Source organism: Paroedura picta, chromosome 3 (genome assembly GCF_049243985.1).
Source record: "Paroedura picta isolate Pp20150507F chromosome 3, Ppicta_v3.0, whole genome shotgun sequence".
Taxonomy (NCBI): Eukaryota; Metazoa; Chordata; class Lepidosauria; order Squamata; family Gekkonidae; genus Paroedura; species Paroedura picta.
This window is the reverse complement of record NC_135371.1, coordinates 156705393-156777481: the sequence shown is the minus strand read 5'-3', so window position 1 is coordinate 156777481 and position 72089 is coordinate 156705393. Positions and strand designations below refer to the sequence as shown.

At 44.8% G+C, this 72089-nt stretch overlaps 1 protein-coding gene across 1 annotated transcript; it reads right to left on the bottom strand.

Moving 5' to 3' along the window:
* Nucleotides 1-14024: 14024 nt before the first annotated feature.
* LOC143831209 (uncharacterized) lies at nt 14025-65755 on the bottom strand. The gene is made up of 19 exons (XM_077324273.1): nt 65276-65755; nt 62365-62576; nt 60401-60461; nt 59589-59684; nt 58023-58187; nt 57213-57338; nt 56651-56871; nt 53124-53152; nt 49859-50242; nt 49639-49705; nt 26296-26545; nt 21404-21615; nt 20867-20927; nt 19398-19493; nt 18243-18407; nt 17493-17618; nt 16212-16432; nt 14706-14734; nt 14025-14572 (listed from the first exon to the last, which is right to left on the bottom strand). The coding sequence occupies exons 1-19, from the start codon at nt 65753-65755 to the stop codon at nt 14025-14027; spliced, it is 3549 nt and encodes a 1182-aa protein (XP_077180388.1).
* Between the last annotated feature and the right edge of the window lie 6334 nt (nt 65756-72089).

Sequence of the window (72089 nt, the reverse complement as noted above, 5' to 3'; positions counted from 1 at the left end):
TGAGGATGGAGCCTGGAGAGGACAGGGGCGTCAGTGGGGGATAATACCACCCTCCAAAGCATCCATTTTCTCCAGGAGAGTTGATCCAGAGATGAGCTGTAATTCCAGGGGATTCATAGGTCCGACCTGGAGGCTGGCTTCCCTACATGGCATTAGGGATGGGCACATTTTTTCAGTTGGGTTCATTGTTCGTGGCTGAACCACAAACTCATACAAACTGGGAGGTTGGTTCACAAACTGAGCCAGTTCGTATCTGTTTGTGAGCCATTCAAAGTTTAAACCCCTGCTTTCTGCTCTCTGCAGCTTTTCCCAGGGAGCAAAAAGCAGGGCTTCCAAACAGCCAAAGCTCAGCTGTTAGGCTTCAATGACTTTTAAAGCAAGCAGCCATTTAAACCAAACAGCTCCCCACCACTCTGCTGTTTTTGTGAAGAGCAGAAAGCAGGGGTTAATCCCTGCTTTCTATTCTTCATAAACCACCCTGAGCGGCATGAAAATTGGTGGATGTTCATGGCAGTTCTTCAGATTGCAAACATCCCTTTGCGAACCACAAACTGGCCAAACTGGCCAATATTCATGATGAACTTTTGTTCATCAGTTGGTTTGTGTCCATTCCTAGATGCCTTCTTTTCCCCTCAAGGTTATGAGGCTGGCAATTAGAAGTGTAGAACACATGAAACAAGGGAGAGAAGGTTGGACCCATTACTCCCTCTTTCAACCATCAATACTAATAATATTATTGTTGCTGTGAGGTGGCAGGTGAATTTCCTCCAGGCCAGGCTGGATTCTGGAGATTTTTGGTAGAGGGATCATTTGGGCATGAAACTTGGGTCACTGTGGGTGAGCAGGTAGTGAATTTCCTGCATTGTGCAGGGGGTTGGACTAGATGACCCTGGAGATCCCTTCCAACTCTAGGATTCTATGATTCCATTGTGTTTTATAAAAAAATAACAACAGGGCTACCTAGATTGAGAAATACCCCTGTAGATTACCCTTGTAAATGAACGCAGACTTTTTATTTCTTGGAGTTTCCTGTGTTTCTGAACACAGAATTTCCAAAGTAAGGCCACAAACAGAAACATCTTTACTTTTCTGAACAAATGTTTTGAATGCTACTTAAAAAAAAAATTCTCCCTAAAGAGCAGTTGTACAAACAAATAAGCACTGAAGGGCCAGTGGATGAGTGCAGGCATTTTACCCGTGCAACTGCCTGCAAAATCTTGCAGGCTGCTCATGCTGAGATGTACTTTCTCAGCACGAATTGCCAATCTTTTTGTTTCCTTGTGGAGGCTGTACTTTCCACCTTTCCAGGGAGCCTTACTTCCCGAGTGGGAAATCAAGGCAGAAAGTTTCAAATCCTTGGCCAGGTTCACCACTGCAATGAAGGGCTAATTTAGACTCATAGAATCATAGAATCATAGAATCATAGCATTGGAAGGGGCCATACAGGCCATCTAGTCCAACCCCCTGCTCAACGCAGGATTAGCCCTAGGCATCCTAAAGCATCCAAGGAAAGTGTGTATCCAACCTTTGCCTGAAGACTGCCAGTGAGGGGGAGCTCACCACCTCCCTAGGCAGCCTATTCCACTGCTGAACTACTCTGACTGTGAAAAACTTTTTCCTGATATCTAGCCTATATTGTTGTACTTGAAGTTTAAACCCATTACTGCGTGTCCTCTCCTCTGCAGCCAGCAGAAACAGCATCCTGCCCTCCTCCAAGTGACAACCTTTCAAATACTTAAAGAGGGCTATCATGTCCCCTCTCAACCTCCTTTTCTCCAGGCTGAACATTCCCAAGTCCCTCAACCTATCTTCATAGGGCTTGGTCCCTTGGCCCCAGATCATCTTCGTCGCTCTCCTCTGTACCCTTTCAATTTTATCTACGTCCTTCTTGAAGTGAGGCCTCCAGAACTGCACACAGTACTCCAGGTGTGGTCTGACCAGTGCCGTATACAATGGGACTATGACATCTTGTGATTTTGATGTGATGCCTCTGTTGATACAGCCCAAAATGGCATTTGCCACAAAGGTGTTATATATGGGTGGCCAGAACAGTCACTGGTATCCCTGCTTGTTCTGCAACATTTCTGCATGAAACTTTGCAGAATTCTGCGCATCCAACCGCATCTCCCCCCACACACACACACACACACACACACACTTTTAGTTCTATGTAGCAACTGCCAATGTCCATAGCTGGAAACAGACCCTGTCCTAAGATCGCCACAAATGTTTCTGACCTCTATTTATCTGATTTACTGCTGGCTTATATACTCCCAAAGGAGAAGATGTTTTTTGTGCTTCTCTGTCCCAATAGCCTTCGGCGCTCAAACTTGTTTTGCACCGGCCCTATTAAATTCAATTAAGTACATAACACATCCTGTTCTCCATATTAAGGCTCTGCAAACAACATTTCTGGGGTTTTTCCGTCATGACCTGCAATATTTCTAACCCATTGCAGTTTTCTGTTGGTTCTCAGCATCCTGTTTGGTGCAGAATTCCATTGAACTAGAAAGCTTGCTGTTATTGCTATTGCTATTACTATTGCTATTGCTATTGTTAGTTTAGATCTAGTGAAATGGAATTGCGTTTGTTGATCTCGGGAAATGCTCCCTGGATGATAATTGGCCACGTTGGCAATCTTTATTTATTTCTGCTTGATTGTCTTTTATCTGTTTCATTGTCTAACAATACTATAAAGAACCAGTAAATTATCAAGAGTCAAACTCATTGCTCTGTGACTGCAAGAAATTGCTGATAGTTTACATCAGGCTTTCTCAGCCAGGGTTCCTTGATGGCCCTGGAAGGGCTTCCCAAATGGGTGGGAGTTAATTAATTTTTAATATATTTTTAAAATTCATTAAATGTTTATCGGGTGATATGACCATGTATGGTCATGTCGACCTCCCCCCCTCCCATAATGGCCAACAATGGGCTTGGAGGGGATGGGAAGCGGAGGGGCCCTAGGAGGACATGTCCACAGCTGTGCTTCCCAACCATAATCTGCACGATTGCACCATTTCTAGGGTTTCTCAGAGCCTGAAGAATGTTTCAGGGGTTCTTCAATGGTAAAAAAGTTGAGAAAGGCTGGTTGACATTATTTTAGTTTATCCCCCTATGAAACTCATTATTACTATCATTGATTACCCAGGGAGGCCGACGGCCTGGCAGGGCCTGGAAACTTCCCAATTTTACCACTGATCTCCAGATTACAGAGCTCAGTTTTCTCAGCTTTGGAGGGTGGACTCTCCGGCACTATACCATGCTGACATCCTTCCCCTTGCCACAGCCTGCCCTATCCTGGCTCCTCTCCCAAAAACTTTTTGCAACCCAGAGCTGGCAACCATATTGATTCTTGGTGACTGTCTCCACTGGAGAGATCTGATAGTGATTGGTGATAAGCTAGCATTTCTGTCGCTTCTACCAGCACATACCACTGGGATATTAGAAGGTAAATATTGCGCCATGGCATGCATGGGGGCCGTGGCACAGGATTTCATGCTAAAAGTCCCAGTTTTGGGGTCAGGCGTCTCTGGTTAAAAGAATCAGGTAGCTAGGGATGTGAAAAGCCTCTGCCGCCAGTGGTTCTCAACCTGGGGGTCTGGATCCCCTTTGGGGGTTGAACGACCCTTTCACAGGGGTCGCGGCAGGGAAAGCAGCTTGGCCGGGGGGGGGCACCATCCACACAACAGCCTTGCAGGGTAGATCGAGATAGAGCATTCGTCTGTCTGGAACAGCGGCATGGTGGGACAAGAGGCCGAACTGAACTGAAAAACCCCAGAAAAAAAAAACAATTTATATACACTCATGAACAATGGATCTCCATGCCATTGGTCAATTTTGGTTTACTTTCTGTGAAAGAACCCTTGCATAATGTTATGGTTGGGGGTCACCACAACATGAGGAACTGTATTAAAGGGTCGCGGTATTAGGAAGGTTGAGAACCACTGCCCTGCCAGACCCCTTGCCTTGACTCTGCTGGTCAGAACAGGCAATACTGACGTTGATAAACCATTGCTCTGACTTAGCACAAGTTTCATCGGTTCAAGCAATTACACTTAAAATTCTCGTTCTCTCTTTTCACGAAACTTTCACAGATGTCACTCTCATTTTTTCCTGCTTATCTATTTGTAGATTGATTTGAAATGAACAAGAAGATGTGATCACCAAGTCGATGACACAGCAGGTGCAAGGAGAAAGGTGCCGGTGGACAGAGAGAAGAGTCTGTTCTGCAATTTATTCCCGGCAAAGACTAATTCTTGTAATGATACATTCCACTCGTCACTTTTAAAGAAAACCAAACACACAGGAATCTAACTTTGTTGTGCCCTTTTGGAGTGCGGTAAACATGTCCCAGGAATTTACCCCTGGGTGGAGAGACCAAGATCATTAATTAAGAATGCTCTAGGGGGAAGCTGCTTTGTCACAGGCAGAATTACGAAGAATTCTTCGCACAGATTTCACCTCCTCCTCAGGTCTCCTTCCTTCCTGGCATTCATTTCCTGCCGAGTTTCCTCAGGCTTCCTTTCTTCTTTCCATCTATCCATTTCAAAATAATAACCGTGTTATACCCAAATGAGCTATTGGTGGCACATTCCACATTCCAATGGCACCAAAGATAGGCAATCATGGCTCCCTTGCAGAGTATGGCTATTTGACATACTTGCTATAACCTTATTTGTTGTTGTATGTTACAGATACACACAATAAAGCTTTCTGGCACATCTCTAACAAAGATGTGCACCTTTTCGGATGGTTTGGAGCATAAATGCGTGATAACCTAGACAGGCAACAGTTGTAAGGAAATGCCTTGGTATGTCTCATGATGGACCCAATCCAGTTGCCAAGGCTGTGTTTGCATTGCAATAATTAAATGCCATTGGGTTGCAGCCAATTTATGGCAACCCCACAAGGGGTTTTCAAGGCAAGACATGAGCAGAGGTGGTTTGCCATTTTGGCTTTTCTCTGGATAGCTCCCATCCAGGTACTAGCTATGGTCAGCCTTGCTTTGCTACCAGGCTCTGAGAAGCTGGGGCTAGTCTACGGTAGCTATCCAGGCCATTAAAGATGGGCTAAAAGATATCCTAGAAGGAAGTTACTTCAGTTGTTGCTGTAACTGTAGGCCTCACTATAAATCATTGACTCCTTCAAAATACTCGCTGTTGACATCTCCCAGCTTATTATATCCTAGTCAGTTACTAAAACTTGCAAAAACAGTCTAGTGTTAGTGTGGAGTAATAGTGCCATTAAGTCGCAAAACAAGTGCTTGAAAATTCCATTTAATGGAAACATTGCTAAGTCATTTAGCAGAAGCACCAGACTACAACTAGGTGGACGGTAGTCATTACCTTCATGTCCTGCTTCTGGGCTTCCTGAAGGCTTCCGGTTTGCTACTGTGAGAAGCATGTCAAACTAGATGAAACTTCTGGACTGATCCCAACAGAGTTCTTACATTCTTCTGTTCACCTGGACATCTTACACATGCCTGTTCCATATTGACTGAACCAAGCAAGTGAATCTGCTAGGACATGCTCTGCTTGACCTTTTGACACACCCGGAAAATATTCTTGAGCATTTGCTTATGGGAACAGAGCAGGGAATCATGAACATAGCTAGCAGATGGACAAGTAGGGTTGTAAGATGGTCAGCAAGGGAAACTCACCTAGAAAGAGAAACTGAGTGTTGTTACCCATGTGACCTGGAAGTGATGTCATCACTCCTGAACCATAAGGCTGACACTTTATTTAGGCAAAAACTCTATAGTAGAAGCCATATTTTCCATAGAGGTTTCCCCCCAAATACCAGTGACGCCCGGAAGTTATGGCATCACTTCGAGTTCATATGGGCAGTGATGTAGACACCTTATTGTATGAAGGCTGGTCCTGCCTACTGCTCTCAGGAAGTCCCCCAAACACATTCCCAGCAGGTTACCAAGAGGGCGAGACAAAGAAGGAGAATCCATATGAAGGGGCATTGAGTGTTTTTGAAAATTAATATTCTTGGCTATTACATGCCCCATATCAGAGCTAAAGGGGCCTCTATAAATAGATGTGGCAATGATTATAACACTCTTCCCGAAGGCCTTTTGACACATCTGCACATTCATGTGTTCGAACGGGTATTAACATGAAATAGCAGCACTTTTGTCCCATGCAGAGATTAGTTTTCTTTCTGTGTGGACTATTTCCCACCATATCACTACAGACAGATGAGATTTTAGTGTTGGGATGCAAAATTTTCATTCAACAGGCATGTGTCCTTCCCCAGGCTCTGATTTCTGGATTCTGCAATTTCCCATCAGTCTTTTGGGCGCTGCTCAAAGAAAGCCATCGAAAATCCCCCTCCCTTCTTCTGCCTGGTTTTCTCCACCCCTTTTTATTCCCCTGTTTATTAACTACAACTGTTAGCCTTCATCATTTAATTCCAGGCGGAAGAATGAACAAGCACCCATCTCAGGTGCAGCTGGGAAAGGACTTGCTTCCACACTTGCAAATTGTATGGCCGAGCAACAAGAGGGTGACTGCCAGTGCATTTTCCTTGGGGCCTAATTATGGCATTGGCACCTGCCATCTGCCTCGGCTCTTGGTTCAGTACTGGCACACACAGCTGAGGGCATAAGTCATTTCCAAAAAAAGGCAGCTATTCTTTAACGCGGAACCCTCCCACGCTTCAAGGTGGCCGCCTGGGATGCCCATTCAGCAGCTCAGTCATATCTGCCCTGATCACAGTCAGCCATTGTGGGTCGGGGTGTGTGTACACATTTGATGGTGACGATGATCACTTAAAAGCCTCAGGGTCATCCTGGATTCAGCTTTATTACTGGAGAAACAAGTTAAAGCAGATCCAAAAAAGGCTTTCTCCCAACTCAGCCTAGCCCATAAAATGGCCATTTGCATTGATATACCTGGCCTGGCCACCTGGATCCAAGACACAGTAACATCAAGACTAGACTACTGTAATTCACAGTACATCAGTATCCCCTCAAAGTCAATCTGGATACTCCCAACTGGCCCAGAATGACTTTAAGCAGGAGCTAGACGGAGCAGGCATATTACACCCATTTTGCAGACCCTCCATTGGACATCCATTTGTTATTAAACACAGTTTAAGATACTAGCGAATGCATAGAAAGCCCTTCATGGTCTTGGCTACCACTCTCTCTATGTTCAAGGCAACAGGAGTTTGTGTTGGTGCCAACCTGCAAATGGGGAAAATCAACAACTGCCCAGATATGGGTTTTCTGTGTTGCGGCTTTCACTTTGTAGAGTTCCCACTCCGTTGGCCTTCGGCTAACTATGCAATACTGGACTATTCAAGTGGGATGTTCTGCACATTGCTATAAAGATGCACAGTACAAAATGATTTCACAAACTTACTTGGATAAATGACTGGAACATTGGGTGTACAGCGTATTATAAGTAGGATCCTATTATGTCATTTCTATACTACTTAATATGCTCCAGTTCTTTCTGGTGGGCCTGGGCTTCTTATATCCGAATGCATTAGTTATTGAATGCCCCGTTTTGTACATTGTACTGACTCACTATGTGTAATACCCATTGAGTTTGTGTGAGAAAAGTAGTTTAGGAATAATGTAAATAAATAAAATGACTAAATATCTACCCTCCCCCCCCAAAAAAAACCCCTGATGGTCAATTTCTTAAGGCTGAAACAGGCGTCCCATTTTTATTGAACATCTGTATGTGGGGTTTTCCAGTCCGGTGCATAGACATGCTTCAAAACATAAAGAATTGTTGATTTGGCAGATCATGGGGACTTCACCATCTCCCAGTCTAGTAAAAAAACATCAGAAAGGAGATTATGAAAATAACCCCCCAATTCTCCATTTCCTGGCTCAGGTCTGCTGCATTCCATCCTCCTCTGAGCAAGATGCTCCATTTGTACAGTTGACTTTGCACTTGGATTTTGGGAATACCCAAGGGAAGAGAGCTGCCTTCTCAAATAAGGGGTAACAAAATCCATGTTCTCCTAGATTTACAGCTAATCTCCAGAATACAAAGATGAGTCTCCCTATGGAAATGGCAGTTTTGGGGAGCATGTTGTATGATATACCATAGAATCTAGAAGTAGAAGTCCTAGAGTGACATTACATGCCTGCGGATTGAGTGATACACCATAGAATCTAGAAGAAGTGGAAATCCTAGAGTGACATCACATTCCCTGCCCTCCCAAATTCCATCTCCGTAGTCAATCATGCATATCAATGATGCAGAAGGAAGGAAAGAATCCATCAATGGGAAATACTGATAGTTGTGGGTGTTCCTGACTGTCCCTCAGTACCCATTTTCTGGAGCTGGAACTCCACTGACATAAGAGTTAAAAAAATGCAATTCCTCCCCTTGCCCTTCCACACTTCAGCATGCTGACCCACATGGCTATTCCTATATACCATTCCTGTGACCCTGGGAACATATTTTCCATGGTTGGAAATGGCTGCTGGGGGAGTGGAGCTCAGAGACAGTCTGGGAATCTACTGTGGATCTTGCAAGATCCTTGTGTAACCCAACGTAACACCTGGATGGGAGATCTCCTGGATGCACTTCTGCATGCTGCTTTGAATGCCAAGATAGAAGAGAATAGATGGCTTCAATCCATCACCAGATGGCCATGAGTCATTACCTTTTCATGTCTCCTTGGATATCATCTACCCTATATAAAAATGGTGACACTCTGATTCATTAATGGGAAGGGACAGGCATCCAAAGGAATCCATCAGACAGGTGAGCTCTTCCCTGACCCTAGGGATTCATTTGACTGAGCCAGGAGCCAAAATGACAGTTCATTATTGTAATCAGTGCAATACTGGAAGCGCCACGTCCCAGCCCTCAAAATATATTGTCAGTGCTAGAGGTCAATCCGGATCCACCTTCCATTTTCTGCTGTGTTGTTAAGATCCCTCTCCTAGGCAACATGAAAGCATGGTGGACGCCATAGGATGATTTTTATGTGAGATGTCCTCTTCTGTCTCCAGAAGGATACCAAAACCAAAGGTGTTCACACACTGTCCTCTTGGTCCAGGTGAGGAAAAGGTAGTCCAATTCCTCCCAAGTTTACTAACTGAGAGACAGAAGAAGAACATTCCAAGAGAGCAGAACCTTTGAAGCTCTCCCTGTCTCCTGGTTACCTAACCTTTTAAAACACAACAGGGTTACACCTCTGTCATTTCTTCTGATGTGTTTGTCTCCTTGGATCTGTCCTGTGTGTATGTGACATGGCTTGTGCAATCAATTGTTTAATCCTATGCAGAGGCAATCCAGTCTGGCATTGATCTTTGAATTCTTATATTGGCTTGTTTTTCAAAAGACAAAGCATTTAAGGTATTTTCCCATTTAAACTTGTTCTGGGCCTATTCTAAGTTTCCGATGTCTTTAAAAGTGAGGTAATCCAAACAAGTTTGCATTTTGCATTTTTCAGCATGAAACCCATTCCACCTGAGAGGTTTATCAAGAGTGAGATGAATGAGGCACAGGGATCGGGACTGACTTTGAATGACTTGTGCCTGGGTTTCTTTTCAATCAGGTTCCACGGTGAACAGCAAATCCCCCATTAAGGATCATTCACTAGGGGTCTGTTATGCCTCTGGGTGGGTTCCAGTGGTGTCATGGGGCATGACTTGGTGATATCACATTGAATAGCAGCATCAATGGTAATTCCTCCAGATGCCACGATGTATTGTACCATATATGGTCTGTAGTCACAATTATGGAGCTTTTAAGAGACAGCTCTAAAAATATCATGGGAATTAACAAAATAAGATGCAGATGCCCCGACCTGGATGCTCCAGACTAGCCAGATCTCATTAGATTTCAGAATCTAAGCAGGTACTTGGCTGAGGGACCACCAAAGGAATCTAGGATTGTCACACTGAAGCAGACAATGGCAAAGCACCTCTGTTCCTCTCTTGCCTTGGAAATTTAGTGTAGTTGCCATTAGGTAGCTGTACTTTAGTTGCCATTAGGTAGCTGCAACTTGACTGTACTTTCCACCACCAAAACGTAATCAGGTGACTTCCAAATCCTTGCCACCCATTCCCACCCCACCAGGAATCCATGGCAAACTTAGAAAAAGCCAGCAAGTATATTGCTGGGATCTCTCTGTCTCCACATATTTCCATGAGAATGATCATCAAAATCTGACTATCTAAGGTGAAAGCTAGAGTCCTGGGAAGTCTTCTTACAGCTTCTTCTCCCCAGTTCGTGCCCAAGCAAAACAGACAAAAAATATTTGTCCCTGTTCCATTATCTCCACAACAAAGGCTACAGTTATCCCTTTTTAAAAAAAGCAGTGAATTTAGATAATGGTTGTTGCCTCCTGAGATATGTGTCTGATTGACTAGGTCATTTGAAAGTCATAGAGGATAATAAACCTAAAGAGGTCATTCAGTCAACTAGCCAGCTGTTATATACAAGACTGACAGATTCATCAAGACAAGAAGCATCATGCAGGTAGGCTCCCCCTCCCCACCTGTTTCAATGTTGTCTCACCTTAACATTGGTGGTGGCTCAATTACTCATATATCATGTATAGCATTAAACTCCATATAGGTAAATATTGTTCTACCTTACTACAAAGTATGCCTCTGCAGGTTATCACACGATTGCTATTTTCTGTCCTTTCTCCACCCTTTCCTCCTTAGATGGTTGATTTGTATATTATTCTGCTTCCAGATTACCAGTATAATTTACTCTGCTGAACCCTACTGGTTTATTTTGAAGAGGTGGCTCTTTTTGTTATTTCTCCGATCTTTCTTTTAGCTACAAAAACTTAATGATTTATTCTGCCACTAGGTGTCAGTGTTGCATTTTCTTGTCTTAGGAAGATTAGTGCTATATTGTGCAATTTCAGTATTGCAGTTTCCCGTCTTCAGAAGACAGGGTTTATGGGTCCTCCCTAGTCACATGGAGGGGATGGAGGGATAAGGTTGCCAGATCGAGATTGGGAAACTCCTGGAGATTTGGGGATGGAACCTGGGGAGAACAGGGAGCTCAGGGGGGTGCAATGCCATAGAGTCCACCTTTCATTTTCTCTAGGGGAACTGATATCTGTATCTGGAGATGAACCACAATTCCAGGGCATCCCCAGGTTCCACCTGGAGGCTAACACCCATATCATCAGAAGACTAATGATATGATCCAGCAGTAGGTCTCATTGTTAATTGTTTTTGACTTTTTGTACCATAATTCTCTGCATTCTTATGCTCTGTTAAAATCTAGCTATCCCTGCAATCAAACCAAAAGCAAACAAGCAAACAAAAAAAGCAAAAACCATCCCTCCCCAATGTTTACTTTCAGATAAACCCACAGTAGTTGTACAGATTTGTCCTTGAGGCATTCATATTGTTTTAAAAAAAACCTTAATTGTACAATCATAACAAATTGTGACCTGGTGCAACAAGCAATACAGTTACAGTGATTCTCTAGTAACTACGAAATATTGTCAGATTGCTGTAGCTGTATCCATCGACAGACTGGATAAAATCTGATGTCTTCTTCACATTGGCCAGCATGTGCATTCCTGAGGAACGCTGAAGAGACATTGTACGGAGGAAGTTTTGACTGTGTGAATCTGTCCTCAGACATGCTGTTCCACAGTCATATAGTATGACTCTGTAGTGTTTTCCAGCATAGTCGACTTATGTAGCCAAACTGAGGGGAGTGAATTGATAGAGTCTAGAGATGACATGACAGGTTATACCACTTCAGGCAAAGGTATTTTGAATGTTCTACTATATAGAATCATGGAATCATAGAATCATAGAGTTGGAAGGGACCTCCTGGGTCATCTAGTCCAACCCCCTGCACTATGCAGGACATTCACAACCCTATCGCTCATCCACTTTGACCTGCCACCCCTTTGCCTTCACAGAATCAGCCTCTCTGTCAGATGGCTATCCAATCTCTGTTTAAAAATTTTCAAAGATGGAGAACACACCACCTCTCGAGGAAGCCTGTTCCACTGAGAAACCGCTTTAACTGTCAGGAACTTCTTCCGGATATTTAGACGGAATTTCTTTTGAATTAATTTCATCCCACTGGTTCTGGTCCGTCCCTCTGAGAGAACAACTCTGCTTCATCCTCGATATGGCAGCCTTTTAAATACTTGAAGATGGTTATCAAATCCCCTCTCAGTCGTCTTCTCTCCAGGCTAAACAGACCAAGCTCCCCCAACCTTTCTTCATACGTCTTGGACTCCAAGCCCCTCACCATCTTTGTTGCCCTCCTCTGGACATGCTCCAGTTTGTCCACATCCGTCTTCAACTGGGGTGCCCAAAACTGAACACAGTACTCCTAGTGAGGTCGAACCATAGCAGAGTAAAGCGGTACCATCACCTCCTGTGATCTGGACATGATACTCCGTTTGATAAGGCCCCAAACCCCATTTGCCCTTTTAGCCACCGAGTCACATGAAGAAGAGCTGTTTTTTTGTACTCCGCTTTTTACTACACACAGGAATCTCAAAATGGCTTAACAATCGCCTACTCTTCCTCTCCTCACAACAGACATCCTGTGAGGTGAGACTGAGAGATCTCTGAGAGAACTGGCCCAAAGTCACCCATCTGGCTACATGTGGAGAAGTAGAGAATCAAACCTAGTTCTCCAGTTTAGAGGCTGGTGCTCAAACACTATACCAAGCTGGCTCTCTTCACAAAAAAAAATATGCATCACAATAAGTCCCTAGTTCATCAGAGGGAAAGCTGAGTTGGAAATTTTGTCCCTTGTGAACTAGTTTTCTATCTACAGGGAATTTTGTGTACAGGAACACAGCAAATGTGATTCCCATATCTGCAGTTTAAATTGTTACAGTCCATTTTCCCGCTTTAGGAGCCTACTACCTCTCCAGGCTACCTCTGTAGACTAGACTTCACACACACAGGTATGCCAATATATATTGATTACAACTGAGCCATTTGTTGCAGTCTCACAGGGGCGGAGAGAAGGGAGAAGCATTTATATGAGACAGGAGGTTAGGTGCATGCATGCAGTTTATTAGAAATACAGAAGAGGACTGAGAGGTCTTGATAAGAAGCCAAATGTAGGCACTGCCATCATACAGAAGGATTGCAACCAAAACTCACATGGAACAGTAACGCATGCATTGAACTGTGAGTGAAGCACATAAAATGCTTGGATTAATGCAATTCATGCAGAAACAGATTTTTTTTTAAAATACAAAATTGGTTTTACAAAGATTTTGAATGTGTTGCTTGAATTTCATCACTCACTTTGTTGGTGGCTAAAAATGCCCATCTTGCCAGCAAAACCTGAGCACTGATAAATGCATACAGACATAACACTGATGCACCCTCATAGATTTCCCTCCTCCCCCAAATCTTGAACATTTGCTCTGGAGTTTGGATTTTCAATTTGAGTTTCTGCCATGTGGTGCTGGGAGTGCCAATTTCTTCCTAGGGTTTTTTGGGGGGAGGGGTCTACTTGTCACACTAATTTATAGTATGAGACATGAATACAGAATTAAAATATATCTCTAAATTTATTTCTGGGTGCAAAGAAAGCAGGAGAGAACTCTTCCTTCCTTCCTTCCTTCCTTCCTTCCTTCCTTCCTTCCTTCCTTCCTTCCTTCCTTCCTTCCTTCCTTCCTTCCTTCCTTCCTTCCTTCCTTCCTCTCTCTTTTTGCAATGCCATTCTGGACCATTCATGAACTGTTTCCCTTTCTGAAATGCTTTACTGGGCACTGGGGAACAACCATGTAGGAATCAGGATTCAAATGCTGCGGGTCCTAATAGAGACAGTGGCAGGGAAACCTAGGGGGCAGACAGGGGGAAATAATAAAATGGGTGGGAATTTGGCTTGGATAGCCAAGCTCATTCCTAAAGACAACTCCCAAACCACTTGAACTCAAGCTACATCAACCCCCAAGAGACTGTTGTAGGCAAAAACAAAACATTTCTGACCATAAAATGGCTGTCTGGCATGGCTGTTCCTTTAGCACATGGCTGCTACTCGCCATGAATTGAAGGATCATTCCTCCTTCTAACTAACTGGGCCTTAATATTTTCTGGTTTTGGAACTGACTGACGAGACGTGGACACTCCTGGTGGTGGTGCTGCTTTCTCCTCGGGAACTGTGCACAGCTCCCAACATGCCTCCACTCCCAGACCCTCCAGAGCTCTGCTTCCCAATCCCTGGTTTGCCAGAACTTCCAGACGCTGCTACTGCATGGCGAAACCCACCGACACTGTGGTGGACATTCCCACAACTGCTATCTGCAGACTTGCCGGAGCTGTGTCTCCCACCTCCAGAGGTCACCACATGCTTGGTGGAGACGTTGGATGAATAGCCACCACTTGTGGGGCTAAAACCACCACTGGCTCCCCCAGAGCTATGTCCCATCCCATAGCCCACCGAGGCCACCCTGCCTACTGAAGGACAGCTAACCGAAGCTCTGGAGCCCATGGTATGTATACATCCTGCACTTGCATTGGTGAACCCTTCGGCCACACCACCGTACATCCCGATGCCATGGTCCACGTATGTCATTCCGGCTCCCATTCCAGGTCCGCATTCACCGACTGGGAATCCTCCACTCACCATAGCTGCAAAGGAAATCAAACCAAATAGGCTTGGTGACTTGCTCCCCCTGTTCCATAAAAACTACTCCCCAATTCCATCATGTGGCTTATTTTTTAGAAGGGGGGGTTGAGAATGGTGAATCTTTGAGATACTTACATACACTAACAGGATTTCCTGTGCATATCCTGTTAGGGAGACAAAAGCAAAACATTAGTTTTTGCACAGCTGCATGTAGTAGATTTGGACCATGAAAAAAAGCCAATTTAGATAGCTGGGGCTTATGAGACTCCAGGTTTGTTACCTGGAGCATTCCCCATTAAAAAATCTCTTCATATCAAATGAGATAAACAGCCTCTTGCACAGATCTGGAATAGGCTTTCTCAACCAGAGTTTCATGAACCCCCGAGATTTCTGGATAGCCCTGGAAGAGTTTCCCAAATGCATGGGAGCTAATTCATTTTTAATATATTTTTAAAATGTATTTTGTTAAACATTTATTGGGTGGTATGAGTAAAAATTAATTAACTCCCACCCACTTGGGAAAACCTTGCAGGGCCGTCAAGAAACCCCAGGGTAACCCATGATAAAGCAAGATAACTTTGCCTCTCCACCCTTACTCTGTGCCATCCCAAACTGTGTTTCTGTGAGTTACAGGGCCTGAGGAAATAGATTTTGGGTCTGCAGCAGGCAAGTAAAGTGAGGGAAAATCTTCCTCCTCTCCTTTGCAGTGGAAAAAAAACACTATTCAGGATTGCCCTGATAGGAGCAGTAGTTCTCCACTTTTTCTCTGAATCTCCCATTTCACTATTTCTTTGCCCTTCAAGTTGAGTCTAGCTCCTGTTAACAATAAAATTTAAGACCAACAAAGGTTTATTCAAGGGGTGAGCTTTGGTGTGCATGCACACGTCCTCAGACAACTTGTTGGCTCCATCCATCACTTTTAATTACTTCTTTTCACAACTGGGAAAGTGTCTGCCATTAATCACCAACTTTTTATTGGCCCAATATTTTTGTGACCATCAATTGATTTGACCCCACAGGACAGACTGGCTTTTCTAGCAAAGTTCCCAGAGGAGATCAGGGCCCTAACTGAACTAAAACACTTCTGCAGGGCCTACAAAAGGCAGCTCCTCCACCAAGCATTTGCTTGAGGTCAAACAGAACCACCACTTCCCATCGCCCCCCCCCGAGCCTCCCCACCACAACCATTACTGCAGACTTGCCCACCCAACTGGGCCATCAATAAGCGTTGACTTATTGTTCTCCCCAGTGTTATATTGTTCCATAATGTTGTTATTGTTATTATCGTATTATTATAAACTGAGTTATTTGTATTGTTCCTGTTTGATGTAAACCACCCTGAGGGCAGTATAATATAATGAACGAACAAACAAACAAAAAAACGAATGAACGAATGAACGAATGAATGATGCTGATTACTAATTTGCTACTAATTTACTTTCTCCTTATATATGTACTCTTACGATCCCTGTTCCACTGTCTGAGGAAGCGGGCTTGCACACGAAAGCTCACATCCTGAATAAATCTTTGTTGGTCTTCAAGGTGCTCTTGGGCTCAAATTTTGTACTACTTCAGACCAACACGGCTATCCGCTTGAATCCTTCTGTTAACGACGTTGGTGTAGTTGCACTAGGGCCCCACCTGCTCTCCTCTCCTTCCAGCAATGCTCGGTAGGTAGCAATCTCAATATCCAGGGCCATCTTGGTGTTTAGCAGCTCCTGGCAATCACGGAGCAGGCCGGCTAACTTATCCTTGGCCTGCTGGTAGGCATTCTGCAGTTCGGCGTGCTTGCTGCGGGCGTCCTTCAGGGCAACGTCGCCCCGGTTCTCAGCATCGCAGATTGCTGCCTGCAAACTGGCAACCTTGAAACAGGGAGGAGGCCAAAGAGAGAGCTCATCATAAAGATGCACAGCTAAGAGAGGATGCAAATGGACCAATGGGGTCGGTTCTTCGGGTGCAAGAGGAAGACACCAAGGGAACATCACGTTATATTATAACTGTAGCTGTCGCTCGCTGGCTTGGTGAGGTCAGGAAAGCTCCTACACTTTTATCCTTCTACAAAATTTGTAAAATGCAGTGATCCCTTTTTAAATAAAGGGAATAGGGTCCTAATGAATAACAGGAATTGGGTGGACTATGGGGAAGTGGTTGAGTTGCCTTGCTTTGTTTGAATACTTAACTATGTCACTTATTAATTTTAATGTAAATGTTAAGCTTGTATTTTATGTGAATGTATTTTAATTGTGACGTGATTCACCCTGAGCCCAAAGAGATAGGGCAAGAAACAAATACAATTATAAATAAACTAGAAATAAAGCCCACTGTTCTGAGAATACAGCGAGCGCTAGAAGGGCAAAGCATTGGCGGCCTCCTCCTGGCCGCTGGAACGGCCTCGCCGCGTCAGAGACGTGGCGAGGCCGCTCCAGCGGCCGGGAGAAGGCGGAGCGCCCCCCCCCCCACGACAGAGCATTTGTGGCCTTCTCCCAGCCGCTGGAGTGTTTGGGTGTAAGAAAATTCCATGCTCTCGTGGTTTGGCACAATTCACTGTGAGTACACACAGGCCCAACAGCCAAACTTCTCCATGGGTGGGCATTTTTGTTGTATTAGAGCAAATGAATGATCTAGTCATTCAGTTAAAATCAAGCAGAGGGCTACAGAATTACCTGTGCCCAGCAGAAGCAAGGAAAAGGAAGCCAGGCCAGAATAGTACATCATGCAGAGATGCAGCATGCACACTCCTCTGGGTGGGTCCTCTGGGCTATCAGGAGCCTTGACTCTCTCTTATGGTACATTCTCTCTTGTAGCTTGGGAATTTACTGAATTAGACCTTGGTCTACCTTAGTTTCTGATCTATAGTTTCGCCAAGAGAGGAGACCGTTCCAGGGGGTAGGGTGGGAATTAGGAACACAAGATTTGTCCTACCTGCTTCTTGGCAGTTTCAGTATCACTGTGCAATCTCTGGATTACTCGGTTGAGCTCCATCATCTCATGCTGGTTGCATTTAAGCTCTTCATTGTATTTGCCGCGATTATTCTGAATCTCTGCAATCTATAAGGTAGCAACAAAAGAAAAGAAGATGAAATCATGTCATTAAAATCAGTGATGTCACACACTTACAGTCCAATAGAGACTTGTGACACTGCTGTAATCACGTAGGGCAGAGGTGGCCAGACTGTGGCTCTCCAGATGTCCATGGACTACAATTCCCATGAGCTCATGGGAATTGTAGTCAATGGATATCTGGAGAGCCACAGTTTGGCCCTGACATAGGAGATGATACCCCTAATCACCATGGTCTACCAGTCCATTGAGAAAGGATTGAAGACTTTGTCCAGTCTGGGGTGGTTTCTTCCAATTTAAGTGGCTCTTTCACTGTTGGAAGACTCCTCTTTCTATTGGCTGGGGAGCCACTTAATTTGGAGGAAACTGGAGTTCCTAGGCATTTTCAATAAAGAAATCATATAATTTCAACAACAATGTGTGAAATGCTATAGAAACATGACCACCATGACCCAGCCAGAAGTCTTTCCTTGAGGGCAGGCTCCAGATCCCAGCCAACAAATAAGGCACAACTATATATATATATTTGCGGTATAAACTGAACATCTGGAGAAGATCAAAAGTGTGGCAGTCATATTTAAAAACAGGCATTCTGATTGTCACACTAAATACCTTGTTGTGGTAAAAGGCTTCGGCTTCTTGTTTGCTTGTGTGAGCAATATTCTGATACCAGGCTTCAACATTATTCAGGATAAGGTCCATGTCCAGGTCTCGGGTATTGTCCATCTTCAGAACCACTGAAGTGTCACAGATCTGGTGGTCTAACTGAACTAATTCCTGCACAACACAGTAAATCTTGGATGTTAGATCCCACATTGCTGACCTGCCTGAGCTAAGGTGAGCATAATTTCTTGCAGCACATTTTGTAGATTAGATTCAAACAAAAGCTGGACTTAAAAGGACCAATGATTGGGTTACTCTGTTTTGAGCCTTTTTTGTGATCAATTTTGTGGCAGTGTATTGGATCAGTGGTAGTCAACCTGTGGTCCTCCAGATGTCCATGGACTACAATTCCCATGAGCCCCTTACAGCGTTTGCTGGCAGGGGCTCATGGGAATTGTAGTCCATGGACATCTGGAGGACCACAGGTTGACTACCCCTGTATTAGATGAATAATGACAGGCGCTTGCATGACACCTATAAAGACATTGTTGCAGGGACTAACGTTTAACCTAAATTATCTCTACCACTGTGCATGCAGCATGGAATTATCCTCTGTTTCTCTCTGTTCCTGCAGACCCTTCAGATACCTGGAAAGATAATTCCCAGACCTGTGGGACACCTGCGGAGGGAAGGCCATGTAGGTTAGAGGGGGTTGGATTGTAGATTGGGAAGGGGGTGAAATGGCTCTTCCTTCCTCTACAGCCTAGCTCTGCTGAAGGAAGTAGTAAAATTCAGCCTCTCAGTCCAGCCCACCAATCCACCCACAGCTATTTCTTCACATGGTTCCTTCAACTCCAGAAATGGTATTTCTGGATAGGCAGAAAGCCCTGCAGGGATGGAGAGGTTAAAGAAGACTCTGTGCATCTCCGATGTGTGAATGGCTGAATACATTCCAAGTCTTCAGAGGGAGCGTCGTTATTCTCATCTAACAGCTAAGGCAACCAAGGTACAGACATAACATGACCCCGTAGTTATTCAACAACTCTATATGGTAATATTGGGACACGACCGTACATCTAAATATGGAACCTTTTCAAACCCCCGCCCCCCCTGTATCCTTAAGGGCAAATTTCCTGCGTGGTTCATGGGATAGGGGATTTTTACCTGTGAAAAAACATATTTCAAGGCTTCCAGCTCCTGAGCCAGCACATCTACTTTAGCTTCCAGCTCTTCCTTGGTGAGGAAGACAGAATCCACATCCTGGGAATAAAGCATGTAAGAGAATGCATTGGCAATGGGATTTTTGAGACGATAGAAAATAGAAGCTACAATATGCTGCAGGGAGATTTTTACTTTTTACAGGCCAATAGAGCCAGAAGTTAGCCCACTTGAAGTCAGGTGGCCTCCTGCATGTTACATCATCATCATCATCATCACCACCACAACATCAACCACTTAATTTTTATAGCCTGCCCTTCCTGGGTGTAAGTAGGTTCCATTGGGATTCATGGAGCTTATTCATTAGTCAATGTTAAGTTTGATTTTACCCACCACGTTTTCCAAACTGGCCATTCCTTCCATCATACAAATGCTGTGAATCCCGTTTCCTGCACAATTGATGCATCTTTCATGCTTATTTATTTCTGTTTAAAAAATACACATTAGGCAACTTCCCTTCTACCTCTGCCTAAACATGTTGGAAATATTTTGAATGACACGCTGGCCCAATGAAATAGCAGACCCTGATCCAGAGTCCTTTGGACAAGCTGCTGCCCGTCGTCTCACGATGCCGCCTAAGGTGCAAATTCTAAAAATGTTTGTCCGTATCAATGTAATCTATTTTATGCAGTTACAAACAAGAAGACTGTAATTATCCATCACTCACAAGATGATATACCACATTTGGCACTTCGGAAAGCTTTCTTTAAATATTTTTTTGGGTGGACCTGACAGCCATTTGTCCATTGTATTGAATGTACTGTGATTGATGAATAGTAATGCAGTATGTTTACTTGTTTGCTGCAACTTTAGAGACAAGGACTAGGAGTAGTGGGCTCAAATTACAGGAAAGGAGGTGCTACTTAAATATTAGAAAGTGTTGGGATGAGCACCTGTCAGGGGTGGGAGTCCCTGAAAAAATGGGGGGATGGACTGGATGGACTCTTCCACCCCTGTGTGATCCTGATTTGGAATGGTTTTTCGTGACTGTATAATAAATTGAAATCTGATGTTCACAAGATAAGCAAGTTGAGGACCCTTCCAGTGGTAAAACCTCCATTTACTCCAGTGAAGAAGGGTGGTTTTGCGCATGCATCTCATGAGCACCATTATGCCCTTTTCATCAAAGTGCATGAGGAAGCCACTGTGCATGAGGCACTTCCACTCTGCCATTGCATTTGCCCTGAATCATAGAATCATAGAATCATAGAATCATAGAATCATAGAATCATAGAATCATAGAATCATAGAATCATAGAATCATAGAGTTGGAAGGGGCCATACAGGCCATCTAATCCAACCCCCTGCTCAACACAGGATCAGCCCTAAGCATCCTAAAGCATCCAAGAAAATGCTTTATTTCCATGCTTTATTTCCCTGGTTTTATTTCCATTTTTTCCAGATCAGAGCCTCACCTTCTTGAGCACCACAAACTCATTCTCTGCAGCCGTGCGCCTGTTGACTTCGTCTTCATATCTGTTTCGACAAAAAAGGGAGGGAAAACCCAAGATCAATAGCTTGCTCTTATTTGTTAGAGGAATCAAAACAGAAAGCAGCTTGTTTTGACATGCTTGGACTGAGCCGTTGATCTTACTATAAACATATACCTGCGTAAAAAAAAACCCAACATGGGGGCCTTGGACTGAGCCAATGGGATTCATGTTTTTAGTAGAAACATGAGCCATCTCCCACCATATAATGAATTTTTTTTCAAGGCATACGTTGAAATGAGCTGAAAACCACTTCAGCACAATTCAGGGAAATTAAGTATACAATTGGCTGCAACTGGTTGCCTCTTCAAAGGTGAAAGATTGGTTGAGCAACATAATGGGTGGCAGAAGAACTTTCAACGAAAATCCCTTTCCACCTAGCTTTGAGGCATTGGAGGTTGGGGGGTGAATAGTTAGGCTGACTGCCAAGTTTCCCCCCCCTCCCCCATTGGTTTTACTTACTTTGACCGGTATTCCTCTACTAGTTCTTGCATGTTCTTCTGTTCATGGTCCAGTTTCCCCCTCTCATTCAAGACACACTCCAGCTGTTTCTTAAGGGTGGCCAGGAAATTCTCATAGTAGGTTTCAATGTTCTTCCGTGTAGGTTGGACGCATTGTTGGAGCAGTTCCCATTTGGTGGCAAGTACTTTGTTCTGTTGTTCCAGAGATCGGACCTGCAAGGCAAACGTGATGCTAGGGATACTTTTCTGATGGCAAGACCGTCAACAGATTGTCACTGCCGCTTGCATTGTGCAGTTCAGCGTACCTGAAATCTCACTCTAGCACTCGTTTCAAATATCCAGGTGCACTCTCTAAAATCTGGAGATTTTTTTGAAACTCGACTTGGCTGTTATCTTGGCTTTGTAATGACTCTTGAGGTGGACCCCAGTTCTCATAACGATCATTTCTCAGGGCAGTGACAACTATTAGGCAGTGACAAACTTCTTGTGCTACAGTCAAGCTATGTAGACCATGCAGATTAGGCCCCTCTGTAGGCCCTTCTATAGGCCCCTTGGCTGTACATTGCCGGTAAATACTCTCCGGGGCAATGGTGACTGCTGCGGTAGGGTGTAAGGGGATGAGATTGAGCAGGGGTTGAGCAGGGGGTTGCGTTGAGCAGGCGGTTGGACTAGATGGCCTGTATGGCCCCTTCCAACTCTATGATTCTGTGATTCTGTGATTCTATGAGATGGGGGAGTTTTGTAGACTGTTTTTTTTGCCACCAATATTGTTATCTGTAGTGGGTTTTGTGTGGGTTTTAATGTTCTTATTGTGAACCGCAACAAACGGGTCGAGCTAGGAGTGGCGGTCAACAAGTACAGTAATACATACATTCATAAATAATAAATAAATAAAGTAAGTAAGTTTCCAATTTTTGGTGCATTGATTTTAAATATTTAGGTGTGGCGTTGATAATTAATAGTGCAGTGGCCCTTAACTCTATGCTTCTAGGGAATGTGTGTATCATGATACTGTATGGCAGGCAAAATGATGGCCAAGTAGGGTTGCTTGCCTCCAGGCAGGACATGGGGATCCGTTTCCAGGAGAAAACCGATGCTTTGGAGCAGGGGTAGTCAAACTGCGGCCCTCCAGATGTCCATGGACTACATTTCCCAGGAGCCCCTGCCAGCAAATGCAAATGCTGGCAGGGGCTCCTGGGAATTGTAGTCCATGGACATCTGGAGGGCCGCAGTTTGACTACCCCTGCTTTGGAGGGTGGACTCTAAGGCCTTGTATTTCCTGAGGTCCCTGTCCTTTCTGGGCTACATTCACAAACCTCCAAGATTTCCCAACCTAGATCTGGCAAGGCTACCCTTCCATCCCATGCCAGTGGCCAAGGGAACCTGGCTACACTATAGCCAAGGTACATATTAGAAAAAGGTGTATAGGTGACATGGCACAGTGCAGACTGCCCCTCGATCCTGAACATTCAAATGGGTTGCTTTCTAGTGGGTGAGCCTTGCCAGTCCCACTTTTCACCTCACAGAATGAGAGGCCATAAATGAATTTATGAAGCTGCCTAATGTTGAATTACACCCTCGGTCCCTCATGGTCAGAACTCATGTCTACTCTGATTGGTATAGCTCTCCATGATGTCAAGTATAGGTCTTCCATAAAACCTGGTACCTGATCCTTTTAACTGGAGGAGCTGGGGCCTTGTGCATGCCTAGCAGATATTCTACCACTGAGTCATTGCCCCTCCTAATGTGGGCAATTGCTTTTTGGCTCCATAGGTCGGTTTAAGCCATTTTAACTGTGAGGAATGTTTGCCCTGACATCCTGAAGGCGGTAGCCTCCTTCCTCTAGTGTTCTGTAATAAGCACGAAATTGGTTTGTTCTAAACCACAGCTTTAAAAGAAAATTGTAGTCTTGTTAAACCCAAGACAATGTGTCATGCTGTCCTTCTGGACTCAGAAGAGACAAATGTTTGTCTAAGAATACTTTAGATCAGGGATAGTCAAACTGCGGCCCTCCAGATGTCCATGGACTACAATTCCCAGGAGCCCCCTGCCAGCATTCGCTGGCAGGGGGCTCCTGGGAATTGTAGTCCATGAACATCTGGAGGGCCGCAGTTTGACTACCCCTGCTTTAGATGAACTGAGTCATAGACCTCCAATTGTTCAGAAATTGGAGAAACCAAGGCCAAATCTCTCTTGACAGTTAACTTATGTGTTGGATAAGACTGCCTCCTATTTCTCTCTGGAAAATGAACAAACTCTTCAAGCACAGGTTCAGGAACAGGAGTACTAAAGAGGCCTAGACTGCCCTTTGCAGCAGAATGAAATGATGGAATCCTGAGGTGAAAAAGAAAATCGGTCAAGTTGCAAGTAGGGTTGCTGCCCTCCAAGAAAGGCTGGAGATCTCCCCGGATTATAACTGATCTCTAGATGACAAAGATCAGTTCCCTTGAGGAAAATGGCTGCTTTGAAGGGGGCACTCTTTGGTATCACATCCCTGCTGAACCATCTCGCCCCCCTAAACTGCACCCCACAGAGGCTCAACCCCCAAATCTCCAGGAATAGCTACATTAGTTGCAGAGAAGGAAAGCCATTTTGGAATACTCCTTTTTTGTTTAAAAAAAAATCCTCGTAAATAAAAATCTAACACATCAGGGAGAAAGAGTCTGGAACAGTTCTCCCTCATGTGTTACAGCTCCTACACAAGCACTCTGCCTATCGTTGACTGCTCTGGGCTTGGAAATTTGGAGATTCTGGGGGGTGGACTCTGGAATGGGGTTTAAAAAGGGGAGGAGCCTCATTGCAATATAATGCCACCCTCCAAAACAGCCATTTTCTCCAGTGGAACTGATCTCTGTCTTCTAGAGATTTTTGTAATTTAGGGAGCTCTTCAGAGCCCATTTGAAGGCTAGATTCAAGTGGGTAGCCATGTTGGTCTGAAGTAGCCCAATAAAATCAGAGTCCAGCAGCACCTTTAAGACCAACAAAGATTTATTCAAGGCACGAGCTTTCAAATGCAGGCACTCTCCCTGAAGGCTGGCAACCTGGAACCACACTGAGTGATGCAGCCACATACCCTCATGTTACTGAGTTTCGTGATATACCTTTTGTGCTACAATAGCTATTTTGCAAGTTATTTTTGTTGAAGTTCAGAAGCGTGTCCCATTCGGGAGATGGTGGTTTGTTGCTGGGCTAAATAAGCTTCTCTATCCTCTCCAGCAGGGGTGGCCAGACAGGGGTTCTCCAGATGTCTATGGACTACAATTCCCATGAGCCTCTGCCAGCATGTGCAGTATGGGCATCTGGAGAGCCACAGTCAGACCACTCCTGCTCTATAGAAAGGAATATAGGGGAGGGGGAGAGAAAGATGGAAGAAAGTAGAGCAGGGACAGAAGAACAAAACTTAATGTTAAGAATCCTGCCTTATGTTATCTCCTGGCTCACATTACGCTACAAAACCCCTTTGAGTCTAAACATTTTTTGTCCTCTTTTTAGCCACATATGGGCTAAAACTGCAGCTGCAGAGACTGTATTGAATTGCTGGTTCTTATTGAGAATTGCCATGTAATAATTACTGCGGACAGATCCTGATTTGTGTTTTGTACAATTCTAAGATGTGGGGGCTAAAATGGGAGTCTCCATGCAGGAGTTTTATTTATTTATCTGTGAACTTTGCCTTTCAGCCACAGTTTTGCAGAAGAAGGGGTGGGAAATGGCCTAAATGGGGCTAAGTAGCCTATAATATACATATAAACGCCGTGGAAAAAAATAGCATAACATTTTAAGCAAAAAAAAAAAAAAACGGCATTAAAAACTGGAATACCAGCAGACAAACAGGTGAAACAAAAAGGCTGGCGAGTGATGGGAAGGGGATTGCATTAAGGTGCCCTTCATTTGGAGTGAATGGGGACTATTTGCCAAGAGCTCTTGCCCCATGAGGCTTGATATAAACCATTTTCATTTTGCAGATGACAGTCATGCCTAAGAGATACAGTTCTATTGTTCTCTGCAATCTCCCAAATAAACATACAGCATTTAATTTTACAAGCTCCCAGATTTATGTAATCTATGTAAAACAGAATGGACCCAATTGAAGACCCAAATGAGGAACAGAGAATTCGGGGTGGGGGGGAGTAGGGTTTTGAAACTCTCCTCCTATTTTGGGGCTCTCAGAAACTGGGGGAAACTTACCAGGCAGGAGGGGGAGGCAATAAGCAGGAAATAAATGCAACGTGTTGATGTCACCTGGAAGTGATGCAGGCACACTGGTGACATCGGAGGGCACTGCTTTGTTTTAAGGGGTAAAACTCTATGATTAGAGGCCAATTCTACCACAGAGTTTTTGCCCCAAAGCCCCCTATGTTACATTCATTTTTGGTGCTCCTTCCTACTCCTGGAATACAGACATCCTAATCGCCTACTGGCAACTACAAGGGAAGAAACCAAATGATAGAACAGTCACTGAAGCAGCTGGTTTGTCTCTGGCCTCTGAGCAGAAGGCCTCACGAAATAATCTCTTTTTCACCCTGAGTTCCTGTACACAATATAGGCTTAATAATCCGGATCTACTTTAAAGTGCAGGGGAAAGATTTGGAAAGAGCAAAAGAGCTCTGAACTCGACAGTTACACAAAATGGCGTTGAAGCCCAGGGAGAGTCGTGACTTCAAATACATCTGCATATTGGTTGGTTAGGGAGGGTTAGGGGGTGGTAGGATGAGGGAGCACCACAGCTGACAGCAGCAAGACCTTAGAGAGAGAGAGAGAGAGAGAAAGGAGCAACGGAGGCATGAAGAGCACAAAAAGAAAGCTGGAAGGAAGTGCAGCATTCCACAGGTATGTCTTCTACACTTGGAGCAGCTAGGAGAAGGAAGACGCGTAATGTCCATGCACTCTCACCTTATCAATGAAGCAAGCAAACTGGTTGTTAAGTGTCTTCATCTGCTCTTTCTCGTGCGCTCGGGCTTTCTGCTCCTCTGGATCAACTCCGACAGAAATGGGCCTCAAGAGACGCTCATCGATGCTGACTCGTCGGATCACTTTGCCTCTGCCCGGAATCCCACCCATCCCACCAAAACCTCCAAGTTGGCCCTGAGCATCAGCATAGCCTCCTCCAAAGCCTCCGTAGCCCATGCCCCCCATCATCCCCATGGTCTGCCCACCCATGCCGCCGTAGAGGTGTCCTCCGTAGCCCGGACTGTAAGCGATCCTTCGGCCTCCGCTACTGTAGTTATTGAGGCTCATGCTGGTGTAGCTACCAGCTCCATATTGAGTCCCAACTGGCTGGCACACTGTGGCACAGCTGCCATGACCACCACCAAGGCCACCCATGACAGAAACAGAAGAAAAGGCCCTTTGTCCACCCACGTACCGTGGACCGGCACACACGTTCATGGTAGTTTTGGGGGAGTTAAGCAAGCTGGGTTAGTGAAGCGGCTGGAACGCGGGGAAGAGCAGAGGGGTGAAGGACAGAGCGATTCCTTTGATTTGAAAACAGGTGCGTCTCCCTTATATAGGGTTCGAGACCTGCATGGAGTGCAGAAAAATTAAATGAAACAGCATGGGTTTGGTCTGCCTGGCAGCTAGAAATGGTTTCTCCAGAGCAGCCCGTGCTCCAGAGCAAACACTTATCGTACACAAAATAGCATTAAATTAAAAAAAAACTTGCTTTGCATGCAAGCTTTGCTCAAACAGAGGCCTTCATGTTTGTCTTAATTAATCCGCTTCTCCAGTGTGTAATTATCTTTCGGCAAAATGCTTTGGATGACTTCGTCACAGGCGAGTTTCACTTCCAGCTTCACCCCCTTCTTATTTTTAATTACGGCAAAGCCAAATACCAAAGGGACTTGTTGTTAATGAGAAATTCAGGATCTCATTTTTGCTCCCTGAGTCTTGGGGTGGACGGAGCGTAGACGGCGTGGAGAGCTGTCATTGAAATTCAGCTCAGAGCAAAATTGGAAAGGAATTGATGGGCACCTCCCTGGGCAGAAGCCACCCAGGAAAGCCACAACAAACAATCTCAGTAACTCTAGTGAGATTTCTCAGGCACTTGGGGAGCAGCAGGGAAGACAAAATCATTAATGTTTATCAGATTTTGTTGTGTGTGTGTGTGGGGGGGAACTCCAGCACAAATTTGAAGTTTCCTCAGAGGCATTTGAGGGAAGTCAAAGGAATTTTGAGAACATCCATGACCTTTCTTAGATCATGGGGTTCCAAAATTCCCTTTTGCAGCTGGGCGAGGGGAAGGGCAGTATCTGTTTCAGGAGACAGCACTTCTAACCCTAATTGACTCTGAATGGTTGAATAAACATACGTACCGTTGAGGGTGGGGTTCTGAGTGGACTGGACTTAGCTCGAGGGGTAGGGCTGTCAGCCCTGGGTTGGGAAATTCCTGAAGTTTTGGGAGGTGGAGCTGGGGGAGGGCAGGGTTTGAGAATGGTAAGGACCTTGGGAAGGGATTATAACACAAAGGCCACCCTCTAAAGCTGTCATTTTCCCCAGGGGAATTGATTTTGGTCCTCTGAAGATCGATCATAAAAGTGGGGGATTTCCAGGTGCCACCTGGAGGTTGACACCACTACCAAAGGGTCAAAACAGAAGTGTCCTCTTTTGGAAGGAATGTTTCAGGAAATTGATCTTGTTTACTAGTCAAAGTATGGCTGGATCACAGTTCTGAAGCGTGACCAAAATTTTGCTGGCTACAATGCAGCGTGCATGTATCCTGAGTTTACATGCCTTGCATATCAGTTGTTGACCTAGCACTGGGTCATGCCATGCATGGTATCTGTTGTGCTTTGAGCTGTCTATGATTCCCTTCAAAGGCAGGCTGGATTAGAAGCAGACACATGCAAGACCTCTTATAGAATCATAGAATCATAGAGTTGGAAGGGGCCAAACAGGCCATCTAGTCCAACCCCCTGCTCAACGCAGGATCAGCCCTAAGCATCCTAAAGCATCCAAGAAAAGTGTGCATCCAACCTTTGCTCTTGATAACTTTGTGGCAAATCTTTTGAAATGGTTTCCTTGAACAGGGTTGCCAACCTCCGAGATTACAACCTACCTCCAAGGAATGGAGATCTGTTCACCTGGAGGAAACAGCCATTTTGGAAGGTGGCCTGCATAACATTACACCCTATTGAACTCCCTCCCCTCCCCAAACCATGCCTTCCTCAGGCTCCACCCCCCAAACCTCCAGATAGTTCCCAACCTGAAGCTGGCAACCCTAGCCTGAACATTTTAATTGAGTTTTACTGAAGGTTAAATTACTGTAGGTATGGATCACTGCATTTGCTTATGCAATAACTTGGGTGCTGGAATCATAGAGATGCATCAAGTGACCGTGATTCTAATTTACAGCTATTAAACAGACAACCCTTTAGGTCTCAGAACGCAGATATCCGAATTCTTCATTTGTGTATTTCAGCTGGGGAGAGGGTAAAGATTTGTGTAAGCCACTGACATTTTGGTCACAAGGTTTTCCTTCTGGCACCAGGCAGAGCTCCCTATTACCCAGGTGACTTCTGTTGGTTCTATGCAAGGAAGCGCTGGGAGGGCATGGTTGATGGGGTGGGCACAAGGAGCTCCATTTTGCAGGCCCTATGGAACTGTTTGAGTTCTGATAGGGCCTTGATTTCATTGGGGGCCTCGTTCCACCAGATTGGGGCCATGGATGAAAAGGCACTGGGTATGGTTGAGTCCAGGGAGATTTCTTTGGGGCCAGAGATCACCAGATTGTTGGGGTAGATAGATTGTTGGACTAGATATTCCCCGTTTTTCTGGGAATAGTAGATGGTCCTTGAGGTATGTAGGACCCTGACTGCATATGGCCCTGAATTATTCTTCCCCCTTGCCCCATTTCTGTGTTGCTAGATGCTTCTGATCTGTGCAATACAGAGAGGAAGTAGTGGGCAGGGCTTCCATACCAAAGCTGTCAGTAACGTTGTAGTTTCCTCTTTAGATATTCATAGGATGTGCATTCTTGCCATCTTTTGGGGCCCTTATTCCCGAGGCACAGGCCTCCGTGCAAACCTGATTAACGATAATGAGGAATGAGGAATTTCCAATACTAAAATATTCATGTTAAATTCCCACACCGGAAAATAGTTATTACACAACCTTTATTACACAACCCTCTGGCTTTTTGGCTTCCTGTGAAATGCCCAGTTGACCTCTAGACCATCCGGTATCATTTGGCATTACCAGACAGTTGTGTCTGTGGGAAAGGTGAGCCCTTATTTAAGTGAAACCGATCCACACCTTACAGAACCATTCTCCTCAGCATTTCCATCCTTCTAAATCCACTTAGGAGGGCCCTTATAAAGGAATCCTTTATTCTGGTCCATTGTCTCATTTAGCCTTAGTTGAAAACCTGCTTCTCACCACCTGATTGCTTTGAAATACCACATCTAGGCAGCTTTTGTGTTTTCTAAGAGCTTTGATCTGGTGGATGGGAAACCACAGCAAGCCTCATTATCACTTTGCATAGATAGCTGTCCCTAAAGCGGTTTCGGTGGACAGGTTCTCTGGAATACAAACAGTACCATGATGTTGGGTGCCCTCCAAACATTAGGAGGCCAACGAGATGACTACGTGAGACACTCAGTACCTTCCAACACTAACCAAGGATCTGGTATTACATTATTTGGGAGTAGCGCTATAGCATCTCCGCTGTAAATGTGAGTTGAGCCTTGGCAGAGCATGGGACAACTGGGTCCTGGCATTGACTAACCCACCTGCCAGTTGATGCACTCATCCCACCACAGTGTGCCTGCAAATGTCACACTCTACAAGGACAATCTCCACTATGAGGTCTCTCCTGCCATTTGAGCCACTGCTTCTCAGCTTTTTGAAGCACAAGGCTTGCTGCCAAGGACAGGGTTTTAATGCCAACGAAAGGCAAATGACAAGCAAAGGGATGCAGTCCATGTGTGTTGTGCCTTCAGGTTGCTTCAGGCTTATGGTGACCCTATGAATTAGTGACTTCCAAGACATCATATCATTAACAGCTTTGCTCAGGTCTTGCAAATTAAGGGCCGGGGCTTCCTTGATTGAATCAATCCATCTCAGGTTGGCTCTTCCTCTTTCCTAGCTGCCTTCAACTTTTCCTAGCATTATTGCAGCGCTGACTCACCTTAGCCATAAGATTGACACGGCTGGGGAGCTGGGGCAAAAAGGGTGTGCATGCCAGTGAGAATGCGCGGTTGGCATGGGGGAATGACGCAATGCATCATTCAGGGCAGGCTGGCATATGTGCCACTTTTTAATAGCCTGGCCTCTTGCATGAGAACAGCTACCCACCCACCTACCCCCTTTGTTATGGATATTGTAGTTGTACAGGTTGGGAGGTAACGGGTTATGGTTGAGTGTTACGTTACGTTATAAATTTTTGTTATAGCCTATGGGTTGCATGGAAGGGAGCCTAGGCTGGGGGAGATCCGGCCTGCATGACAGACTCCCCATGTTGGGGGCCTCTCTAAAGAGGTGGCAATTTGTGAACAGTGGCCAACTGGGATGGGAAGGCAGTGCTCGCCTTGCCAGGTGGCCTGGGAAATATCAAACAAGGTGTTCACCTTGCTATGGTTTTACCAGGTGGACGCTTCCCTGGTGGAAGGGTTCCTACAACCAGGAGACCCAAGTTCCCAGCTGGGAACTAGGTGCCGTTAGGGTCCTGGTAGGGTGAATGGAATTCACCCATACAGGCTCCCTATTCCATGTTTGGGCCAACACTCCTTTTGGGATGTTGGAATAAACAGCTGTGGCCATGTTTAAAGCCAAAATGCAGGTGTGCACGTCCTTACTGGAGCCCCTAATATGCCCCTATGCTAGTCAATTGTCTCTTCTGGGGATAGATGAGTGATAGGGTTGTGAGTGTCCTGCATAGTGCAGGGGGTTGGACTAGGTGACCCATGAGGTCCCTTCCAACTCTATTATTCTACGATTCTGATTATATTATTATAGTCTTATCCAGGGAGTCCTCTTATGATGTGACCTGAATACAAGAGCCTCACTTTAGTCATTTTAACTTCTAGAAGAAATTCAGACTTAATTTAATCTAGAACTGACTTGTCTTCTGGATGGCCAGATGCCCCTCCCCATTGGATAAGGCTTTCGGATGTAACAAGGCGACCCCAAGTGTGGCCACCTCCCCAAGCAACAGTTTATGTTATATAGTTCTATGGTTAACAATTTAAAGATTTGCAATGTTTACAAGTTACAAAGCTGACAACTTAATGAGTTTAATTTCTATGTATTGTACCAATATTACGATGGCATCTGTGAACTGCGAATTCATGCTGTCAACTGCCGTGAGCCGCAAGAGAAGAGCGGTATAAAAATAAAATAAAATAAAATAAAATAAAATAAAATAAAATAAAATAAAATAAAATAAAATAAAATAAAATAAAATAAAATAAAATAGAAATAAAAAATAAATCTCGGTCAAACTCTTCTCAACATCACATTTCAAATAAATCATCCCCCCCCCCGGTCATCTTTCTTTATTTATCAGTTTTCAGATCATACATTGAATGGAGAATACCACAGTATGACTTGTCTTGATCCTGGTTTCCATCAACTCATCCTTACACTTAAGAATCTTTTTTAGTTCCTTCATGGCTTTTCTCCCAAGTCTCAATTTAATTCTGATTTCTTGGCTGCAGTCTCCCTTTCAGTTGATGATAGAACCAAGGGTCAGAAAATCTTAAATAATTTTAGTTTCATAGAAATGTAGAATTATAGAACCAGAGAGTTGCAAGGTACCTCCAGGGTCATCTAGCACAACCCCCCCACAGAATGTTGGAAATTCAAGCCAAAAAATCTTTTGCATTAATTTCCTCAAATTGGTTCTGGTCCCACCCTCTGGAGCAATAGAAACAACAATGCTCCATCCTCAATGAGACAGCCCTTCAAGATGGCTATCATATCATCTCTTAGTCGTCATCTCTCCAGGCTAAACAGATCAAGCACCCTCAACCTTTCCTCATACATCTTGGTTGCTTCATCATCAAGCTTAAAATTGTATAATTTCCCAATTGTCATTACTTTCATCTTCTTGATAGTCAGCTGTAATCCCAATTTAGCACTTTCTGCTTTGACCATCATCAGTAGTTGTTTCAAGTCTTTGCTAGTGGTTAAGAGCAACCTGAAGAACTGGGTTTGATTCTTTAACCTGAAGATCTGGGTTTGATTCTCCACTTTTCCACATACAGCCACTTGGGTGATCTTGTACTAGTTACAGTCCTTCTAGAACTGTTCTCACAGAGCAGTAATACCAGGGTTCTCTCAGTGTTCTCTCAGCCCCACATACTTCTCAGGGTGTCTGTTGTGGGGAGAGGAAAAGACGGTGATTGTAAGCCGCTTTGGAACTCCTTCAGGTAGTGAAAAGCAGGATATAAAAAACAACTTTTCTTTTCTGTCAGTAATGTGGTGTCATCTGTGTATTTCAAATTGGTAATGTTCCTTCTGTTAGTTTCCAGCCCACCTTCATCTGAATCAGATTTCCTTGCGATATGTTCTACATATACATTGGAGAGACAGGTAGATAAAATGCATCCTTATCTGACATCTGGACCAATTAGAAACCATTCTGTTTCTCCATGTCCTGTATAAGTTCCATATTAAAACAATCAGAAGTTTTCCCACACCCATATCTTCTAAAACCAATGATTAGTGCTACAGTATTAGCCAGCATCCTGGGTGATCTAAGGATGTGGGGTGGGGTGGGGGGCTCTTCCCTAGCTAGCCTTTCATGGGGAGAGAATGCTCTTCATGAATGAGTAGCATCAACTGAGCCCTTAGAGTGTGCCATGGCCCATATTTTTTCATCATATTATTATTTCAGCCCAGAAGGGTGACCTTGGACCAGTTACAGTTCTCTCAGGGATCTCTCAGACCATTTCTGCACTAGTGCTATCCCTTGCTTTTAACTTTTTAAACTGCTGAACGTTGTGTTCGTTTCCACACTGATTTTGCCTGTTCAGCCATAGACCCAAATTGTGCACTCACTTACCCCGCAGTTAAGGAATCCCTGGATGCAGCGATTTCATTTTCTAGACTCGATTCCAACTCAGGGTTGCCCAATGGAGAAATCCTTGCATTCGTGGTTTCTCCCTAGGCTACCATTTTGATTTGTGCATGTTCCCTTCCTTGTCACCATCCTCCCTTCATCCCAAAACCTCTGACTTCTTTTTTTAAAAAAGGGGTGATCTCATTACAACTCTGTCACTAACCATTTAAAAAGTGTCTTGATTGTTGCACAGCAGCAGTGTTGTATCTAGGGTTGGGTGCTTGGGCGTCCAAAGTGGCCGCTTGCACCCGAAGCAGCAGGGAGGGGAGGCATGAGCATCAATGCCCCCGCCTCCCCTTCCCCCCACAACATGGCGCTGGCTGCTTCAGACGTCAAAGCGCCCAACCCTAGTTGTAACACAATAACCTATGTTTGTTTGTTTTGTAATCTCTTCTCATATACTTAGGTGGAGAACTGGGGAGGTGATCAATATGTCTGAGAATGAAAAGAAAGGTACAAAAAGAAGGGGAAGAGAGCAGAGCATGCTGGGAGGCTGCCTCCTTCCAAATCAGATGCAGAAAACGTGGCAAATTTCAGCCTGGGAAACAAGGGGAAGAAAGTCCAAATGCGGAAAGCCAAGCTTCAATTTGCAGCATTCAATGGAAATTCAGGCTAAAACAAGGTATGTCTCAACTACGGAAACAGCTTCAGCCTCGCCTGGCTCACAGGGTGTCTGTTGTGGGGAGAGAAATGTTAGATGATTGTCAGCCACTTTGAGACTCCTTCAGGTAGTAAAAACAGGGTACAAAAACAGGTCTTCTTCCGTCAAGCGTTCACCAAAACATTCTGCCACTCCTTTTCATTCCTGAGATTCCCAGTGCTTGCATGTGGCACAGAATGCCTCTTCTGATATCATGCTTTGAGGCATGGGAGTTAACGTGTAGGAACATTCAAAACATGGTGTTTAAATTCCAAGCAGGAATCACAAACATCAAATAGGAAACAGCCCTCAGATACTAACAGGACGACAGAAGTGCCAATTTGGTGAGTTCTCTTGTTCTACGGCATCTGTAGAACTACCTGAAAATCAGGGCTGTCATGTATCAAGCAGCTGAAGAAAGCAAAGATCTTTCCAGTGAATTACAAGGAGCAAAATGTGCTTAACTAATAATGCTGACTGGTTGGGGGCTGGAAAGGGAGGCAGGTTATGGATATTGGGTGGAACTGATTGCATCCACACCGGCAACCATTCCTTCCCTAGATTGAAATTTCGTGATTGAAGGATAAGTGCATATATCAAAATCCCTGGTTGTCGGAGAAAAGGAGGTTGAGAGGGGACATGATAGCCCTCTTTAAGTATTTGAAAGGTTGTCACTTGGAGGAGGGCAGGATGCTGTTTCCGTTGGCTGCAGAGGAGAGGACACGCAGTAATGGGTTTAAACTACAAGTACAACGATATAGGCTAGATATCAGGAAAAAAATTTCACAGTCAGAGTAGTTCAACAGTGGAATAGGCTGCCTAAGGAGGTGGTGAGCTCCCCCTCACTGGCAGTCTTCAAGCAAAGGTTGGATACACACTTTTCTTGGATGCTTTAGGATGCTTTGGGCTGATCCTGTGATGAGCAGGGAGTTGGACTAGATGGCCTGTATGGCCCCTTCCAATTCTATGATTCTATGATTCTATGATTCTATGATTCTATGATTCTATGATTCTATTTTAATCTGGATAGGCCTGTGTCAGCCATATCTTTGGGAATGGGCAACTCTCTGTTTTTGGTGATTTTTCTATACTCACAAACAAAAGCATCTTCTCTTTAGAGATGCGGGGAGTGATGTGGCACAATTTGATTAGCCAGTAGTGGGTTTAAGACATCTGCTGAGGGTTTTCATTGTTGTATTGAGTTAGACATCAAGTGTGTGGACACGTGGGCAGTTGAGCCACACATGGATCATATACCAACCCCAAAGCTGAGCATCTAAGTATTGTAGCAGAAGCCCACCAAGTTGTAGCATATCATTTTGGAAGAATGTCATTTCACATCCATATTTTCACTGTTACATTGATAAGATGATCTGGACAGCAAGCATATGAATCCTCAAAATACTACTTAAATGTGTATTTTTTTTAAAATGAATACTCCTGCATTTCAAATAATACCAACAAACAGTCAAACGCTGACATAAAAGGTTGATTTTCCATGCCCTATCTTGAAAAACAAAATTTCTAGTTGTCAGACACTGGTAGCAAATATTTGGCAGATGTCCACATTGGTTTTTTTTTAAGACTATCTGGTAAATACCTAGCTTTGAATTTGGGGAGGACATTCATTATAATTCTAGTATGAGCTCTGACATTAGGGTAAGGCCATATGGGACAAGCAGAACCACCCTTGTCTGGGCTTTAACTCCTAACAACCTTTTAATCCGGATTTTAATCAGACTTTTTCCTCGCCCATTCAGAAACCACTGTGAGGAGATATCTTAAGAGATATCCATTGTTTTTTTTATGCTAGCAGCATTTCTTACCCTGAACTGAAAATTCCAAGAGTGTGGCTCACCAGTGGATTCCTACCTCCCATGCTAAGAGATATTTCCAGATTCTGGCTGGGAAGATTAGGAAGGCTCTTCAAGTTTCCATTTGTTGCCAGACCGGTTGTCTGTTTTACTTAGAAGATCACTCGAGCTGATTCCATATGAAGGGGAATTTCCATGGCGGTCATGTTGATTGAGCAGAGTGGAGATTTCATAGCACTATCCTGAATAATGTAATATAGAATCCGTTCTTAGTGCTAATGGTTGGAAAGTACTCTGTGTCCCATGTAGCCATCTAATTGACCTCTGAGTGCTTGGGGGACACCCGGCCTCATGGGACAGTGTACCCACCCATCCCTCCCTGGGTGTTAAAGCATTCATGTGTGGGATTTGTGCGTGGGGATTGTAATGGCTTGTCCTAGGGCAATTCTTTGTTAAAGTGGGTTTAGCTGTCGCTTCAGTTTGCTGTCACAACGTGGGGCGGTAGCAGCATGGGATTGGATCTATTTAAGGAAAACCAGCATGTGTGCTCATTTTTCCAAGGCATAAGGATTTCCTTAAGGGATCTTTGGGTGAGGGCTTTCAAGGGGCATGCCCAGCTTGGGAGACCCACATCCTGAGGTGGCAGGAGAAACCACTTAGTGGCAATTGTCCTTGTGGAATGTTATGTTTGCAGACAGACTGGAGTTGGAGATAAGCACATCAGCTGGCAGGCAGGTTAGTCAGCACCAGAATCTGGTTGTCCAATCTGTGCCAAGGCTTCTTAGCTGTAGCCACTTAGCATAGTGGCCACATTTATTTCAAAAGGTTGTGAATGTCTGTGTTATTGGGGGGTTGCCAAAAGGGATCATTTGCCTTCACTGCCCTCTCCCCCTCTTAACTGCTGGGGCTGCAAAGATCTTGTTTTTCAGGTATAAAACAAGTTTTTGCTGAGGGAAATGGATAATTTAAGATTTGTGCAAGTCACATGGAACCAAAAAAACAAAACACTTTGTGTGCAAGTCACATGGAACCAAAAAAGGGCACACTTACTGAAATGGTGAAAATCATAGAATAGAATCATAGAATCCTAGAGTTGGAAGGGGCCATACAGGCCATCTAGTCCAACCCCCTGCTCAACGCAGGATTAGCCCTAAGCATCCTAAAGCATCCAAGAAAAGTGTGTATCCAACCTTTGCTTGAAGACTGCCAGTGAGGGGGAGCTCACCACCTCCTTAGGCAGCCTATTCCACTGCTGAACTACTCTGACTGTGAAATTTTTTTTCCTGATATCTAGCCTATATCGTTGTACTTGAAGTTTAAACCCATTACTGCGTGTCCTCTCCTCTGCAGCCAACAGAAACAGCATCCTGCCCTCCTCCAAGTGACAACCTTTCAAATACTTAAAGAGGGCTATCATGTCCCCTCTCAACCTCCTTTTCTCCAGGCTGAACATTCCCAAGTCCCTCAACCTATCTTCATAGGGCTTGGTCCCTTGGCCCCAGATCATCTTCGTCGCTCTCCTCTGTACCCTTTCAATTTTATCTACGTCCTTCTTGAAGTGAGGCCTCCAGAACTGCACACAGTACTCCAAGTGTGGTCTGACCAGTGCCGTATACAATGGGACTATGACATCTTGTGATTTTGATGAAAATACTACATGTGGAATCCCCCTGCTGGGCAGCAGTTCTCTAGTATCTCCTACTGAGTCACAGATAAGCATATATGAACCTGCCTGAACTTCAAGTCAGATAAATAGTGGTTTAAGGATTTGGGGGGCCCACAGCACCAGAACCAGTTTAAGGATTTGTGAGGCCCTAGCAGAGTACGATTGAGGTGGGAGCAGCCAGACTGGAGAAAGAGGGGCTCCCCATAGTGGAAATGTGAAAAAATGGGGTTTGCGTAAAGCAGACCCACAGTGCGAAACAGCAGAATTAAACCCTTCTAAAATCACTGATGTTAAATGGGCATAACTCAGCTTAGGATGGTCCAGCTAGTAAGTTTGTGGCTGGGATAAGAACCGAATCAGGGACAGAGTTTATATATTATAAACATATATCTTATATTTTGGTTGTTCACCATTAAGGCAGGTTCTTAACACGCCTGCATCTCTGTATTTTTGCATGTTGTTTCAAAGTTCTATGGTTTTAAATTTCTTGTCTGTATTCAGTTTTACTCTGTTTTATTATTTATAAACTTCTCTCTTATATTTTGTAAAGGCCTATGGCTATATGCAAATAAATTTGACTTCAAGTTATATTTTGGTAGTTCTTTCATTATGCAAAGTACTTCAGATACATCATCACAGAAATGCTCATGCAAGGTGGGCCATTCTATGAATGCATTCCTTAAACAGAGTTGAATTGGTTTGTGAGTAGACTTGTTTGGGACTGGCCTCTTGGTCTGAATCCACGTGCCAAATGCAAGCATAGCTTGATGATACTCATGGTGGTTAGTGAGATTGTTGACCATTCCACCAACTGTGGTTTGTTAGGGTACATCTAACCAGGATGTGAAACCATGGATCAACGTTGGTTTATTAACCACCAGTAGGGCTGATCTAGATGATATGCCTTTGGAAGGCATTGCAGATCATGGGCAGAGCATTTGTTTGGCCCGCAGAAGATCCCAGTCTCAGTTCACAGAATCTCCAGTTCAAGGGATCCAGTCGGAGACGTGGTTCAAAGACCTCTGTCTCAGAACTTAGAAATGGACAATACTGACCCTGGTGAACAAATTACAGTTCCATTTGTTCAGTTATTCATGATATATTTGTAATGAGTTGAGTTCCATTTTCATATGTTATATTTGTTTAGAAGAGTAGCCATGTGTGTTTGGCATGTTGACTAGGTAGCTCGCCAACTCAGGAAACCAGCTCTGTGATGAATTCAAGTTTTATTTACAACTGTGGCATTCTGAATCTTTGAGTTATGCTCCTAGGGCATGTGAGATTTGGTATCTGCCAGCATATTTTTGATGTAGACAGAATGGAGACTAACCAGTTATCTGTGCTCTGTAGTTCTCCTTGGGAAGTACTGACTGCTATAGCTTCCTGTAGGACATTTTCAATGACTAATGGGACATGGAACTCCTGGAACTCCAGTGGGAGTTTTAAAAGAAACCCATTTTTATCACAAACCATTAAAAAGATCAACTTTGTCAAAAGTTTGTTCCATGTCTACAAAGTATGGCACAACTGGTATTTCCACCCTTCCAACCATATTTATAAGTACTAATCAATCTCCTTGTATTCCAAACCACCTGTCCTTATTTAATTAAACTAGGTTGATCAAAGTGTATATAATGCCTTATAATCTTAATCAATCTTTTTGCCATAACAGTCATTAAGATTTTATAAACTGCATTTAATAAATATATAGGTCTATAGAAAGCAGCTGTGTGGAACTTGATTAGTTTTTGATATAGTCACAGTTATCACATCAGTCCAGCCTAGTAATACTCAGTACTGAGAGCTCATTTGTTCAAACAGCCTAATTAAAAAGGGTGCTATTTCTATTTTGACCGTTTGATAGACTTCTGTAGGGAAACCATCTGGATCTGGAGCCTTCCCTTTTCTCTTTTCTTTTACTCCCTCTTGGACTTCATCTTCATTCACTGGAGCCTCTCTAACATCTGTTCATGTTGTTTAAATAAAGTTTTTCATTTTCTAAATGCTAAGAAGCAAAAATGTGCAGCTGCATTTGAAATTGCCTTTGACCTGTCACTCAAAAGGAATTTCAGCAGACGGCCCTCTGCATATTTCAGGTACTTATCTGAGGGTTTAAAGTGAGAAAGGACAAACAATAACAGCTTGTTTCTTTCCACTTCATATAATGTAAAAGGGAACAAAATATAGGAGGTTGTCTTCACTAGGTCTGCACAGAATTAATATCTCAGATGTAGATGGTGATGATGATATGTTCCATACAAAACTGCTGTTTGGAGAGTGTCCATCCTTGCCCTGGAGAAAGCCTATCTATGACTGTTTATGCATTGGGAACATCGCTGCCTCAGCTCCCATGCAGGAGCACAAATCGAGGGTGGATGAGGCACACAGGGTCAAATGCTCCCCCATGTGGGTGCAGGAAGAGATGGGGCAACCTGCTACGACTAAAACTCCAGCCTGCAGCCCAGCATGAAACCACCAGTGCATAAACAGTCTGTTTGAAATTATTGGTATTCATTAGGCAAGGAGCAATGGTGATATTTGGCCATGATTTTAAGCTAGAGTAGAAAGCCAGCAATTTAGAGACCTCATCTTGCACCAGAAGTTGCTGGTGTTTCATAGATTATGCTTTACTTAGATGACCTTCTAGTAATTGAGTCCAACCAAAAGACCTTTTTACACTCTACTTTAGCTAGCCACGGGACAGCTGCTAGCAAAAAAGGAATTAAACCAGAGGGCTTTATGGATTTTCAGTAATAGAATATGTATAGTTCCTACTGTCCAGAGACCAGCCTCCTGTCTCAATATCACATTTGATGCGCACCTGGCTGCACTGAGAAGAACTCCTGCAAAATGGTGCTCTTCAGCCAGGTCTATGGATGAAGCCTGGGCTGGTAGAAGATCATATAGGGCTCCCCTATGGAAGACACGCTCCAAGGCTGGTCCATCCATTGGCGTGGCTGGTTGTCACACCACTCTGTTAGTGGGATTGTTAAGATGGTCTGTTATTATTTCTGCCATATGGTTTTGTATTTTTGTAATTTTATGGGGTTTTAATGGAGTTTTTATTGGTGATCATATTTATTGTATTGCATTTTTTATGTAACCTGCCGTGAGCCAGCATGCTGAAAGTGGTGGACAAAAAAATTGAACAATAATAATAATGATAATACATAATGTATAGAAGAGGGCCAATAGAGTACGAACAGGTTTTACAAGTTGTGCAGATCTCTTGCTTCAGTGGAACAAAATATTAGACCCTGAATGAGAATGTTGTGCAGCAAGTCAAACAATTTTCAATCTGTAACAGGAATGTGAGCGTCAGGCTGTCCAGGGAGATGTGAGAGAGCTGTTTGTACTCTCCCAGCTATAACTGAATGGACTGAAAATTTAGATATTAGTATTTAGGGGAATTGCCCAGTCTGTCTGCATTCCCATTCTATCAGCTTGATTATATGTGTTTATTATTATATGCTTCCTGTGTATAACTCTGCCCTATGATAAAAAAATCTCAAATCAGATTGATTTATACAAATACTCTCAGATGATCTACATAAATATTTGGGCCAATTTCAGCCATTTTTACTTCTTCCCTCAATAGATACTGATGTGTATTCTCTAGTCTAAGGTACACCATGAGGATATGAAAAATGGTAAATTCCTTCTCTGCTGTGTGCTGTGTTACTATCTACTATATTATAATCTGGGATCTACTCTTGAAAAATAATTGGGATTATTTTGTGTGTGTCTGGGCCCTTAAATATATCCAGATTAGGATCAAATATATCATTAAAGTCACCAACAACCACATTCACATCAACAAATGTACCCCTCATTATAGCCAAAAAGTTTCAAAAATATTCTTTGTTTTTCTTTATTAGCGGCATAGCTATTGCAGATATTAATTCTTCTACCTTCTTTAATGCTTCTACCAACCTTTAATTATAAGAAAGTGCCCTTCAGAGTTCTCATATACATCCTCAAGCATTGGAACTGCATTTCTGATAGCAGTCAAAAGGCCCCTGGTTTTATTTCAGGTTAGTTTGCCTATACATTTCTCCTTTAAAAATCTGTCTTGACCTCATATTGCTCCAGCATGTGAGTGTCTTCAGAGAAAAAGCCATCCCCATTCTATCTTTGCAATCTTCTGCTGTTTAAAAGAGCTATTAAGCATCTGAGAAATTCAAGCAAGCCAAGTATTTATATCATAGTACAGTTTTTCTTAATATGTAACTAAGTAGAATGGCCCCCTTCAAGGATCGCTGCCTTGTTGTGGCAAGGGGGCTTGCGTAGTTCAGTGAAGCTATGAGCTATACCGTGCAGGGCCACCCAAGACGGACAGGTCATAGCTGAGAGCTCTGACAAAAGGTGATCCACTGGAGAAGGAAATGGCAAACCACTCCAGTATCTTTGCCATGAAAACTCTATGGACAGTTCCAATAGGCATAACGATATGACGCTGGAAGATGAGCCCCTCAGGTCGGAAGGTGTCCAATATGCTACTGGGGATGAGCAGACGGCTAGTACGAGTAGCGCCAGCATGAATGAAGCGGCTGGGCTAAAGCCGAAAGGACGCTCAGTTGTGGAAGTAACTGGTGGCGAAAAGACAGTCCGATGCTGTAAAGATTTTTATTCCATAGGAACCTGGAACGTCAGATCCATGAATCAAGGCAAGCTGGACGTGGTTAAACAAGAAATGAGAAGACTGAACATTGACATTTTAGGAATCAGTGAACTAAAATGGACAGGAATGGGTGAATTTAATTCAGATGCCCATCAGGTATACTACTGTGGACAAGAATCTCGCAGAAGAAATGGAGTAGCCTTCATAATCAATAAGAGAGTAGGAAAAGCAGTCTTGGGATACAATCCCCAAAATGACAGAATGATCTCAGTTCGAATCCAAGGCAAACCATTCAACATCACAGTGATCCAGGTCTACGCCCCAACCACTGCTGCTGAAGAGGATGAAGTTGATCAGTTCTATGAAGCCCTACAACACCTTCTAGAAGCAACGCCCAAAAATGATGTGCTTATCATCATGGGGGATTGGAATGCTAAAGTAGGAAGCCAAAAGATAACCGGGATAACTGGCAAGTTTGGCCTTGGAGTACAAAATGAAGCAGGGCACAGGCTGGTAGAATTTTGTCAAGAGAATACAATGGTCATAGCAAACACTCTTTTCCAGCAACCCAAGAGACGACTCTACACATGGACATCACCAGACGGTCAACACAGAAATCAGATTGACTATGTGCTCTGCAGCCAAAGATGGAAAAGTTCTATCCAGTCAATAAAAACAAGACCAGGAGCTGATTGTGGTTCAGATCATGAGCTTCTTGTTGCAAAATTTAGGCTTAAATTGAAGAAAGTAGGGAAAAGCACTAGGCCACTCAGGTATGAACTAAATCATATCCCCGACGAATACACAGTGGAGGTGACAAATAGATTTAAGGAATTAGATCTGATAGACAGAGTGCCTGAAGAACTATGGACGGAGGTTCGCAACATTGTACAAGAGGTAGCAACTAAAACCATCCCAAAGAAAAAGAAATGCAAGAAATCAAAATGGCTGTCTGAGGAAGCTTTACAAATAGCTAAGGAGAGAAGGGAAGTGAAAGGCAAGGGAGAAAGAGAAAGATACACCCAATTGAATGCAGAATTCCAGAGAAAAGCTAGAAGAGATAAGAATGCCTTCTTAAATGAACAGTGCAAACAAATAGAAGAAAACCATAGAATCGGGAGGACCAGAGATCTTTTCAAGAAAATTGGAGATATGAAGAGAACGTTTCATGCAAAGATGGGTATGATAAGGGACCAAAATGGTAGGGACCTCACAGAAGCAGAAGACATTAAACAAAGGTGGCAAAATTATACAGAAGAACTATACAAGAGCGAGCTTAACATCCCTGATGACCACAATGGGGTAGTTACTGACCTGGAGCCAGACATCCTGGAATGTGAAGTCAAATGGGCCTTAGGAAGTCTGAGCAACAATAAAGCTAGTGGTAGTGACAGCATTCCAGTTGAACTATTCAAAATCTTAAAGGACGATGCAGTAAAAGTGCTACACTCAATATGCCAGCAAATTTGGAAAACTCAACAATGGCCACAGGATTGGAAAAGGTCAGTTTACATTCCAATCCCAAAGAAGGGCAATGCCAAAGAATGTTCAAACTACCGCACCATTGCACTAATTTCTCATGCTAGCAAAGTTATGCTCAAAATCCTACAAGCTAGGCTCCAGCAATATGTGGACCGAGAACTTCCAGAAGTACAGGCAGGATTTCGAAGAGGCAGAGGAACTAGAGATCAAATTGCCAACATACGCTGGATCATGGAGAAAGCTAGGGAGTACCAGAAGAACGTCTACTTCTGCTTCATTGACTATGCTAAAGCCTTTGATTGTGTGGAGCACAACAAATTGTGGCAAGTTCTTAAAGAGATGGGAATACCAGAGCATCTTATTTGTCTCTTGAGAAATTTATATGCAGGTCAAGAAGCAACAGTGAGAACTGAACATGGAATCACTGACTGGTTCAAAATTGAGAAAGGAGTTCGGCAAGGCTGTATACTGTCGCCTTGCCTATTTAACTTGTATGCAGAGCACATCATGAGAAATGCGGGATTAGAGGAGTCACAATTTGGGATCAAGATTGCAGGGAGAAATATCAACAACCTCAGATATGCAGATGATACCACTCTAATGGCAGAAAGTGAAGAGGAACTAAAGAGCCTGTTGATGCGGGTGAAGGAGGAGAGTGCGAAAGTTGGCTTGAAACTCAACATCAAGAAAACAAAGATCATGGCATCCGGCCCTCTCAATTCCTGGCAAATAGAAGGGGAAGAAATGGAGATAGTGACAGATTTTATTTTCCTGGGCTCCAAGATCACTGCAGATGGGGACTGCAGCAAAGAAATTAAAAGACGCTTGCTCCTGGGGAGGAAAGCTATGGCAAATCTAGACAGCATCCTAAAAAGCAGAGACATCACCCTGCCAACAAAAGTGCGTTTAGTCAAGGCTATGGTCTTCCCAGTTGCAATGTATGGCTGCGAAAGTTGGACCATAAGGAAGGCCGAGCGTCAAAGAATTGAGGCTTTTGAACTCTGGTGCTGGAGAAGACTCTTGCGAGTCCCTTGGACTGCAAGGCGAACAAACCGGTCAGTCCTAGAGGAGATCAGCCCTGACTGCTCTTTAGAAGGCCAGATCCTGAAGATGAAACTCAAATATTTTGGCCACCTCATGAGAAGGAAGGACTCCCTGGAGAAGAGCCTAATGCTGGGAGCGATCGAGGGCAAAAGAAGAAGGGGACGACAGAGAATGAGGTGGCTGGATGGAGTCACTGAAGCAGTAGGTGCAAACCTAAATGGACTCCGGGGAATGGTAGAGGACAGGAAGGCCTGGAGGATCATTGTCCATGGGGTCGCGATGGGTCGGACACGACTTCGCACATAACAACAACAAAGTAGAATGGGTGATTGGCCCTTAAAATAGTCCATTTGGAATATCAGTACAAATCTATGAGTCATATATTATTCCTTGTGTTTTTGAATATCTCTCGCAATCATGGGTTATCATTAGATTATACAAACCATCATCCCAAGTGGGTAATCTGTTAAAAGTTCTTTAGATTTAAAAAAATCAAGTCCTGGAATGAATTACAAAGGCACTTTATTGATGTATCCTAACAAAGTCAAAACATTTATTTAGCATTAAGCAGCTACACCAAAGAAATAATTCACATTGGCCTTTATCTGAAGGCCAAAATTCCTATGACACTTGTGGTTGGGTAACTGGGTCCTAAAAACCCGCCAAGGAGCAAACAGGTACAGAACAAGGCTGTGATGCTGGGTAGGGAAATTTCTCTCCTCTCTTCTTGACACTTTTTCACATTGAAAGCACTCCCCTCTTGTTTCCCCAATAAAAATGGCTTCCTTCCTCACCCCTCTAGTAGTGGGGGTTGGGTGGTGGGTTTTCCACCATGTTGGGCTTGTCATGTCTTTTAACGGGGTTTTTAAATGAGGTTTTATGAGACTTGTAACCCACCACAAGCTGGTTTCAGAAATGGTGGGGAATAAATTGAAACATCATCATCAGCATCATCAGCATCATGAGGAATATTCTGCTGTACATACAGTATATGTTAATACAGGTAAGTTAAAATGTGTATTTAGCATAGTTAGAGTCAGAACTTCCTGACATTTTTCAAATAGTCTCCTCCAGCATTCTGATTGGCTCTTTTGGGGACTTGTTCCTTTGAGCGCATTTCCTCTCTGATTGCCTCCAGAACAGACTGAATGATAGACAGTTAGGACTCTCTCTCTCTCTCTCTCTCTCTCTCTCTCTCTCTCTCTCTCTCTCCTCTTTCTATACAAAGTTTGTTTCTCTTCACAATAACACTATTTTAGTATTTCAAGCTTAGCGTTTTATCCCCCTTTGCATATTTAAATAAAATAAATAAAGAAACTCTGCCAACAATTTATACTGAATCTGGCTTTTTCCACGTTACGACTGCAAGAGTCCATATTTTATTGGCAGGGCTACAACTTTGTTTTAGATTTCTCCTTCTCCAGACTGTCACCATTGTTTAGTGTTTCATGTAGGGTAGCAATTAATTTAGAGTCAGGCAGGGGGAGCATTTGGCCCCAGGCATCTCGTCTTCCCCAGATTTGTGGAGCCAGGGCAGGACAGTTCCCAGTGCGGAAAAAGTCTTAGAGTAGGAAAAACATGTACCACAGGAAAAAAATCCCTCGAACACAGGAACTAACAATCAAGGAAAATAAGAATGCAAAAAAGGATTAATAGTATTGTGTTATTTTGGCTGATTACAGCAAATTTTGATTACCTGAGGTTTGGATTTGGGTTTTGGATCTTTGTAAATCCTTGCTGTCTAGAGCCGTGGTCCCCAACCCCCGGTCCGGGTACCGGTACCTGTCCGTGGATCAGTCGGTACCAGGCTGCGGCTCCTCCTCGTCCTCCTACATGGCTTCTGCCTCGGGGGCTGCCCTGCCACTCTGCCGCCAGCTCACCTTTGGTGCTTTCCAGCAGCTGCCATGGCTGGGGCTCCCCCTTGGCGTGACACTGCACAGCTGCTGCTGGCAGCACCACCCAGTGGGAGGTGGGAAATCAGGGGCACCAGTGGGAAAGCAAGCGGAGCAGGGGCTCAGGCAGTGGCGGTGATGTCCATCGGCAAAAGACTATCCCCCCCAGTAAAAATGTCAAGCGTTGACCGGTCCCCAGTGATAAAAAGGTCGGGGACCACTGGCCTAGAGGAAGAGAGCCATTTTTCAGACCATTGTATAACATCCTTTTCAAGTGACTATTTTAAGGTTTCAAAGGGATTTTAGCCTTTTTCTGAAGCTAACATTTAACTTGGGGTGGGGGCATTCCTTCCAAAGCAAGTTCTTTAGTCTACTTTTCTTGTAAAAAAATCCAATCTGTCATACATGTTATCAGTTTTATGAACTTGGGGGGGTGGGATTGATAAAAGTTCACAGATCTGGCAAATTGCTAATTAACTATTAAAATAAATCAGTTTTTAAAAGTCTACCCATGAAAGGCAATATTCAGAAAGAAAAAAATATGATTTATGATCCCTTAGCAAAGTTCAAAATATGTTCACAGTGTCCTTTTGGTTCTTGTCTGATCGCTTTTTATTTCACAGGGCATTTTTGCTAAAAGACCACTGACAACAGTCTGATTCTTCATGCATTTTATTGAAGAGAAGAGCAGAAATTTGGACATTCTTGACCACCCGACAATTTTATGCACTGAGATGGAGAACAACTGCCAAACCCAAACACACCAGCTGGAGGTGCAGCACCTGGGACCATCAGCTGCAGGGTAAAGTACAGTTTACAATCTAAAAAAGAGCCAGCAGTGGCCACAAAGAAGAAAGATGAGGGTCATTGGACAATACTAGTTCTAGGTTTCCATTTATTTTTAAAAAGCATTCACTGGCAGGGGCTTCTGAGAATTGTAGTCCATGGACATCTGGAGGGCCGCAGTTTGACTACCCCTGCCTAGCCTTAATGGCCATGGGAAATAACCTGCCTAAGGATTAGCATTCAGAAGTCCTGAATGCGTGGAATCTTTTTTGGTCAGGAGAACAGGCATCTGAATCCCACATCCTTCTCCATAGACAAAAACTCATTTTCTCCTCTTTCCTGTTAATCTCCAGCCTCTTCACACTTCTCGTTCCCGTAATTGATATCCCTGCCAATACATCGCTTCTGTTTCCATAACAAACAGATTAGGACTATGCTGTATCGTTAGTTGATTTTGCACACTGCAATTTCTGAACATGTGTTCTATGAGTCACATTTTGCTTCGTCAAGCAGAAGAAGAGGAGGAGAAAGAAGGAGGGCTGGATTTTTGTGCCCAGCTTTTTACTTTCCAAAGGAGTCTCTAACTGGTTTACAATCACCTACCCTCCTTCTCCCCACAACAGACACCCCAACATACCTTCCTCCCCACCAACTGTTCCATCACACATGTCCCTTCCTTCCTTCTCCCTCAACCCTGTGAGGTAGGTGGGGCTGAGAGAGCTCTGCAAGAACGGTGATTGGCCCAAAGTCACCCAGCTGACTGTATGTGGAGGGGGAAGGGGGAAGGGGGAAGGGGGAACCACACCTGGTTCTCCATATTAGAGGCCACCTCTCGGAAGAAGAAGAAGAAGAAGAAGAAGAAGAAGAAGAAGAACAGTTGGTTCTTATATGACACTTTACCCAAAGGAGGCTCAAAGCAGCTTATAGTCACCTTCCCTTTCATCTCCCCACAACAGACACCCTGTGAGGTGGGTGAGACTGAGAGAGCCCTGATATCACTGCTTGGTCACAATAGTTTTATCAGTGCCATGGCGAGCCCAAGGTCACCCAGCTGGCTGCATGTGGGGGAGTGCAGAATCGAACCCAGCATGCCAGATAGACGTCCGCACTCCTAACCACTGCACCAAGATGGCTCTCAAATTGTTTAGAATGAGTTTACACTGAACTCTCCCATCAAAAAGGGTAATTAATTCACAAAATGGAAATGGCATTTTGTTTTTTTAAGTGTCAAATATATTTGTAGCAGCCAGCTCAGTAATAGTGCAATGAAAATGGCCCCGAGTCTCTTGCAATGTAATCCTAAACACAGTTATACCATTTTAAACTGACTGACTTCAGAGGTATAACTGTGTTAAGAATAGTGTTAATGAATGTTGCAGAAAGAAACTAAAAAAAAATCTTTAGTGTAGACCCCACTAGTAAAGACTATGGATTTCCTCTATGATTTGGAGATAATGAGTAAAAAAAAATACAAAGTTTATGTTTCATGCAGGTACCACTGCCTCAAGGGAAATCTGTATGTGCATATGCATGAAACATAGCACTCTGTAGCATACACCTTGTTGGAAGGAAGTAATAAATTAACCGGAATGCAAATGCAGAACAGCATCAGTGTTGCGAAAAAAAAATGCTTTCTTGGCCCACGTCTGCATTCCTTTCGCCTTGGTGGGGGCTCCAATCACTGTTGCTGTCAGCAATTCTTAATGGCTTCCAAGATTTTGGCTTGGTATAAAGATTCATTCATGCATTCATGATGGGGCCTCCGACTCCAGGGTAGCATACCCCTAGCGGGGCTCTTACTGCTCCAGGGTAACACACACCAAGTGGGGGAACTACTTCTATGCAAGGTTCTTTCCGGATGCCAGGACCAGACACACTGATAGGTTGGAAGCCAATGGCTGGCACACATCCTACAGCAGGCACGCATCCTACATCTATCCCCCCACCGACTCCAGGGCCTCCCCCCATGATTACAGGGCCACCTACAACCTTGGGGACATATCCTCCACTTCCATATGGGATGCCCCCTATGTCTTGGTAACCACCAGAAGCCCAGCCTCCAGAGGGACGTCGCTGGCCCATATTACCTGCAGATCCCTGTGCGCTTCTGGAGCTGTATCCCCTTCCTGAGTACGTCACGTATCCGGAGCCTTGACCCCCACCTGTGCTGCTCCTTGGGCGGTATTGACCACTTCTAGAACTCCAGTTCCTGCATCCCCCACTGTATTCTCCACCATACCCCCCTTCAGGTCCTCCACCACTTTCTTGGCCAGAGCCTCCCCTGGAGCCTCCACCGGAGCCTCCTCCTGACATTCCTCTGTTTCCTCCTCTGACTTCACTCCAGCTCCTCCCTCTTCCATATCCTCCGTCATTTCCTTCTCCCTGTCCTCCACTGTAGTCTCCACCATATCCTTCTCCACCTCCACCACTGTATCTTCCGCCAGAGCTCCCACCATATCCTCCTCCACCACTGTATCCTCCACCAGAGCTTCCACCATATCCTCCTCCACCACTATATCCTCCGCCAGAGCTCCCACCATACCCTCTACCATAACCACCACTGAATGCTCCTCCATATCCCATTCCGCAGCCGCCACTCCAGCTCCTACGTCTTCCATATCCTCCGTCATTTCTTCCTCCACTGTACCCACCGCAGTAGTCTCCGCCATATCCAGCTCCACCACTGTAGCTCTGACGTCTTCTGCAATGTCCAAATCTTCCTCTGAAGTCTGTCCCATAGCCTATTCCACACACGCCACCGAATCCTGCAATAGGGCCATATGCAATTGGAGCTTGGTAGCTAATAGCATCTTGAGTATAGGGAGGCTTGACAACATCTGCAAAAGAAAATACATACACGGAAATTGCAGCTTAAATGTAGAACTTTGGGCTAAGAAACTAATGTGAAAACATAATGGGTTGCTGGATCAGACCAATGGTCCTTCAGTGCAATGTTTTGTTTTGCATGCTGGCCATGGAAGGTTTCTAGGAGGAGTACTAATTCAGGCCTGTAGCATCTCTGGGATAAACAAACATTTCCAGAGTATAAGCTTTCATACATCAAAGTGCATTTCATCAGAGACAGAGGTACAGGTGTGCAAGGATCAGAGCCTTCTTCTGGAGTTGTGCCCCTACCGGGAAACTGACAAGTTGTGGTATACTACCTCTGAACATGGAGAATCCATTTTAGCTCTCGTGGCTAGCTAACAACCACTGACAGACCTGAATTTTTCCCATCTTCCTTTCAAGCCATTACTTCATGCCACAGCTGTGAATTCCACAAGTTAATAATCCACAAGTTAACTATCCACAAGTTAACTATGGTGTTGATTTTAGGCATCCTGCCTCTACAGTCCATCAACTTTACTTGGGTGCTCCAAAGTGGGACATTATGGAACAGATCGAAAGAGTTCTCCCCATTCCGTAACCTAATTTCATAAATTTCTACTGTTCCCTTCCTTAATTACTTATTTTGTTTGTTTGTTTGTTTATACCCCACCCCTCAAGGCATGCCAACTCGAGGCAGATTCCAACATTTAAAATCATAACATACATGATAACATTATAAATGCCTGGCAGAAGAGCTCTGTCTTACAGGCCCTGCGGAACTGACCGAGTTCCATCAGGGCCCTTAGCTCTTCTGGGAGCTCATTCTGTCCTGGCCCTAACCTGGTGGAAAAGGCCCTGGCTCTGGTTGAAGCCAGACATACTCCTTTTGGGCCAGGGATCTTTAAACTTGGACCCTTTCTTCCAGAACCTCAGTGTGTTGCATAGCATTTCACCTCCACTATTTTAGCCTCACACCAAAACCTAGAAGACTATGTGAGGCTGAGAGAAAGTGACTGGCCCAACGTCACCCTTGGAAGAGTAAGGAATTGAGCCTGGATTTCCCAGATCCTAGTCAGACAATCTAACCACTGTCCCCCAATGGCAGTCATGCCTCAGACCCTGACTAAAATGAACCACCAGGAAGAAGTTATCATTTACAGCAGGGGTAGTCAACCTGTGGTCCTCCAGATGTCCATGGACTACAATTCCCATGAGCCCCTGCCAGCAAATGCTGGCAGGGGCTCATGGGAATTGTAGTCCATGGACATCTGGAGGATCACAGGTTGACTCCCCCTGATTTACAGAACTCCTCCACAGCAGTTTTTAGTCTTTCCCAAAATGCTGAAGCACATACACCAATCTTTTTTATTAGTCATGTATTTATTTAATTTTATTTGTTGATTGCCACTTCCAGACCAGCCAGCTCATAGCAGTTTATATCAAATTTAAAAATACGACTCCAACAATACCCACTAACCCTAACTCAACCACCCTTCTCCCCTTCTGACAAACTCAATGGGCCGCCAGTTCAGAGATGTTCCAGAGATGTTCCAGAGATGTTCAAGCTGTTCAGCTGAGGTTCAGATGGTCAGAGGAAGGACCTAGCAGATGTTCCTCATCAACTAAACACCTGATGGAAGAGCCCTGTCTTATAGGCCCTGCAGAACTATGATAGCTCTGACAGGGCCCTTAGCTCTTCTGGAAGCTCATTCCACCAAGTAGGGGCTGGACCAAAAAGGCCTTGGCCCTGTCCAAAGCCAGGTGTACTTCTCATGGCCTGGGGATCACCAACCTATTCAACCTCACAGAGCGAAGAACTCTTCATGAGGCATAAGGAGTTAAATGGGCCCTCAGGTACACTGGGCCTAGACCATGAATGGCATTGAAGGTCAGAACCAAAACTTTAAATTTGATCTGGAATGCAACTGGCAACCAATGCAGATGCCATAGCACTGGCTCAATATGGGATCTCCAAGATGTTCCTGTGTGAACCCTTGCATCCACATTTTGTACCAGCTGCAATTTCCAGGTCAAGGTGAAGGGTCGGCCCATGTACAGCGAATTACAGAAGTCTAACCTGGAGGTGACCGTTGCAGGCATCACCGTGGCTAGGTGTTCCTGGGCTGGATAGACTCATTTTCCTCATCTTAAGAAGAGGAAAGGAATGCCTTGTGTCTAGAAAAACATCTGAAATCCAGTGTGGTACAGTGCTAAGAGTGTTGGGATAGGATCTGAGAGAACCCACTCAGCCATGGATGTTTGATGGGTGGCCTTAGGTTAGTCACACACTCTCAGCCTAACCTACCTCAGAATATTGTAAGGATAGAATGGGGAGTAGCACATTGTGAGAATAGAATGAAGGGGAGTAGCACATTGTGAGGATAGAATGAAGGGGAATAGCACATCTGATCTGGATCCCCACTGGAGAGAAAAGGAGCTTATTAAATGAAGAACTTAAATACCGACAGAAAAGTATGAGGGGAAAATTCAGTATTCTGAATGTATTATTTCTGGCTTTAAAAAAGATGATATTTATAATTAGGGATGCCAGTCCCCAGGAGAGACTTGGGGATCCCCTGTTTTACAGGTCATCTCCAGGCAACAGAGATCAGTTCCCCTGGAGAAAATGGCTGCTTGGGAGGGTGGACTCCACACTGTGCTGAAGTCCCTCCCTGCCCCACCTACCCTCATCCCAGCTCCACCCCCAAAGTCTCCAGGTACTTCTCAACACAGAGCTGGCAGCCCTATTCATAATCTTGGTGAATGTTAAACATTTGGGGTTTAAAAATTTTTAAATATTTCTTTTTGTTCCACTTCAGCTCAAAAAAGGACAACAACTGGCTTGCAAAATGAGTGATTCTAATACAACACAGCCTCACTTATACTTACCGATACTGACAAAGTTGCCTGTGTAGATCCTATTCAGAAAAAAGAAAAGAGAACAATTACTATTTATTTATTTATTACGTTTATATACCGCCCTCCCCGGAGGCTCAGGGCGATTCACATGGAATTATTGTAGATCTGGGAAGAACTCACTAACTTCTCCAGCAAGTCTCCTTGTAATGCACTGGAGTCTTCAGGAGAAAAGAATATGCAGTCAGTGGCAGTGTGACATCCCTTTCAGGAAAACCCAGATATGATGACACACCTCTCTAAGAATTGCCAGAAACTCTATGGTAAAACCCGGAAGTGATGTCAGCCTCCTACAGGAATCGCTGAAAGCTCTGTGGTTTTACCATAATGTTTCTGGTGATTCCTAGAGATTCACTGACTGAATATTCTTTCCTCCTGAAGACTGCTGGAATGTCAGCAGGAAAGGCCCTCTGAGGCTCTCCCACCGACCAGCAGGCAAAGTCTCCCCTGGTTCTGGTGCATGCCCCATGAAACAAGTTCAGTGCAGTACAAGTGGTACGACTGTGCTTTCTGCAGTTCCAGTGCATTTCAAGGAGACTTGCCGGAGAAGTTCTTCCCAGATCTACTAAACCACAGCGTTCCCTCAGAGTGCGAAAAGAACGTCCCATACTTAGCTGAGCAATGAGTTTGGATCGAATCCATGGTTTTAGTTCATGTTTATTGCTATGGACAGTACATTTTTCCAAAAAGGAATGTCTGGCACCAGCTGAAGGTATGGTCAGCCTGACCGCTCCACAACCTAGAGGATTGCCTAGGGTTACAGAGTCAGAGGAGTGCCAGAAAGTCTGTGCTGAATGGAGGGAGCACAGTCTCCTCCCATCATTCTCCTGGCCTGTCTAGCCTAGGGCTGTCCTGCCCATTAATAGAGGCTCATTGGGATGGCTTTCCACTTGACTCTCTAATGAACGGGCCCTGCATTGCCCAGAGTGCTGAAACTCCTTGGGCCAACTCTGAGAAGTTTTGTCAGCACAAGATAAAACATCAGGGTGGCCCCAGCCAGAACCTTTCATACTGTAGCACACCCTACTTTAGAATGGAAAGGAGAACCATGAAGATACCTCAGAGTCCCTGCCTGCTTTGTGTGGTGGTGGTGGTGGTGGGGATCCCTAAAGGCAGTGGTCCCCAACCTGCGGGCCGCGGCCCAGTGCCAGGCCGCAAAGGCCTTGGCGCCAGGCCGCAGCTCCCTCTTCCCGCCCCCCCTGAAACGAGAAGCTCGCCAGGCCGCGAGCAAAACGGCTGCCGAAGCGGCCGATTAGCTCGCGGCCCGGCAAGCTTCTTGTTTCGGGAGGGGGGGGGAAGAGAAGCTTGCCGAGCCGCAAGCTAATCGGCCACTTTGGCGGCCGATTTGCTGGCGGCCCAGAGGGGCTGGGAGAGGGAGCCGCGCCCGCCGGCATGGCACATGCGCAAATGCACGTGCACGGCAGTCCGCACATGCGCGTTTGCGCTGGGGCTGCCGCGCGTGCACAGGGCCCCGGGCCGCCTTCTCCCGCCACTCCGGAGCAGCGGTCCACGGCAACCGGAAGATTGCGGACCACTGCCTAAAGGGAAATCGTTTTTAATTTCCAACACTTTTATCAGCTGACTGGACATAGGTGTGATTCTCCTGAGTCCATTTGTATTATGAAGGGAGCGTCTATCGGTGCTAGACTTTGTAATGATTTTGTAGGGTTTTTTTTTTAAATGAAGGTCATTTCAGTGAACGTTGCTGTTCATTTTGTGTTTAGAAAAAAAAGTCAAAAAAATTCTCCAGAGGGCCAAGAGCTGCTTCCCATCCTTTCCGAAAAAGAAATCCATCTCAACTGACTTGACTCTACTGACGTTAAGCAGGGGGTTGGACTAGATGGCCTGTATGGCCCCTTCCAACTCTATGATTCTATGACTACTTAGGATAGGGGAAGAAAGGTCTGCTTCCAGTTGCCACCCAGCCTAAATGACTCCCCTGTGCTGTTTCAATATCTTGATGAACCCGTTTCTTTGAGAAGAAGCACAATTGCCTAGAACAGAGTTTACCACAGAATGATTCCCTAATGTGGAATTCTACTTGAATTTGGAAGTTCAGGGTCAAATAAAACACAGCTGAGACTTACCTTGGCTGCCTGTTGACGTTGCAGAGGGCTAGCTGGAAGCAGACATGACCACCCAGCCGCCTGTCTGCAGTGTGCACTGCGTGCAGCATGCATGGCGTTGGGAGGCAAGGTGGGACCTGTGGCACCTATACATGTGCCACGTGCATGGGTCCAGGCCAGTTTGCCCAGGACGCCGCGTAGAGCAGCTTCCCTCCCACCCACCCTGCTTTAATGCAGAAACAACCTTGTTATAGTTTCTGAGGTGAACATTTCATGGTAAATATCTATCTATCTATCTATCTATCTATCTATCTATCTATCTATCTATCTATCTATCTATCTATCATCTATTTATTTATTTATTTATTTATTTATTTATTTATTTATTTATTTATTTATTTATTTATTTATTTATTTATTTATTATATTTATATGCCACCCTCCCCGGCTCAGGGCGATTTCATCACAGCTGCAGGTTTGCCTGGGATGGAGTCTGTTGCCAGGGAGTCCGGTGTGCAATCAGACTACCTGGGGTTTGGAGCCTCCATATGAGGTGGCATGTAAACAAGTGTGGCTGGCCCATGCTGGGTGGCCAAGGTGTTTGCCAGGTGGCCTGGGGGCAGCCATCTGAAGTTTGCCCCCCTTATGGTTCCCCCACATAGGTCGCTTCCATTAGTGGTGGACTTCATTGGGCAAGGGGATCTGCTCTCTCAGCAGGGAACCTCTCAACTCCAGGGTACCTCTCGACTCTGTGGGCTGTTGGTGCAGTCTGCTGACTGCTAGGTCAGGCTCCCATTCCCATGCTGTGGCAGCCCTCTCGTTGGAGGCAATAAAGCTATGGCCTTGTTTATATCCAGAGCCTCTTGTGGCGCAGAGTGGTAAGGCAGCCGTCTGAAAGCTTTGCCCATGAGGCTGGGAGTTCAATCCCAGCAGCCGGCTCAAGGTTGACTCAGCCTTCCATCCTTCCGAGGTCGGTAAAATGAGTACCCAGCTTGCTGGGGGGTAAACGGTCATGACTGGGGAAGGCACTGGCAAACCACCCCGTATTGAGCCTGCCATGAAAACGCTGGAGGGCGTCACCCCAAGGGTCAGACATGACTCGGTGCTTGCACAGGGGATACCTTTACCTTTACCTTGTTTATATCCATCATTGGTGTGTCACATCTTATTCCAGCCCAAAAAGCCCTCCTTCGTCAAAAGTTCAGAGGGGCTTTTGAGGGAAATTAGAATGTCAGTATGACAGGTCACGTTTCTCAAAGGTGACCAATGAATTTAAGCTTTAAATCGTAAATGGGGATAGAATGAAATCTGAGTCAAATTTGAAGGCCCTGCCCAGGAGAAACATCTTTGTGGATATCCGAGGAGGCTAAAAAAATCTTTGCAGAAATGTCTAGACGTTGGTACATGTAGATCATTAAATTAATCGATCGTTACCTGCTCTCTTCTCCCTCCAGCAATGTCTTGTATGTAGCAATTTCAATATCCAGGGCCAGCTTGGTATTCAAAAGCTCATGGTAGTCTTTCAGCAAGCGAGCCAGGTCATCCTTGGCTTTCTGTAGTGCCGTTTGCAGCTCGGTCTGCTTATCCCGGGCATCTTTAAGAGCAACATCCCCCCGCTGCTCAACGTCACAAATGGAGGACTGCAAACAATCCACCTGTCCACAAATAAAATAAATATCAAGCCCACAATGAACTGAGTCAGTTCAAAGGAGGAGGCAGGGCACGGGTCTATTTGTCATCCAGGTAATAAGCACGGGTCTATTTGTCATCCAGGTAATAAAGCCACAACATCTACGGATGTCAGCCAATAAATTCAGAATTTGGTTGGGCTATATCATGACATCAGTGAGAACCACTGAGAGCAAAGCCAATAGGCTTCCTTTTAAGAAAGAAACATTTTAATGTATTTAGCAAACAGTACAGGAAAAACTCCCAAATGGGGAGATACGTTTCAATTCTGCAGAAAAGAAATAATATACACCATGGTCTGGCCTACCTGCTTCTTCACAATGTCATGTTCAGACTGAATCTTATTGAGCAACCGGGTCAGATCAGCAATTGCGTGCTGGTTGATCTTCAGATCGTCCGAATATTTCCCCCTCTGCTGCTGAAGTTCTAGGAACTAAGAGACAGAAATAAGGAAGGCCGTTGTTTTAAAGTGAAATGGGTGGGAACTTCCTTCAGTGCCACATGAGAGGAATTTTTGACAAAAGTCTGCGAGTTTCAGTGAATCCAACAAAAATTCTCAAAGCTGTTTCCACACATACCCAGCTAGCCGCCGGGTTTCACCTGAAGCCAGTGTAGAAGTGAATTTAGACATTCCTACTCCGGCAAGACGCCTAAGGAATTCTGAGAAAAGCTAAAGAACGTTGGCATTGAAAAGGCAGTAAGATTTCTTAGAGATGGAATAAGGCTCTTGCACATCCCATAACTTTGGCATTTACCATGGCAAAGCACAAAGTTACAGAAGCTGCTAGAAATCACAGTTCAGCAGCCCCATAGGAAAATGGAAAGCACCCCAGGAAGAGCTTAGGGATCACTTTCCCCACAATGCACCTGTGCTATCCATGCCAAGTAGCCGAGTGCTGAAATTGTACAAACTAGAACCAGTGCATGCCTTGTAAACCACTGCAAAGATGACAGTGGTGTGTGGTGTGAGTGGATGAATGCACTAGAGGGCAGCATCCATGGCCAGTACACTCCTGAACGCAGCGACACCCTTCTAATCCCACTGATTTCAGCTGATTTAGACTCCGCTGAGGTCTTGCGCTGTCTATGAGTGTGGTACAGCCGAGCCTTTTCCTACCCTGTTTTCATAAAGAGCATTTGCTTCTTCTTTGCTCCGCTGGGCGACGCTCTGATACCAGGCTTCAACATTCTTGATGATGAGGTCAGCATCTATGTTCCGGCTGTTGTCCATTTGCAAAAGGATGTTTGTGTCGCAGATGTGATAGTCCAGCTGTGCTCGTTCCTGAAAGACAAAAGCCTGGGTCAGAACCAGGGATCCAAGAAAGCCTATTTCTTTTTGAAGAAGAAGAAGAAGAGTTGGTTCTTATATGCCTCTTTTCTCTACCCAAAGGAGTCTCAAAGCAACTTACATTCGTCTTCCCTTTCCTCTCCCCACAACAGACACCCTGTGAGGTGGGTGAGGCTGAGAGAGCCCTGATATCAGTGCTCGGTCAGAGCAGTTTTATCAGTGCCGTGGCGAGCTCAAGGTCACCCAGCTGGTTGCATGTGGGGGAGCGCAGAATCGAACCCGGCAGGCCAGATGAGAAGTCCGCACTCCTAACCCCTACACCAAGCTGGCTCTCTAGCCCTTCTGCAGCTGGTTCCCTAAGAGAAATGGGACTGAGTGCTACACTGGAAGCTCTGAGACCAGAACGCCAAGTGAACAGGGGCTGCCTGGGGTTGTTCGGCGGCGAATGGCCAACTACTTTGTGCATGCTCCATGTGCAATCTCTCTGCAGTGCAAAAGCCCCAGCTCGTTTAAGCCATGAGTATAAAAGTTGACTGTCTCCTATTTGACTTGATCATTAAGGACTGGCTGTATACATTGCTTAATACTTGGCACCCAGATTTGCTCATGTTTAACTTCCCTTCCCACTTGATGTCATTTATATTAAACTGGATCCTTCAGTAGATTTCTGCTAATGGATGGGTGGATGGTTTTTGCCCAGTTGCCCAGTTGCCCAGTTGCCCGCTGCTGTTGCAGACCTCCTGGCTGCTCCTCCTGCTCTCGAGGGTCCCTTGTGCTGCACCCCAGAAGTAGCATGTTGAGGGTCCGGGGGGGGGTGCTTCAGTGGGAGGGACAAAGTGAAGGATCACAGATACGCTTTCTGTTAACAAAGATGCATTGTGGGATTCAAGGCAGATTGTAGGCAGTCCTATCAAACTGTAAACCACCTTGGATGCAATGGCAGAAAAGATATCACACAAATGTATTTAAGAAATATGCTCCAAAAAAAAAGAGGAGGAAAGACATCCTAGCGTTCTTTTTTGTGTGTGTGCTAATTTTGTGAGACCTATTCCATACGTAACTTTGAATGGCTGTCATCCTTCTTTCCTGTTACCAGAACTGATTCTGTTCCCACAGTCACTAGGATGCCCTTTAGAGACACCTCCAGCCAGGTGAGTACCATTATTCTGCAATGGATACAGGTGGGGATAGAAATCATGGTGGAAGAAGGACAGCTGATGGAAAAGTGTTGGGCCAGTGAGGTAGGGCTGCAGGGAAGTGAGAGAGGGGGCAGTGGCCTCAGACCGCCAAGCTCCCTGAACCTCTGCTGGGCACAGAAGGCCACCCCAAATCATCTTCCCAGTCTTCAGAGGCTGAAAGTCTCTTCCCTGACAAATTTGTGTGGTTCACCCTTACCTCTGCATGGACGCGTCTACGGAATTCCAGCTCCCGACTCAGCAGATCTAGTTTCCCCTCCAGTTCCGTCTTGCTCAGAAATATGTTGTCTACATCCTAAAAGAGGGTTTGACAGCCAATTACACATGATAAGACCTAGAGCGGCTAAGAGCGCAGTGGCAAAGACAGCAGAAGCTTGAAGAGACTCTGGGCAATCTTCTAAATCAGCCTTTTCCAACCTTTTGATTGTGGAGGAGCCCCTGAAATATTGCTCAGGCTTCGAGGAGCCCTGGAACCAAGCAGGAAGTGATGTCATTGAGACATGCCTCCCTGCCACACCCAATTAGGACTGGGAGGGAGAGAGGAAGGAGGTAGAAAGTGAGGCAGGAGTAGACATCCAGGCTCCGCACACTTTCCCAGGCGTGGCAACCACGTGAGAACACCAACCCCAGGTCAATGGAAGCGTCTGGGAATCGCTTGTGGCTGAATCCATTAAGACAGAAAATAGGGGAAAGCCTGGGGAGTCCCTGGGATGCTCTCAGAGAGCTTGATCTAAATTATTTCGATCATCCAGGAAGCAGAGAGTTGAAGTGACACTTTTTTGTACAATCATGTACATGAGCCATGAAGAAATTAGACAACAGGTAGAAATTTGCTCCTGTGTCCTCAATTCCAAATATTTTCTGCAAATGTTCATGCAGAATATTCTCTCGGTGCATGGATAATATTTGATGTTTGGCTGCAGCCCTCTTTGACAGGTGGCAGGCAGTACAGGTCCACCTTCATTAACAGCCAACCGAGCAACGGAGACCTCCTTCTCGTGACCTCCTTACCTTCTTGAGCAGCACAAATTCATTCTCTGCTGAGGTCCGTCTCTTTAGCTCCTCTTCGTATCTGTTGAAACAGAGGTGAGGAGCTCTGGGTAAATCAGAGCCATCTTACCCGAGTCAGTAATAGAGGGTTACAGGGCTACTTTCCCATAGGAAGCAGCAGGTGAAACCAGATAGTCCAGGACAAGTTTTTGTCACTGTAGAGAAAAGCAAATGTCTGAATCCCTCTGGGTACATTGGTTTTGTCTGCTGGTATATTATGTGGACTACAGATTTAGTGAAGTCTCTAATAATAAACTAGATGGGCCCTCCTTGGAGAAAGAATTCAGCACAAAGGCAAACAGGGGTTTCAATGTACTCGATAGATAAACTTTTTTGCCAGTTTCTGAACTGCACTGGGAATTCTGATAGGCTCAGAGGGAAAGCTGTCTATAAAAGTCTTCATTAGAAAGCAGCGAGAACCCATAGCTGAAGATAAATGGCAGGCAAGTCTCTTTTTGGGACAGCTGAAGGTGATGTAACATGAATACTGTTGCATCTGGTGTGTCACCGGGGGTGGTGGTGGTGGTAATGTATCAGTTTCTGCAGTAAACTCCCACATCTGCATTTTTAAACACCCCCAAAAGTATGTGTGCGTGGGGTTGCGATGGGTCGGACACGACTTCACACCTAACAACAACAACAACGTATATATATATGTGTGTGTGTGTGTGTGTACACATGTACATATATACAACATGAAGATGCACCAAACATTGTGAATCAGAGTGATGTTTAACCAGCACCCTTTAGTGATAGGGGATGTTATTGACCAGGGATACAACTGTGGCCCTCCATATGTCCATGGACTACAATTCCCATGAGCCCCTGCCAGTGAACGCTGGAATTGTAGGCCATGGACATCTGGAGGGCTGCAGTTTGAGTACCCCTGCTATTGATGTTCTAATTGCCAGCTTCATGGGCAATAGCTCGGGAACATACAGGAATCAGTACCTTTCAGCAATATAATATTAAATGGAACTGTTTCAAAAAAGAGCAACTTTAAGAGGGGGGGAATGGGAGATGATCAGTGGATGAACAAATGGCAGACATGCATGGGTTTGATAATATAACAGTGCTGAGATGCAATAATGTTACTGGTGAGACTGTGCACCAGATTCTGAAGCAAATGCAGAGCCCATAAAGTGAATTGCATCCTGGACCTTCATAAAACACCGTGAAGAAACTGCTCTAACGTGGAACTGACACAGACTCAAATAATCCTTTGGGGATTCAGCATGCAGGGACAAAGAGAAAAGTCAGTACAGCAGAAATTGTCTCAGGAAAACAAATAGGTGTGTCTCTTTCCCTTGTCTTTCCCTTGCCTATGAGGGAGAGGAAGGAAGGAAGGAAGGAAGGAAGGAAGGAAGGAAGGAAGGAAGGAAGGAAGGAAGGAAGGAAAATTCAGATCTTCTTTGCAAAGCAGGTTTCTTGGGGCAACCCAAATAGAAGCTTGAGGCACCAGAACAAGTGACAGGAATGGTCACCACTGTATGTTATCTTGCAGGGGACAATCTCCAGAGTATGGGATTCTGTCATTTGGAATAGTCCAAAGATTGTTTTGGGCTGCAGGCTGGTGCCAGTGTATGCCTGTGAGATTGTCCTGGAGGCACCCCACCTTGGAGCAGCTGGCATAAGAACTAGTCTTTGGACCAGGAAACAGCATATATCCCCTTAAAGGGGAGGATCTCCTGAAAGTGGCGATGCATCATTTATGGCAGTCCAAACCTTATTTCGGGGTTCAGACTTCCAAGCGCTTCTGGTTGAATGCACAAATATGTCACAATAAGGAACAAACAGGGAACTGGGAACCTACTTCAGCCTCCTCTTCCTCCTCCCCAGGCTACACTTACAAATCTTCAGGAACCTCCCGGCCCAGAGTTGGCAAGCCTAGAGGTTAGGTGAGGCTGCTGTGCAAATGATCTTACCCGGTCTTGTATTGCTCCACCACCTGCTCAATGGAAGCTGCCTCACTGGTTAGATGGTCTCTTTCATATAACAAGCCGTCAAGCTGCTTTTTCATGTTGCTGACGAAATTCTCATAGTATGGTTCTAGGTTCTTCCTTGCCGGCAAGGCACACTCTTGTAAGAGTCTCCACTTTGTTTCGAGAACTTTGTTCTGCTGCTCCAGGTAACGGACCTGATTTTTTAAAAGAAATTATGATAGAACTTCAAAACAGACATTTAAATGTTTCTCTTTGGATGTTTTTCAGGCTGTCGTGCATTTCTGCAAGGAGTGGACATCGCACTGAGACACATGGTAAAGGTAAAGGTATCCCCTGTGCAAGCATCAGGTCATGTCTGACCCTTGGGGTGACGCCCTCTAGCGTTTTCATGGCAGACTCAATACAGGGTGGTTTGCCAATCCCTTCCCCAGTTATTACCGTTTACCCCCCAGCAAGCTGGGTACTCATTTTACCGAGCTCGGAAGGATGGAAGGCTGAGTCAACCTTGAGCCAGCTGCTGGGATAGAACTCCCAGCCTCATGATCAGAGCTTCAGACAGCATGTTGGCTGCCTTACCACCCTGCGCCACAAGAGGCTCTAAAGAGACACATGATGATTCTCCAAATGCAGTACTGAATTTCTGGGAATGAAAAGCTTTCCTTAACTCAAAACAGAAAGGCCACTATTGACACCTAGTGCAGCATCATAACAGATTTTGGTTTTGAGGTTAGCTTATTACTTTAGCATCCAAATTTCTTATGAGCACTGCATGGGAGGAGGGTCATTTTACAGGAACTAATTTATGCATGCCAAAATTAATGGAGAATTGGAACTGGGCAGGGAAGATCAATATATGGAATGATATTCCTATAATCAGAAATATTATACCAGTACATCTGGGCCGATTCTGCACATGTCAGATAATCCACTTTCAATGTGTGGAACAAGGAAATCTACTTCTAAATAGCATTGAAAGTACATAATCTAATGTGTGCGGAGTGGGCGCTGGATATGCTCATATCTGGTCTACCTTCAAACCAACGTTACTGTGACTGACAAATGACAGAACTTGATTCAGAATCCCGTTTTCTTTTTTACCGTCCAAAACATGTAGCAGAATGAGTGAAATCTCTGAGTGAATGGATCCAGAAACACTCATTCTTTTGAGACCTGAAATATCTAGGTTACTTTTGAGCAGTCGATGCCAACATTTTGTGGCTGATATAGCAAAGTTCTGTTTTATTGTTTTGATTTTTTAAAGAAAAAAAATCTTGAACATTTAGGTGCATGGATTATGGGCTATTAAACCTTAATAAAATGGAATGGAATTTCTGGTCTATGGTGAATCTGCACACACAATATTCAAACTGCATATCAGGTTCTGTATATGCAGTAACCCCCAATATCTGCTTTTGCAGCAAGATGAATACTTTCTTGTTCTTCATATGTGGCAACCTACACATTAGAACAATTTTCCTACATGGTAATGACTGACATGGGTGAAGCAGCTCTGGGAAATACAACTTTATGAAAAAAGAGAGCAAAGATGATCTGCTCTACTCAACCTCCTACTCAAGTTTAATTTGTTAGGCTTGCTGCCAGGAAGGTGTTTTTAGGATTGCACTACAAGTCACTTAAACATTTAGCAGAGGATCAAGGTGACCCATTCTTTGGATTTACAGTGGATCTGCAATCAATACCAACAATAACAATTTGAGTCCAATGGCGCCTTTAAGACCAACAAAGATTTATTCAAGGAGTGAGCTTTTGTGTGCATGCACACTTCCTCAGACAAAATTACCTAAGTCAAATAACAAAGATCTCTACTAAACAGAACAATGCATAGAAGAAGAAGAAGAAGAAGAAGAAGAAGAAGAAGAAGAAGAAGAAGAAGAAGTACCTCACTTCTTACTACCCAAAAGAGTCTCAAAATGTTTTTCTTCCTCTCCCTGCAATAGACACCCTGTGAAGTAGGTGGGGCAGAGAGAGCTTTAAGAGAATGGTGACTTGCCCCAGGCCATCCAGCTGGCTACATGCGGAGAAGAGGGGAATCAAACCCACCTCTTAACCAGCACACCAAGCCTATAAGAGAAGAATTGGAAAAGAATGCAAACCAACAATAAAAACTGTTTTAAGGCAAAATGAAATAAAAATAAAAAGCCAGTGTAGACAGAGAACTGATAACAAAGACTCTCTATGGTCTGACAGACCATATAGAATAAATCTTTGTTGGTCTTAAAGGTGCTATTGGACTCAACTTTTGTTGTGCTACTTCAACCAACATGGCTACCCACTTGAATCAGACCATATAGAAAAAAGGGTCACAAGGCATAGCTGCCTTGGTGGCCCTTGTGCAAGAAGAAACAGGGATATAAATGTTGCAAAACAAAGCTAAGGTAATTTGCAGTACAAGGATAATACATAATAATAAGCATCGTAATATACAACAAATCCTCTCCCTTCTCCTGAGCGGATGCATTTGATCTCAGTTCTGACCCCTTTCTAAGAACGACCTGAACGTTTCTGGAAAGCAATCCTAAGCAGAGCTACTCAGAATCCTTCTCAGGCCTACTCCATGGGTGTTGCTCCCAGAAAAGTCTTTTTAGGATTGCACTGGAAATGTTGCATTGAGAAGATGTCTTTGTTCTTCAACTCCCCCCTCTCCAATGTGACCATATCCTACAGGTTAAACAATACGTTAAAATATTTGCAAGCCTGTTTCAGCGATATCATCTATGTGCAATCCATGTGGAACAGAATAACACCAAATCAACCTCATGGGTTGGTTATGGCGCCAGGGCTGACATAGGGATCTGTGGGTTTTGTGGTAGCCCTGGCCCATTTTTCGGTTTCATTTCAAATGAAACAATCTTAAAATCCCTTGCTTGCTCACCTTATCGATGAAACACGCAAACTGATCATTCAGGGTCTTCATCTCTTCCCTCTCTTGGTTCCGTGCCTCGTGCTCCTGCGGGTCAACTCCCACATGGATGGGCTTCAAGAGCTTCTCGTTGATGGTGACTCCGCGGATGCCATCGCCTCTGAAGTTGGGATATCCTCCAACAAGTCCTCCAGTCCCAATATGGCCCATTCTGCCACCAAACCCTACAGTACCGTAACCCATATGACCGTAGCCGTAAGCACCAGGGACACCGTAACATCCGGAACCAGAACCCCCGTAGCCAGTGTAGGAAATCCTTCCACTTCCACCCAGACTTTGACTGCTGAAGCAGCGGACCCCGAATCCATTTCCGACAGGATGGCCTACAGAGGCCATGTAGGTTCTCTGCCCCCCTAGGCCACCCATGGCTGATGCAGAACTGAATCCCCTTCCTCCGTAGAAAGGCATCCCAACAGATATCTGTTGTGCCATTGTGGCCTGCTCAAAGTCAAAATAAGTTGTTCCAAGGAAGCAGGTGCAGCAGAAACAAAGGAGAGAGCAGCCCTCTGGCACGAGACCTTCAAGTCAACACTTATATACTGTTGAAGAGCTGAGCTTGATTGGTTTGTAGTTTTAATTTAGAGTTTTCCCGGGATTGGCCTGCCTCAGGGCTAGTGCAAATGCTTTTCAAGGAGCAAAACATCACAGTAAACATCAACTTATGAAATAATGACAAAATTTTAAAGAAATTGCTTGGTTTGCAAGCTTCATTTGACCGATATTGTGCTTGAAATTTTTTTTTCCCGTGGCTCGCCTTAATTACAAAGTAGAAAGTTACTTAAGGGAGGCTTCCACTTTTGCTGGCCACAGTGCATATGCTGCGAAGGCAAGCGTGTTCTGCAGGAGCCCAAGTTTAAAAGCTGAGATTTTGGGATCTTCTCTAAGCATCCCTGTCACTTCACCCAACCTTGGAAGCTCCTATTTGTCCCTCTTGTCTTTTTGAATGCATTGTAGATGTTTCAGCCATGCAAAGGAATAATAATAATAATAATAATAATAATAATAATAATAATAATAATAATAATAATAATAATAATAATAATAATAGCTCTTCTTGTTGTTGTTGTTGTTGCTGCTATTGTTAATTTGTATCTCACCTACCAAATGCTCAGGGCGAGTAACAACATTAAAACATATGCAAAGATTAAAAATGTAAAAGCATTTCCAAATTTCTGCCACTCATACCTCCAACTGAAAGCTCGGAGGGGGGAGGTTTGGCAGAAGCCCGTCTTCTGCCTCCTTCTTCCCCTCCCCTAGTGGTGAGGCTGGCTTCTGTGGTGGATATTATCTTTGGCTTTGACTGTAAGCCCAGTGGAATGGCTCTGGTTTGCAGGCCCTGTGGAACTGATTTAGGTCCTGAAGGGCCTTCATCTCTTCTGGGAGCTCATTCCACCAGGCTGGGCCCAAAAATGACATGTGTCCAAAGAACTCTGAACTGAGGCAGTCCATTGACATCTACCTGGCACCATTTTGTCCCCCCTTGAAAGGAAAGTATGTATCTTTAATGCATTCTTCATGGTGATTAATAGGGGATCTTTTGCCCACAAAAACTCTGTGTGTACATCTGAGAACTCACACTAAAAAGGTTGAAGAAAGGAAGCAAGTCCCCTTACCTGTTGCTGTGTTGGATCGTTCCTTTCCCACCATCCCAGCCCACAATGGGGAACCTATGGGGGGGGGGGATGTAGCATTGGCAGAATGTTCCACAGGACTTGAGAGATGGAGCCGTTCTGCCACACCAATGGTGAAGGATGAAGATGACACTGAAATTCCACAGGCTTCCCTATTCAAACCAATCAGGCTGTACTGAAGATTACCTTGCATGGTCTCCCTTTTCCTTGGATTCATTTCTATTTCCATTTTAAATCCATAATAACTTAATTTTAAAACAAAATTATATTTATATTATATTGTATATTCTGTATTATTAGTAGTACTGGGGCCAAGCCCATTGCATTCAGGAATACGGGTGCTAGATTGGGGGGAGAGAACTCTGTTGATGGCCCCCCCTCCCCCCAAGACTTGGAAAGGCTGAAGGCAGCTGTTATGGAACCTACCAGCAGGGGCAGCTCTCAGGCAGCAGGGACATGCAGCCTCCAAGCCTCAGAGGGAAGTGGAAGGAGGAGGGGGTGCTCAGGGGTGGGGGATAGAAGGAGATTGGCTGGCTGCTGGACAGACAGGCAAGCCGGTTGGAGGAGGAGACACCCAGGGGCAGGACACCCTGAGTCTGTGTTAAATGCTGAGTGGCACTTAACCCATGATACATGCTCCTCTTCCAAGGCCTTACCAGAAATATGTTATGTGGAACAGATTAGATTTATAAACCATCACCCCCTACAAAGGCTTGAGGCAGTGTACAACATGTTAAAAACTGGCATAGATCATTTCCAGTAAAAACCATATACAGTAAAAGCATTTAAAACTATCTTTCTAAGGGCCACACTATTCTCCCTCTTGGTTGTTCTTAGCCTATATCATTGGCCAGTTATGCTGGTGTGTTCTGGGGGGTATGTTGTGAGAGGGAGGGGTAACCACACTGGTTATGTTCTTTGCTCTGGTCTCAATCACATGCCTGGTGGAATACCATTGTTTGCAGGCCCCGTGGAACTTTTGATAATTCCGTCAGGGCCTGGCTCTCTGCTGGCAACATATTCCACCAGGCCGGGGCCAGGGCTGAAAAAGCCCTGGCCCTGGCACTGGTTGAGGTCAGGTGCACTTCTTTGGGGCCAGGGATCACCTGCATTGGCATCTGATGGTCTGTGCTCTTCTGGGGGTGTATTGGGAGAAGCAGTCCTTCAGATACACAGGCCCAGGCCATGTATGGCCTTGAAGGTCCAAGCCAAAACTTTGAGCTTGATCTGGAATTCCACTGGCAGGCAATGCAGCTGCTGGAGAACAGGTTGAATGTGAGTCCTCCACAGTGCTGTGATAAGGATCCCAGCAGCCACATTTTGGACCAGTTGCAGTTTCTGGGTCAAGTGTTTTAATTTACATAAGCCACCCTGAGCCTTTGGGGAAGGGTGACATATAAATGCAAAAGTAAAGCAATAAAAACTGACTTTCAGGAAGCATAATCAGTTGGGTGGGGAGGGACAGCTACATGGCATAACCTGATCTTGTCAGATCTTGGAAAAGAAGCAGGGTTGGACATGGATGGGAGATCCCCCTAGGAATGCTCTGCAGAGGAAGGCCATGGCAAACCAGTCCTGCTTGCTCACTTGCCTTGAAAGCCCCTTGCTCAGGTGGCCATCAGTCAATAGTGACTTGACAGGACTCATGGACATAATCAGTTGTGGGGGGGGCAAGAAAAGACAAAAGACCATTTGTTGTGTTGGGAATGAATTATTTCTTTGCTTAACCCTTTAAAGAAGTGATCCTTTGCTATGCAAAGCAAAGAGAGACACCTATGATTGTATGGAGAGCAGCCTTTCTCAACCTTTTTTCACCCTTGAGACACACCTGAAACATTCTTCTGGCTCCGAGACCCTTCCCCCTCCCCAAATGGCATGATCTTGCAGAATATGGCTGGGAAGCATAGCTGTGTACACACCCACCAGCTCTCCTCCCCTCCCCACCTCCTCCAGGACCACCACCAGCCATTTTGGGAGGGGGGCAGGTCAACATGACCATACATAGTCATATCTTAACACAGCCCGCGGCGCCACGAACGCCGCGGACTAAATAAAGCCGTAAGGGCTTAGTGGGAGGAGTTAGGGCGGGCTCTGTCCAGGATGAGGAAGGGTGCCTATTGGCCCCTTCATCCGGACAGACCATCGGCCGGCCCAATTCCCGCCCTGCATCAGGCTGCCGGCAAGGGAGCCCCCGGCAGCCGCCCTGCCGACAAGGAAGCAACTGCGAGCCGCGTGGAGCGCGGCTCGCAGTTGCTCCCTTGCCGGCAGCCTGACGCCCAAGGGAGCCCCCGGCAGTCGCGCGGAGCGTGGCTGCCGGGGGCTCCCTTGCCTAGCGCCCGCTGTATTTTAATTACAGCGGGCTTGATTACTAGTCACCCAATAAATGTTTAACAAATTTCAAAAAATATCTTTAAAATTAATTAACTCCCATCCATTCTGGAAACCCAGGGCTATCAAGAAAACCAAGGTTTTCATGAAACCCTGGTTGAGAAATCCTGGTATAGAGAGATTGTCTGTCTGTACTCACAGGATGGGATCTAATTATTTACTTAGAATCACAGAGTTGGAAGGGACCTCCAGGGTCATCTTGTCCAAGCATCGCGCAATGCAGGAACTCACAACTACATGCCCACCCACAGTGACCCCAATTTCATGCCCAAGTGATCCCCTCCACCAAATTCTCCAGAATTCTCCAGAATTCAGCCTGGCCTGAAGGGAATTGACCTACCAACTTTTTGTGTAAGGCTCTTTACCCCTTTGCATGGCGCCCACATGGGCCAGTGGACTGCAGTGGGGAAAAGGACAAAACTGTTCCCTTCTCTCTTCTCTGCCACCAGATTGCGGAAAAGGAGTCTGGATGACCAGTTTCGCCTCTCCCCATTATGCAGTCCACTGGCCCACTTGGGTCCTGTGATCTTAGGAACCAATTCCCCCATGGCTGGGAAGGAGAAAGCAGGGAAGATCCACAACCACTAGGGCCTTCTGCTGATGGCCTGCGCAATCCATACCATGGCATAAGCACATCTGCTATGACACTGGGATGATATCGCATCACCATACATGTGTACTTGTACAACCCAATGCAGGGCGAGCCTAGAGTATCAGAATGAAAAGCATGTGCTTTATTGTAGCATACCAGTTATACCAGAGAGAGCCAGTTTGGTGTAGTGGTTAGGAGTGCGGACTTCTAATCTGGCATGCCAGGTTCGATTCTGCACTCCCCCACATGCAGTCAGCTGGGTGACCTTGGGCTCGCCACGGCGCTGATAAAACTCTTCTGACCGAGCAGTGATATCAGGGCTCTCTCAGCCTCACCCACCTCACAGGGCAGGGGTAGTCAAACTGCGGCCCTCCAGATGTCCATAGACTACAATTCCCATGAGCCCCTACCAGTGTTTGCTGTCAGGGGCTCATGGGAATTGTAGTCCATGGACATCTGGAGGGCCGTAGTTTGACTATCCCTGTCACAGGGTGTCTGTTGTGGGGAGAGGAATGGGAAGGCGACTGTAAGCCGCTTTGAGCCTCCTTTGGGTAGGGAAAAGTGGCATATAAGAACCTTCTTCTTCTTCTTCTTCTTCTTCTTCTTCTACCTTTCCTGAATGTGATGGCTGGCATAAGCATTTCTTCGTTATTAGGGCCCTTCACAAAAGAATGCTCTGCATTTGCAGCCACGACCAACCCCAAGGGGGCAAATAAGTTGTCAGCAACTTGAAAGAAGGGGAAATTAAAATCTCAGGCATGTTCCCCTTCTGGCTTGATCCATGGGATATTATTGCAAGCGGCTTATGGGTGTGGACTTTGGATGGAGGGCAAGAGGTGGGAAAAAGGAAAAGGCACGACACGCTTTTGATGTTGAGACGCATCTTGCCCAGAAGGAAAAAACAGCACCTCTCAGTGTACGACTGCTCCATTTTGCTTTGATGACCGGAATTTTGGCTTGGGTCGTTATAAATATGACTCTCATCATGCAGGCTGTGGTGTGAAGCTAAACCTCCCGTCAGCAGTATGCACCTCAATGTTTAGTTAAATTATAAAAACGTTTAAATTATAATAGCTTTTGACATCATGGATTGCAGGCGTCCTGTGCGCATTCTCAGTTATTCACCTCTCTTTTCCCCAAGAAGCAGCATTTTGCCTGAGTTCAGCCACACCAGGAACATTATGTGGCAATAAAAATCAGAGACATTGATGTGGTTGGGAAGGCAGAAAGAGAAACTGAAAGAACGGACAATTAAACTCCCTTAATAGCTTAATGTTAAATCCACGTTAATAAAGAAGTCAAGCTACTTATAGATGCCGAGAATGATGCAGTGTTGAAAAAAGACAACAAAAGGGCATTTTACAAACATTTTAATTAAATAAACTAGCATCGCATCTTTCTGGACACCGTGAGATGTTAGGTTTTAAGATCGCCTCCCTTGTTTTAGAAGCTAAGTACTCAAAAGTTGCAGACACGTTTTGCCTCCTATTCCTCAAAGACACCCAAGATTTGTTTATTTGTACTATATCTTGTCTGTCTTTTTCCTCAAGGGAACTCAAGCCTAATATGGCTTAGACTAGATATATTAACAGGCATAACATTAAGAATTTACTTTAGGGCTAGTTATTCCTCCCTCCCGTTCCTCCAACAGGAACCCAAGCTGGCTTACAACTTTGTTTGCTTTTCCTGTTTATCATCACAACAACCCTGTGAGGTAAGTTATGACTGATCCAAGATCATCCAGCAGCAAAGTGGGAACTCAAACCCAGGTCTCCAGGATCCTTCCCCACTATAGGCACTGCACCAGGGTGGTTTTCCAGCATCATTCTAAAATCATTCCCAGAGAAAGATGAACAGAAGCCATTTTGAAATGCCATGGGATAGGATGCTATGCAGACTATATGAATTCTGGAATTCTTGTTTGTGGTATATAAGTAGGCACATCTGGCAAGCAGCCTGAAGCATCTAGAGTTTTTATAAGCAGACAACCCATTGGCTGCATAGCTGTGGAGGTGAGGGAAGGACTCCTTTCTTGCCATGCATCATTGGCCATGTCTTTGTCACATGATTGCTCGTGGGGGGAGGAGCTAACATTTGGTACCTGTAAGCCGGAAGAAACAAAGCCAGAAGCAATACAGTTTGGAGCCAGGTTGGT

Bases quoted from the DNA above. Each gene is read 5' to 3' on its own strand.
- LOC143831209 (XM_077324273.1), bottom strand. From the start codon at position 65,755: ATGGCACAACAGATATCTGTTGGGATGCCTTTCTACGGAGGAAGGGGA. The intron at 50,243-53,123 runs GTAAGTATAAGT...TTTCTTTTGCAG, and splicing joins AGGCAACTTTGTCAGTATCG to ATGTTGTCAAGCCTCCCTAT. The intron at 49,706-49,858 runs GTGGGAGCTCTG...TGTCAGGAGGAG, and splicing joins CAGTGGTGGAGGAGGATATG to GCTCCGGTGGAGGCTCCAGG.